Source organism: Solanum dulcamara, chromosome 5 (genome assembly GCF_947179165.1).
Source record: "Solanum dulcamara chromosome 5, daSolDulc1.2, whole genome shotgun sequence".
NCBI classification, from domain to species: domain Eukaryota; kingdom Viridiplantae; phylum Streptophyta; class Magnoliopsida; order Solanales; family Solanaceae; genus Solanum; species Solanum dulcamara.
In genome coordinates this window covers 70882543-70954631 of record NC_077241.1, presented here as the reverse complement: position 1 = coordinate 70954631, position 72089 = coordinate 70882543, and the positions used below count along the sequence as shown (strand labels likewise).

The following is a 72089-nucleotide window of genomic DNA, read 5'->3' as shown; positions in this document are numbered from 1 at the left end:
TTGGATGGTATATTATTGGATTGGATCGGATTGTATATGATTGAATTGGACCGGATGGTATATGATCGGATTGTATATGATTGGATTGAATGATTTGATTGGATTGGATGGTATATGATTGGTCTCTGTCTAAATTTTATTCTTACTTTAGACTTATGACACCTTGATTGAGTCTCTTATCTTTCTAATTTAAGATATCTGAATTGATATTATTCTACTTGATGTATGTTTCATCCTGCCATATTACATACTCGTACATTCCATATACTGACGTCCATTTGGACCTACATCGTTTCATGATGCAGAGACAGGTTTAAAAGATCATCAATAGGCGCACCATTGAGGATCTATTCATACTCAGCTTATTGGTGAGTCCTTGTAACACCCCTCAAAATTTTTCCAAAGATTCGGACCCTTCTTGTGTTCGGGAGGGGTCGAACCCGAGTATCTTGAAGTATATTCGTGAGTTAAGATGAGTCTCTGAGGGACTGAGCAATATTAGGGGTGATGTGGGGTCACCAAGGACCCCTAGGACCGAGCTAAGTCCAAAGGATCCGTCGTGGCTAAGTTTAGGATGAGTTCGTATAAGGGTCGACTTGTAACGACCCTATCTTTTGAAGGACGTCAATCTGGGTGGCCCACGACCTATCAAATTAAAGGTCGTTGAGTCTTCTTGCCAACGCCGCCAAGAACGTAAATTTTAGAGTTCGGAGTCAAAAAATATGACGATCCTAAGACGAGCTAGCACGGCAGGAATTTCATTTCTGGCCTGGGTTGCAACTGCTGGGGAAAATGGCCTTGGCGCTATAAGGGCGCGACGCGCCACTATAGCGCCAGGAACATGCCTCAGTAGTTTGGTCCCTGGTGCGACGCACCACTAAAAGTTGTGCAGGGTTTTTCGGGCCAAATTCCCAGAACTCAGAACAATGTCCTTGGCGTTGTAAGGGCGCGATGCGCCACTATCGCGCCAGAAACATGCCTCAGTAGTTAGGTCTCTGGCGCGGCGCGCCACTGCGAGGTGTGCAGGTTTTAGGCGTAATTGGCCTGGCGCTGCAATGGCGCGACGCGCCACTATCGCGCCCGGTGCATTTTTGCCTATTTTTCAGAACTTTTGAGAATGGGCAATTTGGAAATTGCCCCAAATTATATATATATCACCCTAGACTATTTTGGGATCATTTCTTCAGCCCCCACTCTCTCTCTAAAAGCCCTAGAAACCTATCTCTCTCTCTCTTCTTCTTCTTCTTCTTCTTCTTCTTCTTCTTCTCCATTTCCAACAAGGAATTGTTCCAAGAGCTTCAAGACCTCAAGCTTCCATTGAAGACCCAACAACAAAGTTTCTTCAAGCATCTATTCTAAGGTATGTAAGGCTATCCAAACATGGGTTAAGTCCACCCATGTGCCCTACTCTTGGTTGAGGTTAGATGTTCAAAAAAAAATAAATGGAGTTCCTTGGTATGGTTTATGGTTGAATGAGTTTTGTTCCCTATTTATTTGATTCTATATGTGTCAATGTTGTTGAGCTAAGAGGTTCCAAAAATGAGCCCTTATGTGAGTATGAGTTGATGAAGAAATGAGTTGTGAAATATGTTTTATTTATCTTCTTAACTGTGTAGATTATGATAAAGGATGTCATTTTCTTGAAAATGTTGCTCAATATGAAATGTCAATTTAAAGTCTTGAAATTGTGATAAGCCTCAAAAGATTTCTCAAATGGATGAAAGAAATGATTGATTATATCTAGATGATGCTACATATGTGCATTTAAATTTCTTTGAATGATATACTTGAGATTGATCGGATAGTACGATTGAGAAAGATGTGATTGTGATAGAGTTGATGAGATACAAGGTTGTAACGAGACTTGTCGATATGAGTTGATTGAGTTGATTGGATGGAGTTTTATGAGCATTGAGTCTTGGAAGGAGTATCGAGCACCGAATTGGGCAAGAGTATAGTCCATACTCGAACCCAATACCTATGTTGCCAAACGTAGGGGGGATTGAACCGTTAAAGTCGGATGCTTCCCCGAGAGATTTGTCATGACATTATAGGAGTTGGTTGGATTGGATCCATGAGTGTTTGATTCGTTCATACCCTGGCAAGGTATGAACGGGCGCGGCAACAACGTCGTTTTGTTGTACCTTCACTGGCTCATAAGTGATGGTTGTCGGTTAAGAGAAACTCCCAAATAGGTCTTGATAGTACTCTGAGTCAGAATGAGTGAAATTGTATGAGATTGATCCCGTCTAAATCATATTCTTGTTTAGACTTAGGACATTTGATTGAGTTGGTATTCCTCTTGAATTGAGCTTCCGAGCTGATTTATTCTTCCTTGATGTTCGTTGTATTCGACCATTTTACATACTCGTACATTCCATGTACTGACGCCATTTGGCCTGCATCGTTTTATGATGCAGAGACAGGTACTAGAGATCATCAACCGGCGCTACATTGAAGATCCACATACACTTCCAGTGAGTTGGTGAGTCCTCCTAGTTCCCGGAGGATATTGAGCCTTTTTGTATAGTTTTGTTGTCCTTTCTTCTATTTTGATTGTTGATAGCCATGGACTTGTCATTGGCACCTTTTAGACTTGAATAGAGGCTTCATAGACTGGAGTGTGGGGAGGTCGAACTGTTATTTTGAGGAGTTTTATTTTATTGTCTTGTTGGATTGTAAATGTTTGGCCTTCGACCCTATATATATGAATAGTATTTCTTTAATTGAGTTATCCGCTAAGACAAATGTGATTGATTGAATGTGTGACTGGACCAGGTGGTTCGCTCGGAGGTCAGAAATGGCCTTCGAGTGCCGGCCACGCCTAGGGTACCCTCCCAGGGCGTGACAATCCTCCCCTACATTCGGAGGACACCACTTATGTTATTCTTGCGTTGAGTTTAGTCTTTTATTTTGATTTGAGGTAGCCATGAACATGTCATTGGCACCAATTAGATAGTAGTGATAGAGGCTTCATAAACTAGATAGTGATGGGTCGATTGAGTATTTTATTTCCTTGAATTGTTCTGTCATACTATTTTGATGACATAGATTGGAGTTTGATTTGTTGGCCCATGGCCTTTCTTTTTTGAGTTAGATTGTTGATTGGGATTGTCCACCTAATTATCGTTTTATTTTAAGTCTTCCGCTGATTGAATGAATGAACGGATGTGTGATCAGGCCAAGTGGTTCGCTTGGAAGCCATTAATGGTTTCTAAGTGTCAGCCACGTTTAGGGTACCCTCCTGGGGCGTGACATGTTCTATTATATGTAGTTATTTAATTTTTGGTTCAATAGTGAATTAGTAACAATCATATTGTTTTCTTTATCCTTCTAGCAAATTCACACTTTTATTCTTTTTCCTGATGTAATAGAGTGTTGTATTTTTTATGAAGTATGACAATACTGTGTACTATTAATATTTAACAAATGATTGTGTTATATTTCATAATTCAATTATATGTATACAACTTAACAAATATTTCTTTTGTCAAAATTTACAGATGACAAAGTTAATAATTTTGAATGAGCCAGAGAAGACAACATATACATGTAATTATGATTTATATATTGTACACTATGGAATTGATAATGATCTACTAACCATCCTGAGGAAGGCATATGTTGATAGAATTTCTCTACAACTAATGCAAAACACTACTCTCCTTCGACAACAATTTCTTGATATGTATGCATCTATAAAAACGTGGAGGCTACTGTTCCTTAAAAAGAAAGCGAAAACTTTAAGGCGTTAAATAATTTGCAACCATAGTGCCAACATGTAAATTATGTGTTGTGACATATTAAAAAAAGAATTTTTATCAAGTTGAAAACTTGATATATTATTGAAAGTTGTCAGTGTTACTTTTGAAATGCACTTGATAACAATATTTCAGTATGATGTGCCTTGATATGATAATAATATCAGTTGCATATGTTCACGATTCATCAATTCGAGCTTGTACTTCACACCTTTAGTTTAAAAATTATTCCTTTAACATTTTGTATAAAAGTGCATATACATATCATAAATTCTAAATACTAACAACTAATTTTCGTTGGACATTTAATAAATTATAAATATTTATCTTGCACTGTAATTTTATTGTATAATATATTTCTCCTTTACAAAATTATGTGACAAAATATGTATATTTATTGTCCTTCTAATTTGTGCAGTTACATTTTCTATATATATATTCACTATCTTTCTCTCCCTCTCCCCCCCTCTCTCTCTCTCACTATATATATATATATATATATATATATATATATATATATATATATATATATATATATATATAGCTGTAACAACGCGACACAACTTACCATGGGACATACGAGCAATGCACGTACCCAAAACTAGTAAACTAATAAATATAATTGATATTAAATAGCCCCATTATACATTTTTGGCAAAAAGAATCGTTTTACACTTTTTGGGCTAATCAGCAGCCTGATTATTGGGTTTTATTTTATGGAAAACTTATGCGAATTGACAAACATTACTAGTATATTATTTAATATAGCTATAATTTCACATAGTTATGAATCGCGGCTACAGTTTAATGAAACTTGCTATTATACAAATTTGAAAGCGAATTTAGGGGCTAATATACAAATCTCTAAAGTAAATTTGTATTTTCTTTTGTACTTGTATATTTCGAGGCTCATATACAAATTTGTGGGGTTCATATTCAAATCTCTAAAGCAAATTTGTATTTGTATATACAATCTCTTTAAAAGCCTAATTTGTACAATGCAGCTAGATGTATAAACATAAATTGGCATATCAACTGAAACTATAGCTATGGAATATAATTAGGCAAACTATAGATACGAAGCCTAATTATGTATCAAATCTTTGCTATTTTGAAAGTTCCCCTTTATTTCCTTGCATATATCTTCTTCTCTTTATTCTCTCTTTTTACAGTTGTACTCCTTTTCCTGTTTTTCCCTAAAATAACTCTCTCACTAGAAGTTCATTATACCCATCATTCCTTTTTCTTTTCTTTTTTATGCAATTCAAATTCAACGAAAAACTAAAATTTGATTCAGCTTTATTTATGGACTAGGAAAGTGAACCACGGCTTTGGGAAGTTATTAAGACTCTTTTGATGTACACTATCGTGTAGGAGATGCCTTGGGCGCATAGCTAGGTAGTAGTCGCTACCTCAGTGCTCTATCGTACAGTACGATAGTGTCCAGTAAAATGGGCATAATTTTGTGTACAAATATCGGATTGACAAACGATCGATGACCTTGGAAAGAAGACTCATAGAACTTTAATTTGATAGATTGTGGATAACCTAATTCTTCATATTCTGAGAGATACGGTTGTTTGAAGTTGACTGTTGCATGATCTCATAGAAAAACATAATCGGTAAGGAAGCTTTGAACTGACTTAGTGCTAGAGGTTCCTTATGACGACCCTGATTCAAATCTAGTACACAGTAGTTGATCCTAACACATCTATACAATTAGAAGTTATCGAGTTTGGATCTATACGCATACAAAGAATGGTTCGAATTTTAGCTTAGAAACTCCTCCAATCTTCTTCGTCTTCGATGTTGGTGAAAGAGTTGGTTTGATCTTTGTGGGGTCAAACTCAATGAAAGAAAATTCAATGTGCCAATTTACTTGGCTAGGAATTAAACTTGGAGAGAAAGCTAAAATTTGTGGAGGACAAATTTTGTATTTCTTTTTTGGATAATGCACATGTAACCCCACTCTCAACTACAACCGAAATTGCTAAGACATACCTAAACTAAACTAAGGTCCTATTGCTCCCTCCGAACGGTACACTTCGTGACTTCACCTAGTTAAGGCGCGTGGGAGATTTTTTGGAGGCAGTGAAGACCATTAAAAATGAGCTACGTGTAATTAGAACGTTGAAAACGCTTTCATCTCCATTTTCTTTTTGTTTTTACATGTCCATTAATTCCTCCGTTAATTCATCTCATTCTCTTTCTTTCCATCTCCAGTTTCTTCTTATTTTTACATCTCTATTAATTCTCTTTCAATCTCCATTATTCTCTTCTTGAAATTTCTCTAAATCAAATATTATATTTGTCAAATTCGTCATTGATTGAAAAGGTAAGGTTGTTTTTGTGCTTTTAAGGTCTAGATCTTTACACCTTTTCATTTTTGACTTTATTTTTTTCACTTAGGGTTTGAGATGATGAAATCTGAGTTAAATAAGTTGTGTATGCATGAGAATGATCTAATGATCAATGCTGAAGTGCGACGCAAGCATGGCATTTTGATTGAGGAGTTAAAAATTATGTTTAAAATGCATTCATTGAGTTGAGATTGTATCAAATCTAAAGAGAAGAGTTTGATGATTGAGATGCGTTGATTTTGATGAGAGTCCAATGAGACTAAATGAGTTGATTTGAACTAAGTCCAAAAAAGACTAAATGAGTGTTTTGAGTATTTTACTCACCTGATAGATATGAGCGTATTGAGTCTTGGGAGGAGTATCGAGCACCGAATTGGGTAAGTGTAAGTAATAACTCAAACTCAATAACTACGTAGGCAACGTAGGAAAAGATTGAACCATTAAAGTCGGATGTTTTCCTATTTCATTGTACTGACATGATAAGATTTGATATTTTGTTGGATCCCTTATTTGTTGATTCGCTCATACCCTAGCAAAGTATTGAATGGACGTGACAACAACGTCGGTTTGTTGTACATCACTGGCTCATAGGTGATGGTTGTCGGTTAGAGAAACTCCCTAGTTGAGTGGATTGTGCATGATATGATTGGTTTGATTGAGTCGAATTGTAAAACATTGCTAAATTCTAATTTGCATATCTATTGAGTTGAGTCCTTTGACTTTATTGTTGAGTTGATTGTATATGATTGGATTGGATCGAATTGTTATTATTGGATTGAATCAGATTGTACATGATTGGATTTGATCGGATTGTATATGATTGGATTGGATCGAATTGTATATGATTGAATTAGATCGGATTGTATATGATTGGATTGGATCGGATTGTATATGATTGGATTGTACATGATTGAATTGGATTGTATATGATTAGTCTCTGTGTAAACTGTATTCTTACTTTAGACTTATGACACCTTGATTGAGTATCTCACCTTTCGATTTGAGATATCTAAACTGATATTATTCTACCTTGATGCATGTTTTACTCTGCCATATTACATACTCGTACATTCCACGTACTGACGTCTATTTAGACATGCATCGTTTCATGATGTAGAGACAGGTTTAAGAGATCATCCATAGGTTCTCCATTTAGGATCTGTTCACACTCAGCTTATTGGTGAGTCCTCCCTACATTCGAATGATACCACTTATGTTATTCTTGCGTTGAGTTTAGTCTTTTCATTCTGATTTGAGGTAGCCATGAACCTGTCGTTGTCACCAATTAGATAGTAGTGTTAGAGGCTTCATAGGCTAGATAGTAATGGGTCGATTGAGTATTTTATTTCCTTGAATTGTTCTTGTCAGACTATTTGAATGACATAGATTGGAGTTCGATTTTGTTACACCCCACACTCTCGAGCTCGGAATATCTTCTTAAGTTCCTTAGACATTATCATGTGAGCCGGATAAATGACACTATCAAATGACTCTAAGGAAAGGAAAATGTGATACCCCAAGTAGGGAAGGTCGGAAATAGAGTCATAAGAATCCGAAAGAAATTGAATGCCAAGTAATGAGTCGTAGGACTCAATGTACCTACGTAAGCTACTAACTTATAAGTCTTACATACTTGAGCTACTTGAGGACATACCAAGCTTATGTAGCATGGAGTACATAGGTACGTAAAATAACATGAGATTACAAATCCACGAGGTAAAGGGGAGAATGACACGTGGCAGCATAGGGAGATGCCACGTGGCAGTAGGTTATCCACCTGCTTGGGGGGGTGGACCCTACTGCCACATGGCATCCCCTAGTTGGCAGCATGTTACGGTGGCCAATCATGTCTTGACATGTTTCACCTCCAAGGAAGCCCATATATACATGTTAAAATGACTCTTAGCTTCAGTTACACCCCACACTCTCGAGCTCAGAATATCTTCTTAAGTTCCTTAGACATTATCATGTGAGCCGGATAAATGACACTATCAAATGACTCTAAGGAAAGGAAAATGTGATACCCCAAGTAGGGAAGGTCGGAAATAGAGTCATAAGAATCCGAAAGAAATTGAATGCCAAGTAATGAGTCGTAGGACTCAATGTACCTACGTAAGCTACTAACTTATAAGTCTTACATACTTGAGCTACTTGAGGACATACCAAGCTTATGTAGCATGGAGTACATAGGTACGTAAAATAACATGAGATTACAAATCCACGAGGTAAAGGGGAGAATGACACGTGGCAGCATAGGGAGATGCCACGTGGCAGTAGGTTATCCACCTGCTTGGGGGGGTGGACCCTACTGCCACATGGCATCCCCTAGTTGGCAGCATGTTACGGTGGCCAATCATGTCTTGACATGTTTCACCTCCAAGGAAGCCCATATATACATGTTAAAATGACTCTTAGCTTCAGTTAAATTATCCAAAACCTGCAGTAAAACACCAAAAACTTCAACAACACAAAGAAAAGAAAACCCTAAGCTAAGAGAGAAAAAGAGGACGACCAAAGAGAGAAAATAAGGTAAGTCTCAATTTCGCTACATAAATTAATTATCTAGCGTATACCATGATGATATGGAGGTATTAGAAGTATAAATCATGGCTTGGTGCAGCCAAAATGGACAGCAAATAGTCCACGCAGTTTCAGCGCGACTAAAGAAGTTCCGAGGCGCAATTTTGGCTAGTTTTGGCCAATTTCAGGAAAGGTAAGGTATTCCCTTCTAATTTGACGTTATGGGGTTTTTATGTAGTGTATTATAAACCTTGTGAAGTATAAATAAGGTCGTGGAAATGCTCAACGATAGAAACAATCGAAATTGAAGTCGTCGTAGTTAAATTATAGTCGAAATGAGGCGTTGTGTGTGTCGAGGCTGCTGGTGGTTGTGTGGTGTGTGTTTCAGGGCCTAAATGTGTCCTAAAAGAGGTGGGGGAGCTGCTGGTTGTATCCACATGACCCCCCCCCCCCCGCTTCGTACGGTTAAAGGTTTCGCAAAATAGAAACTAGAAACCCTATTTTGGATATCGTAATTTTGAGCGAGTCGTTCGGAGGTTGTAATATATAATGTTTCCATGTTTTGTATATATATGAGCAGCTGGTTATGTTGTTGGTTGGCTGTATCTATTAGGGATATAATTGAAAATTTGGATAGGGCACATTATAGGGGAGGTGCTGCCCGATTTCTGTCAACACCTTAACTAGTTAAAGAACTAGTCGAGAAAGTGAGCGAGGAAATGGGTTTTATGAATACTCGTAAGTGAAGTAAGACGTTGAAAGGTATAAGGATGTTGATACTCGTATTGATTTCATGTTATCTAGGTTCACGGGACGACGAGGCGACCGGGATAAAGAATAACCCATAAGAGGTATGTAGAGTTACTCTTCTTTTCTTTTGGCATGTCTTAGGTATAGGTTATGAATACTTTGTATATGAAAGGCGGAGATAATTCCACTCATGAAACTCCAAATGTAATTCATAATTGTATTCACTTTGTGATGTTAAGACTCCTGTAATAGTTGAGTTATTGTCTTTCTAGGCTGCTAGATCATGAACAATAGTATATGTAAAGTCTGTCTGTTCTTCCTTTTGAAATGTCTTAAGTATAAATGTAATGGCATATGATATGAGGTGGAGGTAGTTCTAGTTATAAGATCCGGGTATAACTTATGACTTCTATTCATTACTTGCTATTAGAATGCTTAAGTAGTTGAACTACTACCCTCGAGTCTCCTATCTGATGAATGATAATTGAATGCATCAGCTCCTATCCCTAAGGTCTCTGCGACGATAAACGTCTCTATCTCCATAAACTATTTAACCTTGTCTCGATACACGTCTACGATTCCTGAAACTCCATCTAATATGATCTCAAATGGTGTTTAGAAAGTATTTAAGACAACTATTACTCTGGTCTTCAGGTGAAGGTTCACTTGACTGTTTCATTGAGTCTCAGAGGGTGACTTAGTTGCATATAGTTTCTCACTACTCTACTCGTGCATGATGTAACCCTTCTTTCTTCGCGTCCCACGATGGGCTAGATATTATGTCGGGCGCAGCTTTACTACTTCTTTCACCATGTACCGGGCCGTATGTGTACAGTTCCACATACGAGGAGACGATTCCATACATGAGGTGTGATATATGTTATATGTTATGACGATACGATTATTCACCGAGTCCCGGGCTGGCTGTAATATGATAGTATGTGTGGCAAAATAAGGAACACCGAGTCCCTCTCTAGAGGGCTGGGTACAGTATGTATATTATGATGGTATGTTATAGACATACACTACTCCATTCACCGAGACCCTCATTAAAGGGCCGGATACTTTATGTAAGCATGCATATGAAAATAGAGTGATACGTTTGTGACCCTGAGCCCCATAATGAACCGGATGTAATATGATGGCATACATGATAAGATTATACCGTATACGATGATATGATGCCGTATACGACGATATGATGAAGTCAAATACATGATGATATGATGACATTTGAATATGATGAAATGATTACGACACCGAGTTCGCTAGAGGGACGGGCACAGTATATGATGATGTATGTGATTACGTGTCCAAAGGTGCAGGTACAGTAATTTGTTAATTGTTATACTTGTCCCCTATATCCCTATTTCAGTCATGGTCTCAGTTATGTGTTGTTGTGCTTTATATACTCAATACATATATTGTACTGACCCCCCGTTTTCCGAGGGGTTGTATTTCATGCCTGCAGGTACAGATGTTCATATTGGGGATCCGCTAGCTTAGGGTTTCTACTCAGCGATGTTGGGAGCACTCCACTATTCCGGAGCCTAACTTTTGATACTGGTCATGTAATATGTATATATTTGTATATTCAGGAGTACGACAGGGGCCCTATCCCGCCATATGTTGTTGTTACTATTCCTAGAGGTCTGTAGACATATGAATGTGGGTTGTTTATAAGTTTGTTTTGACTGTGCCTATACGGCATGTTGTAAATGTTTTTAATGTTATGGCAGCCTCGTCGGCTCGCGTGCTCTTTCATGATATGATACGAATGAAAGAGGTTACATGTACATGAATAAGTTTTAAACTATTGAGATTTTTGTGTATAGTATCACATCACACATAGTTCAACTTAAGTGTACCTGGTAGATACGCATAAAGGGGTCCAGGTCAGACCCCAATTGCGGCCTACGGGGTTGGGTCGTGACAGATTTGTTGGCCCATGACCTTTCTTCCTTGATCTATATTGTTGATTGGAATTGCCCACCTAATTATCTCTTTATTTTAAGTCTTTCGCTGATTGAATAAATGAACAGATGTGTGATCAGGCCAAGCGGTTCGCTTGGGAGCCAGTTTTGGTTTCTGAGTGCCGGCCACGTCTAGGGTACCCACTCGGGGCATGACAGTTGACCCCTGGCTACTCCCTTCAAGAAATAACCATCCAACCTAATACAATTTCTAAATGATTTGAATGCTATCTTGAGTGCTTCAAAGCAAATTAAATTGCCTCAACTACTGGCCTACCAAGTTCATGGCGTGACAGTTGACCCCTGGCTACTCCCTTCAAGAAACAACCATCCAACCTAATACAATTTCTACATTATATGAATGCTATCTTGAGTGCTTCAAATCAGATTAAAATGCCTCAACTACTGGCCTACCAAGTTCATTAGCTTCACCAAGCTTTACCACACAAGTACTCCCAGGATTAGAGCTTAACAGTTCATCCTTATAATCAAGAATTCTCCCAAACTCCTTAATATGATCACCCATAATTTCATTCAAAATTTTAGCTCTTGCTCTTCTAGCTGTGGTCTTACCAACATGCACCTTATATTTCTTGATATTTGGTTGTTCAATTACTCTATCTTTAAAAGCATTGGCCAGAAATTTAGAGTTGCACAAGTAATTTCTAGAGGTACTCGAATGTAAGTCCTAACAATAAAGTTATTAGTTTTTTTGTCAAGACTTGTATATAATAACCATTTGCAATTTTCCTTGCAACATCTCACCCTTACTCTAGTTGGCTCATTAACATACTTCTCAATCTGAACCCTTCTTTGAAGTGCATACTTAGTGACTGTCAATCTAAACTCTTTTACACTTTCAAAAATCATACCCAACTACTAGACAATCTTCTTACTGTTGGGATCAAATCTGACATTATTTATGGTTCATTTTTTCCCTTCTTGTTATAGGTAGTTTGAGCCTCATTTTTTCACCTTCTTCAAGAAAACTATCATCTGTGTCAGTTTCAAAGCTACAAGCATCAGAACTTGCATAATATGGTTCATCACCTCCTAGTCTTCCTTCTAAAGATTTTTTACTAACAAAAGTCTCAAGAAACCCAAGATTTGGTCAGCATAACCACATGGTACTTCTTCAGTGTATATAGGAATTCTCTCCCTTATTTTCCTCCTTAAAAAGGATTTATTCTCAGCCCAAAGATCTACTAACTCCTCATGAACATGTAATGACCTTGAGGGTCATTTTTAGAAATTTTAACAAAATTATCATTTTACTCCTATCATTAGTGCCCCCGAGTGTTATTTATTCAGTTTGTGTGGTTGAATATGTTAAAGTCTTAATAGTTGGTGAAGCAGGCAAATTCTTGAGTTTTATAGAGTTAAGATGTTAAAAGTGATTTTTGGTACCAAATGGAGCTACAGGTCTCGGAATGGGATTCCATCAGTTCCATCAGCTCTGAAATGTGGAAATACGTTTAGGAGAGTAGTCGGAAACAGATTTTGGTTTGATATGTGAATTTGAGGTCTTAAGTTGAAAGGTGAGGTTTTATATGAGTTAGTTTGACTTCGGTAAACGTTTCGAGATTCGAGCATTGGATAAGAATTTTGTCAGTTTCGTTGAGTTTGGAACGTCGAGTTTAGTCTAGTTGAACCTTGACTTAGAGCCCCGGGACCTTAATCGTCGTTTTGAGTTTTTAGGCCAAAAGTTGAGCTTTAGGCCAGTAAAGGGTCCAGGAGGGTACTTTGGTCAAAACAAATTCTTTTCGGAAATCTGATGATTCCACCGAGTCAGGAATATCGAATTCAATGTAGTAGCATATTCAATTTATTTTTATAAGACCCCGAATGATTTTTGAGGGACCAACCGAGAGTATTTTGAAATGTGTTTCAGCTGCAGATTCTATTTCTGGTGCAACTTAAGTTGCTCTTCGCAATCGCGACCTAAGGTCACATGATCGCGAAGTGTGAGTTTGTTGATCCTAGCGATCGCGAGGGTGGGCACGCGGTCGCGATGGGCCATTGTCTAGTGCTTCACGATCACGAGAGTTAGTGGCTCGTGATCGCGATGCGCAATTCTTTCCTGAACAGTGTTCAACTTCGAGAGAAACCCCATTTTCACCATTTTTGAGTTCTTGAGTTTTTTGGGGCGATTTTGAGAAGAGGCTTTCGAGTAAAATCATTGGGTAAGTGATTTTTAACCTAGAACCTTCTTTTTTCATTAATTATTTGATGATTTTAACTCCTAAACTTTAGGTTCAAACTCCAAAATTTCTTGTTTCTTCCCTAATCTGTATTTAAGGAAATTGGTGATTTCTAACTCGTTTTGTACTCTATTTTTTGGGGTTTTTCAACCATGAGTTTCTTATTACTAGAAGAACGTGTTTTTTCAATCAAATTTCAGATTTAACCCTTTGAAATTAGTCAAATTGTGGACTGTTTTACCTCTGGATTCGAAACCTATCAATATGAGTGTCATTTGACACCTTATGACGCGTATGTTTCATTTTTGATAGTGCGTTATTATTTCAAGTGTTGAATTCAAAAGTTGTTCATTTGATAGAGCGTTCGAGTGCGGTTTCGACAATTGAGGTAGGTTTAGCGATCCTTTTGGGGGATGAGTTGGGGTGATTAGTCAAATTCTATGTTGTAGACATTGGGATGGGGTCGTAGTGTAGCTTGAGACTGATAATTTATATTATGATGCCCGTTTGGAGGCTTTATGTGATATTTTATCTGTGATTGTGATTGAGACTGTGTAATCCATGACTTAACTGAGTTAGAGATGTGAAGAGGTTATTTGATTAGTAATGTCTGTCTGAGGGGTTGAGTTGGAGGTTTTAAGCGTGCCTGAGTATTGAAACATTGTTGAGAAAGGGGTGAACAATCAAATTGAAGTATTTTCTTCCCATTACTGTCTATTGAGGGTGAATATTATGTTTAGGTGAAGTTTTGAGAACTGTGAACCTTGTACTACATGTTGAGTTTAATATTACCTCCATGCCTTATATGTTGTAAATGCATTCATCCTCATTCATATTATCATTAATCATTGGAAAAATGAGAACTGTGGAAATCCTTTCCGAGAAAGAAAATATGACATCTTATGTGACATCATTTGTATCCTTGACCACGAGTAGGTAGCAAGTGGATGAGATAGTAGTATCATGAGTCCTTGGCCACGAGCTTTGTGGAGAGGTAGTTGATACATTGAGATTTTGACGAGGTATATGGTCTACGAGACCCCATGGGTCCTACTTGGTAGCACAACTTGGTAGGTGTATACGACAGGTCGTGCGACAGCCTTGATCCCATCGTACCATCATATCATTGCATACTCATAATGCATTGCATTGCATTGATACCTGTGATATTTGTTCTAACTGTTTAATTGTGATATTGAATTGTATTTATGTGTTTACTTTATTCACACCGTTCTATATAAATTGGCGACAGCGTGGCCGAAGTGGGACTTTTTTATATGTAGGTGAAAGCGTTTCATAGTTTATTTCATAGTTTTTGATTAATTCCTTATACTCAGTCGGTTAAACCTACTGAGTACATGTGGATTGTACTCACTTCTACTTATGTGTACCTTTTGATGCAGATCCTAGTCAGGGTATCCCGCGCGGCAGCTAATTTCCTTCTCTTGCGGATATTTACTATTTAGATAAGTGGTAAGATATGAGAATTCAGATCGCCGTTAGTCCATCTTTTACTTACAACCTTTTCTATATTCAGATACTTATACTATGTATTCAGACTCAGATTTGTATTAAGATGCTCTTAAACTTATGACACCAGATTTTGGATTAATTTCTTCGTTGTCCTTTTGTTGCATTTATTTGTGGCTTGACTTCTCTTTGGGAATCTCGTATGGTTTACTTTTCATATTACACATCGGGATGGAGTTTGGGATGTGTGCCATCATGACCTTGATTTTTGGCTCGAGACAAAACATCACTTCAATAATTATCATCTCCAATTAGTTCACTATTTTCATAATCATCACTTTTATCAGTTGATTCATCAGATCCTTTCATAGAGTAGTCACTATCTTCAGAATCTAATGGATCATTACTTAGAGCTATTGGATCTGATATAGAAGGAATATTTGAGATAGTATTTAGAGATACATCTACTCTATTTAAAGTAGCCTCAACTACTTCATTATGTCCAAGGTTTTCGATGGTCCCCACTTAAAAGCTGCACCAGATTCCTCCTCAGCCATGTGCACATATACATCCAAAGTAGCTCCACTTTGCAAACAATGACACATTGCAAAGAGAATATCATCATTGTGAATATCTCCTAAGATGCAATTGGTAGGTGGCTGGATACTAAATTTGCAATTTGGACTATACCCTAGTTCTTTTATGTAGTCATTAATCTCAAAATAGGATATTGTATCCACATCAACATTTTTATATTCACTCACTAACCCACTCACATATCTTGCTTCTTCACCTTCAAATAATAAGCCCCCACCATGATAAAATTTTTAAAGTACAACAACAACATGCCCAGTATAGTCCCACCATGTGGGGTCTGGGGAGGGTAAAGTAATGAATGGAAATCCACTCATACCTATATGCATAAACATAAACAATAATTAAGTGCAAGTAACTAAGGGATCGTTTGGTAGAATGTATTAGTAAAATTAATGCATGCATTAATTAGATGTATTAGTAGTACCTTGTTTGGTACACTTTTTCATGTTATGTATAACTAATGCTTGCATTAGTTATACACTCTATTGTGTACTGAGGTATGTATTACTAATACCATGGATTTCTAGGTATTAGTAATGCAAGGAGATTTAATGCATGCATTAACATATTAAAGACCTAATTGCCCCTCAAAATCCTTTTTACATCTTTTCCATCATAATTGTTGAGGATATTTTTGTAAATGAATATTTTTATGCAATTTATTCTATTTTAAATACAGTAAACCAAACAATGCATAAGAAATATTCTATATATAATTAATGCAAGCATTACTAATACACTCTATTTAACATTATTTTTATACACTCTACTAAACGACCATTAATATAATACACACATACACACTTATAATTTAGTCCCTAATAGACAGTACAAGTCACTAATAATTAAGTACAAGTCAATAACTAAGTACAAGTCACTAAATAGAATACACACATACACACATATAATTAAGTCATTAATTGACAGATATCCAGTCACTTATAATTAAGCACAAGTCAATAGCTAAGTACAAGTCACTAATAGAATATAAAAATTTAGGAACAAACAGATACCCTAGCAGTTCAAGTAAGTTAAAGTTGAGTTCTTTAATGTTACTACAACCCCTACAATACAGGCCTATAATCCCACATATACGACAAGTGAGGCTTGCTCAGTTGGTTAAGCACCTCCACCCACGACCGGTAGGTCCTGGGTTCGAGTCACATTAGAGGGAAAGTGTGGAAACACTATAAATCCTCCAAAATGGGAGGTAAAAAAATAATAATAATCCCACAGACCTCTCACACACACAACACCCAACCTATTTTGTCTTCTTAGAATGTGACCCTACACAAACACAACAAATTCGTTTAATATAACTATAGCCCCACACATAAGACCACATACAGACACAATCACACAACACCCAACTCATCTTCATCTTCTTGTCTTTTTTATTTTAAAAGGTGCACCCACACATGCACAACTAAATAACAAACAATAAAGAAATCCTGACTCAAACCAGCTAAAAAATCGAGTTGCATTATGAAGATTTCGGCTATACTTTAACACCTTACCATAAACCCTAATAAATGAGCATGTCACAAAAGGATCGAAAGTTGTATTTAACACCATATCATAAACCCTACTAAATCTAAGCATAACAATAACAAAAGAAAAAAAAAGTAAATTCAAGAAAAACAAACCTTTCGTCTTCTATTTTGAAGATTAGATAGCCTTTGAATTCGACCACGATGAAGATCAGATAACCCTTGAACTTCGAACACAAACTACCAATATCTATTTCGACCGTAAACATTTTAATTTTTGGAAATAGATTGAGAGCCCGTTTGGATTGGCTTTAAGTTGGTCAAAACCAACTTAAAGCCCCTTTTCAGCTTTTGGACGTGTTTGCTTAATGCTAACTTTAAGCTAGAAAGTTCTTAAAGTCAGTCAAAAATGAAAAGTTAGGATTCCTAACTTTTTTTTTCTAAGTGCTTAAAGTCATTTTCTTTGACCATGGAAATTACTTTTATATCCCTCATATTTTAACTAAATTCCCAAACTACCCTTTTTATTCTTTTAACCCTAAAATTCACATAATTTTTCTCATTTAAGCACTTTTATCCAAACACTCAACTGCTTATTTATAAAAATAACTTTCAGCAATTTAAAGTTCTAAAAGCACTTCATACATAAATGTCACTTTTTTTAAGCCCATCCAAACGGGCTCTGAATCTACAGCTTTGGGAAAGGGAAAGGGAAAGAGAAAGTTCTGGAAAGGGAAAAGTAAAGTTAAAATATTTTTGGGAAAGGTAATAAAATTGAAATGTTAAAGTAAATGGAAAATTAAATTCCACATGGAATATTTTGATAGCATAAGTGAAAAATAAAAGGTTTTAATTTAAATTAAATTTCGGTGGGGTCGTTCGTGTTTACACTTCATTAAAGTAAGTTGGTAGAGTGTGCCACGTAGGCAAATAAAGTGCACGAAATTATGTAAAAAATTACTTCAGGAGGGGGTAGTAGGACCTTGGTTTAGTTTAGGTGTGTTCTAGGAATTTCGGTCATAGTTGGGGGTGGTACTTGTGCATTATCCCTTTCTTGTTTTCCTTTTCTCATTTTGTGCTTGGAGCCAAAGTTTGGCCACCTACAAAAGAATGACCATTCTTCAATGTTGAAATCATCCATAAACTCAGAGAAAAATACATTAGAAGAGCAGGGAGTTGAAAGAACAATTCTCTTAGATGTATTCACGATCTTTCTTCTCTCTTTGTTAATATAAACGCAGTTGTTCTCTCGTGGATGTATGATCATTCTGATCCAAACCACATAAAATATAACTATTCTTTCTTGTTCTTTATTTTCACGTTTTTGCTAACAATTGGTATCAGAGCCAAGGTTTTGTCTGAATATGCTCTGTGGTTGCAGCACAGTCTGAACTTTCACATCAGAAAATAATTACTTTGGTTTTCTGTATTTCCAAATACTTTATAGTAGAAGAGGAAGAACAAGTAACGATGAGTTCCATGAAATTTGAAATTGATAGATTTAGTGGGTGTAGCAACTTCAATATCTGAAAGATCCAGATGATGGCGTTACTGGAGAGGGAAGGTTCAATCCATGCTATTGACGGAAAGTACCCCGATGACACATCAAATTCCGACAAGGAGAAGATTGAAGGAGATACATTGAGTGTAATTCAACTGTCTCTTGCACCTAATGTGCTTTGTGAAGTGAGTACGAGTACCGAAAAGATGGCCAAACAATTGTGATACATGATGATTTGTAGGTGTGAAAAGTGAAGGGAAAATGACAGTTGGGAACAATAATAGCAGCGTTTTAGCAACGATGAGTACATAACCAAATTCACTTTCTTTCACTTTCATAGCACAAGTTTTTTTTCTGTAAAGATATCCACATTTTTTGGTCTTCCACTATTTAGGGAATTTTCTTTTATCCATTGAAATAGGAGAGCTGGAAAATCTTCTGGAGAAAGTTTCTTTCTCGTTTTGAGGAAATTTTCTTTTCAAAGAAAAGAAAAAAGGCTTGTCGGATTGTTATTTTAAAGAATTTTTGTGACTGTTCCTATATTTCAATTATCTTTTAGGAAAAATAAAAATAGAAATAGACATCCAAAATATTTCCAGAAAAGTCTTCCACTTCATTTTCTCTTTACAATAGTAGACACTATACTTCCTCAGCTATCTTAGGTGAGTAATCCTATTGGTTCCATAGTTTTTCATCAACCATCAAAGGAAAAAGGAAGTTTATTAATTTAACAGTTTTTAACTCAAAATGTACCTAAACATATATAGCCAGAGTACATATTTATTTCTTAATTAAGAAAATTAATCATGACTCTTAATAATATTAAAAATAAGCAAATATCATGGGATGTTCGTTCTCCATCAGAAATTGCTGACCTATAGTTACTCTCTCAGAAACATTTTAGACATCTGCTCTAAGTGATAGTCGACAAGTATAATACAAATGGATCTTAAGAAATCGTTGACTTGTTTCCAAAAGAAAATCAGAAAATTGCATCCAATGGAAGGAAGGACCTCTATTGGGAATAAGGCTTAACGGATAAACACATCAGGAATATGAGCAATTTTATGCCAGTCTTCTCCTATTCCCATTTCACACCGCTTTTCCAGTTCTGGACATTCCCTAATTGTTAAACTTGTGAGGGCTGTTAGGTGCTGCAATCCCTCGGGCAAACATTTTAACATCTTACAGTTATAAACAGATAACTCCGTGAGTGAAGTAAAGCCTTCCAGCCCTTCCTGGGGGAGTTTCTCTAGTGCCCAACAATATTCAATTTTCAGACGCTTCAAAGCATGGAGACTAGCCAGGCTGGTAGGCAGCTCTTTGAGATTCTCCAAGAAAGAGATAGTCAAGTATTTGAGATTTGCAAGGCTTTTGAACATCTCTTCTGGGAGCGAAGAAGCTTTGTTACGCCTAATGTGGAGGAAAGTAAGAGCCCTAAGATTAGATATGGACCTGAAACCTGTTGCATCTGCCATGTCCCCATAAACTTCCAATGTCTTGACAGTAGAAAGTGTCGGAATAACAAACATAGGGCACCAGTAAATCGTCATCTCTTCAAGCACAGGGAATTGCTCTTCTACTTCCTTTTTCAGCAATCCTTTCAGATTACGAAATCCGCCTATAATAAGTTTTCTCAGAGATGGAAACCTTATTCTTCTGGGGAATCTAGAATGAACATCAATATCCTCTTCCTCAACATAATCCACCTTCACAGACCCTTTCCATAACTGTAGACTTTCTAGACAAGGCAGCTCACCAAATGGTGGTAAGCACGAGCAGTTTCCGCAACCATTAATTATAATAGAGACGACCCTTTCCAAAAATAAGTAATTGATCCAGTCTGGGAGACGGAATCCACTAAAGCCTATGATTTCTAAATATTTCAGATTGGGGTGTGGTTTGAGGCATTCAAGCACTTCTGATTCATATCTATGTGGTCCATATATATCCCAACTCATGCTTAAAGAGTGCAGATTTGCTTTTGCAGATAAGTTGGCTTCTTTTGCCTCTGTATCGTTCTTCACTCTCTCAAGGTGTGTGATTGAAATTGAGCCTTGGAGATTCAGGTTTCGTAGTTCACCAAGTTGATAACCTTTCCTCTCACCCACAACAAAGCGACCTAGAGTCTTAAGGCATGTCAAAGATCCTATCCTTGGTGGCATACAAGTCCATTCATAACAATGATCAAGTAAAAGATTTCGGAGACTACCAAGTTTACTTGTTTGTTTTGGCAAACAAGAAAGTGACTGGCACTTATGTAGATCAAGAGTCTGCAGATTTTGAAGCCTGCATAACTGCTTTGGAAGACTACGCATCCTATTGCCAGACAGGTTCAAGTATCTTAAATGTACTAGATCTCCAATGGAAGATGGTAACTGCTTAAGTTCTAAATTGCTTAGATTAAGCACCCTCAGCGAGACAAACTTTTCCAAGAGCGAAGGAGAGTAAGAAGACACCACTTCAGCGAAACCAGTGGACATCATATGTGGGTAACCTTTTACATTTATTTCGCGGATGCTGCTGCTTGATGCGCTTGCCGAAAACAGAGATGTAGCCAAATCATGAATGATATCATGCATCTTGAAATAAGTTTTACCAGATTTAACTTCAATCTCTTGGAAGAAAGACCTCAAGTATAATTCATTCCATACTTCATTACCTACATCCTCTAGCTCCAAGTTTCCTTTCGATAAAAGAAAACCATGTGCCATCCAGAGAGAGATTAGATTTTCCTTTTCCATTTCAGTATCCTTTGGGAACACCGCACAATACACAAAGCATGGTCTCAAATCAGGTGGAAGATGATGATAACTAAGTCTCAGGGTAGGCAGAATAGAACTTCCATCTTGAGGCAAATTCCAAATCACATTATCTCTCACATGTTCCCATTCTCTTTCTTCTCTTTTGAAGCGCAAAATACCTCCAAGAGTCTTGGCTGCTAGAGGCACACCACCACATGTTTTCACAATCACCTTTCCGATAGCCACAAGGTTAGGATTTATTTTTTCTTGGTGTCCAAATGCACGTTGCATGAACAACAACCAACAATCTTCTTGAGACAGATTTGACAATTCATATGGTTGCACAGTTCCCATAATTGATCCAACCTTTTCAAGACGAGTAGTGGTTAGAACAGAAGCACCACTCGCTCCAACCTTCAAGACTGCTCTTAAACTAGACCACTTCTCTTGATCTTCATTCCAAACATCATCTAAGACAAGAAAGTATCTTTTTCCATCCAGCAGCTCCTGAAGCTTCTTTTGAAGGGGATCCAAGTCCATGTCACCAAGATACTTTCCTTCGATAGATTCTACAATTGCCTTTATCAACCTCTTCTCATCAAAATTATCCGAGACACAAATCCATATTTTGGGATGGAAATGCTCAGTTACTCTCTGATCATTGAAGACCATTTGGGCAAGAGTCGTCTTTCCTAGTCCCCCCATACCAAGTATTGGGAGGACTGAAAGTTCTTGGGCATCACTAACATTTTTTATCAGGATTTTCACTATCTCATCTTCCTCTTTGCCCCTTCCATAAACTTGTGGTTCAGTTAATACAGAACCTGGTGCAAGCAATGTCCACATGAGAATAGTGATACATTCTAGCTCATTAAGAGTCAGCAGAAAATAGAGAATATTTTCGCACAATTTAAGAGTTATGCGTAGTCATATTTTTTTCTTCGTTAGATAAAATTTACGCTCAGCTGTCTGGAAAGGCTACCGTCATTGGGAACATAATATTAATTTGATAAACATGCCTGTTATATTTATTGTTTTTTATTGGATTAAGGACCCAAGTGCAGCACATAGAGAAATAGAATAGAAGAAAACCTCTTTTCTCTGAGCTGCTTCATTAAGAAGAGCAAAACCAATCGAGTGTTCAATGTTTATAGGTAAGGAAAAGAACTCAAAGCGGATGGAATGGGTCGTGGATGAGTTAAATGTGTGGGTTTCTAAAGAAATCGAATATTCAAAATTGGGGTGGATAGTTTGATTCTGAGCTTGCCAGGATTAACAAAGTTGTGTTGAAAGGTATATTTAAACTATTTCCGATAGAACATGAGTATATTTGACTCTTTTCCGAATTTGATAATTGCCAATAAAATGAATATAAACAAAGTTGTTGTGATACTAATTTAAGATGAGCACCTGTTTCTTGTCTAGCAGCTTGTCTCTCTATAATCTTTTCGTGCAAATGGAAATTCTTTCTTTCCTCAGCAATTGCATTTAGTTTTTTCATCACTTGGTCCATCCTTTTCCCGACCTTGCGACGGAAAGGGATAGCCTTTGGATGATAACGACCATATTCAGACTGCAAGAATCGTTTGGCTTTAGTTTTATATTCATCCAAGATGTCATCCACTTCATATGTAGCAGCATTGAGTTTTTGCAACCAATTTTCTAGTGGCTTGTCCTTGAGTTGCTTCTCCTCAGCATCTTCAAGGACCGCTTGTATTGTAGAAAACATGCTTGAAAGCCTTTGGAACTCATTTTCAAAACCGAAAAGCAATACAAGTTCCCCTTTAAGGAAGTAAGATAGATTTTCTAACAGAACTTGAATGAAAGCTTCAGTCATGTGTGGAATTCGCTATTACGAATATTAGAGGAACTGTAATTTTGAGTAAAGAAGTGAGATTTTCCTTGAGTTGCTTCAAGGACGGTTTGGATTGTAGAGAAGATGCTTAAAAGCCTTTGGAACTCATTTTGAAAACCGAAAAGCAATGCAAGTTCCCCTTTGAGGAAAGAAGTGAGATTGTCTATCAGATCTTTACTGAAAGCTTCAGCCATATGTTGAATTCACTATTAAGAATATTAGATATGTGGAGGGAGTCTAGATTACTAGAATAGTAAACAATGAATCTGTAATTTTGAAATAAAGCTTGACTTGATGCAGGGGGACGTGGACTTGTAATAAATACGAATTTAATTATTTCATAGAAATTTCACATATGAATCTCAATTATAGGTCTCTAATTTGACTTTTCTTTCCACACAACAGAAATCACTTTTTTTCACTCACTACACCATATGTATATACCATATGTATATATTTGAAGTAATGTTTGTTACTCTCAACTTAATCTTTTATATAGTACTTACTTTTGAATCGTCTTTTATTTAATTTTTTTAAATCAAACTTTGGTTTTTAATTCGATATTTGTTAGTTTTTTTTTAAAAGAAAAAATTGTTTCGAAACTGATAACATGCTAGCCATTGGAATTGAAGCACAAGTTTAATCATGAATGTATGCTTTTTGAAACAAAATATGTATAATAAATGTTGGGTTGATGTGTTAGGCGTATGCAAGGAGTTAAAAGATGTTGAGGTGTGTTTAGATAGATAATTGATGATAGTCTGTAGAAAATCGACATACTTGATGAATATTCATGGAAACTACTAGCTAGCTAGTTTCGTATGGTGTGTTTTCTCGTGGAGTTGATTTGTCTTTCACCTCTGTCCGTGGAAAGGCTTTCCACAAAAACAAATTGTCTTTTGTGGGGTCCTTTTAATATATATTTTTTGGTAAACGGGTCCTTTTAATATTACTCTCAAGTTGTCAACTATTTTTTTTTTTTTGGTTGTATTATCTTTCTTCTGTTTCTTCCATGACAGCAACTGCTCCCTTCTTCCTCATTTACAGTTTCCTCTTTCCTAATTAATTAAAGCTGAAATAAGACATTGGCTGCTTAGGACCAAGGCAGCTAAAATGCCGTCCATATTTATTTAAGTGAATTGTTAGGGTATGAGTCATATTCCTTAAAGAAAAAATATTTTAGGATATAAATTAAATGTTATTTTGCACTATTACTCTTTTGATTATGTTCAAACTAGTTCCCTAGCAAATGTAAAGTAGTTTAGAACATCATCAAATGATAGGTAAATATAGAAAAAAGTAGTAACAATTCTCTTAAACTTTAAATAATTCACTTATTTAAAATTATATAAAAAAATCTCAATAATTCACTTAATATGAACTAGAGGAAATAATAAACAATATTAGTTGCCTCATTTAACTAATACCACTTTATGTATTTGTGTACAATATTTAGTACTCCCTCAATTCACTTTTACTGGTCACATTTCGCTTCACAGAAGATTTCTGCAGAGTTCCAAACAGGGGAAGAGATTGTTTGGGGAGGAAGCACCACAACTAAAGTTTGATATGATAATAAATAATGAAAATAAATTGGACATGAGAATTTTACGTGGAAACCCCTCAAACAGATAGAGGGGAAAAACAACTAGAAGGATCTTATTATGATAATATGGGAGTACACTGTTCTCAAATACAAGGAAAAAACAACAATTAACACTTCTCTCTTATAAAAGGAACAACTCACTAAAGAGGACATTCAAGACTATAATATTTATCTTGGTGTATAACTCTCTTTGTGTTCTTACTCTTTTGAATTGTATTTTTTGGGGATAATCTAAATAAGGACAAGAGACCCTTTATTTATAGAAAACTAGAAACGCGTAAAATTCATGTATTGCATCTTCCTTTTTTGACTATGCATTCAAAACACGTTTTGTCTTTCTCGGAGAGATGACCTTGACCGTAAAATGGGAACACCAAAGTCTCTCCTTCCATGTATTCTCTGATTAAGATTACACTTTAATTCCATCTCTATATTTAATAAAGAATTCTACGTGTGCAGTTTGAATATGAATGTGTGAGGAAAGTGGAGAAGAAACTTAGACGCAAAGTAAACTGAAAAGATTAATGGAGCTGAAAAGGAGAGAGTGACTATTAGCAGGGGAAAAAAATTACGCGTCTTTTCTTTCGTTTATTCATGATGATGACACTTTGATTTCTCTTTACAAAACATAAGACACTTATACTTCCTCAGATATCTTAAATACTATTGGTTCTATAGTTTTTCATCAACCACCAAAGGAAGTTTATTACTTCGACAGTTTTTAACTCAAAATGCACCTAAAAAAAATTCTTATTTGCCAGAGTACAATAAAAAAAAATTACTTTATAAGTTAATGAGCTCAATCATTACCGCGCGGAGCTATTCCCTAGTTATTTCATAATTGAGACTCTTAATACTCATAAATATAAGGGTTAAGTTGTCACGATCCAAGTTAGGCCCTAGGCGTGACACGACAATCAAAATCCTGAAGGACTCCAACCAAGGCTCTTAATTAGCATACATAGCGTGACATAAACAATATGAAATCAAGAGTAGACATAAATGAGGAAGATAGTCTCAACATGAAAATCTCAATATAAGGAGAATTCAAACATAATAGTCAACATGAATGACTCATACTATTATAGTATGACAATGCCACTACTAATTAGTACGCGGCATAGGACAATCTCCCTCCTTCACCAAACATAATGACTAAAAATAGGAAGATAACATGACGAGTTCGCCCTCGAATAATGAGGACTCACCAAAAGTTAACTCTGAGTAGATCACCAACTAGCCACGTGCGGGAGGGTGAGAGTCAGATACTACATTATGAGACAATGTAGGCAAAAGTATGCATTAGTACATGAAATGTACTAAGAATGGGGAATATGCAATGCATGTCGTAAATCATGGTAATGCAATCACCAAGCTAAAAATAGTTAAAAACCTTTTAAAATATCATGTGAAACATAATACATGGTCAATGCAAACTCGTAAGAAATCATAAGTCGAATGTAACATAGTGAGAAAATCATAAGTGTTTGTGAGAGATACCATTAACCGACATAAATCATGTGAGCCATAACATGGAGTCTGGTGTTTACCTCACACACCAAAAAGAGAGGGTCCATACTTGCCAAGGTAAGAACCATGATGCCTAAATGGATCCACTAAGCTACTAAAGAATCAAGCCTCAACTAATGAGTGATCTTTTCTAAGGAATCAAGCCTCTACTAACGGGTGATCCTTCTTCCTACAGTGACACGTAGTTATGGGACAATGAAGTTTCTACTAACGGTTTAAACGGGTGAGCTTCTATCCCAAGGTCCACTCGGTGCTAGGTGAACTCTCAATGGAATATCATATGCAATATAACATAAGCTTTGAAGATGGTAAAAATCTAGTAATACCAAGTTCATCATAAATACTTGAAAATCATAAGAATAACTGCTTCAACATATCATGACATCACAACATATTCATAAATATACTTATCTAAAGCATCAAAATCATGATAAGCTTGTTCATAGAAAATCATGGAAAACCTTCACGATAACATACTTTACTTTGAAGTAATCTTTAATTTATCTTCATTGAAAACCCATAATTCATACTTCACCAATAAACATCATTAAAATCATAGTTCATAAGCTCATGATGCATGCATAATCTTGAATCATAATTAAATTGGTAATCATAAAGTAGTCATAATGCATGGGTCATCGTAAAATACCTTGAAAACATGCAATTGAATTGAACTCATTATTGAATAGACCATTAAAATTGAATAATAACATAATTGAGTTGACTCATATGCAACTTGATCAAAACTAGAATTTAGAAGAAATTCATAGAATAAGATAATTGAGAAAAGCTTGGGACTCCAAGGATGGAAGGATCCATGGATGAATTCCCACAAACTTTAATGAATTCTAGCCTTAAAATTGAAAAGGAGACTTGAGTTCTTGAAACCCTAATTTGATTTGAGAAGAAGGCCTTGAGAAAACCTTGGATAGAAGGCTTCTCTTGATTCTTGAATTTTTTTAACTTGAAAACTTTAGACATGTTTCTAACCAAGGCTCACAACATAAGTATGGCATGGTTCTACACAAACTCAAGGAAGATGTGCGAGGCTTTAGAATGCTTGGTAGTACACTTAGTAGTTTGGGAATTACTAGAACTATTGGTGGGTTGCTTGATCCAAATTATTTGCAAAGAAGAGATTACTCTAGTAAAAGAGGTTAAGCATGGCTAAATGCCACACATGCCACTAACACTTTAAAACTTCTTGATTCATACTTTGTCTAAGTGTAGAGTCTTGCTTGTGTCGAGCCACACCCATGGGAAACTAAACCTAGCGTCTATCATTAGGGATAATTTTAGGTCCAATATTAACTCCAATACTCTAAAATAAAATAGAAGATCAAACATGAAATTAGGCATACAAGACTATCTAATAGAAATTAAAGATTTCAATCTTAGAGTATCTTGCCAAATGAAACAATTGGAAAAAAAAAGAGGAGCATATTAAATCACCCAAAGGAAAGTCCAAGTGTGTATGGGTGCTTCTGTTCACCACTCAAACAAGAAGAAGGCGGTGTAACAGATCTTTGAGAGAAGGGCTTATTCATTATTAAGGAGACCGAATTGCAACATTAATATCGTTCAATTTATTTTCAACATTTTTCCAGTTGCATTGTTCTTTGTTTCGTTCTACTTCTCCCTTCTTCTCTTATATTGAAGTGCCTAAGGTTCATTTTCTTAAATTGTATTTCCAAATCCGTCCCTGTTCAGTATTTCGGGGCGTCAAGTATTTATGGGCCTATCAGCTGTGAAGTACACTCAAGTGGGAATAGGCTAAAAGGAAGGTTATATGATGTTTATATCTTAAAATTCTCCCTTCCATTGGTCAACTGGTGCAAATAGATTGACAGCAGTAAATATTCATGTTATTTCATCTGCACAGGCTTGTACAAGAATGCGGGAGATATTACCTAATACTCCGTAAATTATAAACCGCTTCAAATCTCTGTTTTAGAGAAGAGATAGAGGAATCCTCGCTCACAAATTTGTATTGAAAAAGATGTCGGGCAAATGCAGACTAATACAAATATATATATATATATATATAGTCCAAATAATGAAATAAAATGGAAAAATAATGACATTAAATTTTTTACCTGAAGCCCTTTTAAATAAGAAAAAAAACTACGGGCCAACAGGAACAACTGATATCACTATACTAAGAAATTTTACACTGAGTAGTACCAAGTACAATACAAAAAAATGACTACCACACACTCAAAAAAAATAACACTCTTTTGATCTCCACCTTACTAAAAATATCGTTCATACTCTATTTTTTTCACAAACTATTGTCTTATAGTCTATGGAATACCTCTCTAATTGTTTTTTCTCTCTTATCTTGGTTGTATAAAATGAGGAGATGAAGAGCTCTTTTTATAACTCTTCCCACCAACCTCGCCACGTTCTTTGACCAACATTTGCAATTTGGTAAAATGTCATATTTTTTCCTGTACTTTTAGAAAATGATCATATTTGTCCTTTGTTATACACTACTAAAAAACTGTCAAAAAACAACGCAAAAAAGCGACGGACTGTGTCGCTTTTTTGGTCAAACTCGACAGAAAACGGACGCATTCACTTCCGTCAATTTTTTGCTCGACGCTTTGAATAAAGCGACGGACTGCATCGCAAAAAGTGCCGGACTGCGTCGCCCCTAAATTTATTATTTTTTAAAAAATATATAAACGAAGGACTGCGTCGTTTTATTTTTTAATTTTTTTTCTAAAAAAGCAAGGGACAAAGGGTCTCTGTCTGTCGCTTTTGTTCTTGGTGTTCTTGAAAATTTCTAAAAAAGCGACGGACATGGGGTCCCTGTCCGTCGCCTTTCTAAAAAAATTTCAGAAAAGTGACGGATTAAAGGACCCTGTCCGTTACTTTTTCTGTAATATTTTTGACAGCAGAAACCTAAAGTTTCTGTTGCCCACCTGCAATTAAAATGTAATTCAACAATAATCAATACAATCTAATCCAACACAACTAACCAACCAACAAAATACACAACATACATCATAACGAACATAAGTAAACACTCAAAACGAATAAAGTCATAATATTTTAAAGTCTTTCAAATTTAACAACTTAAAGATCATATATTATCCTACAATAATTCAACATTTCTAAAGTGCAAGTTGAATTTTATTAGACAATTAAAGTACAAACTAATTCCAACAAGTAAACCAAAGCAAATCTAAGTGTCAACACTAGATGGACACAAATTTATCTTGCAAGAAAATCAATTTTGTCATCAATAGGATGAACTAATGTTGTCATTTATGCTAAATCAACACTTTATCACTAAAGCACACTCTAAAAATTCAAACATATCCTAAGAAATCAAACAAAAATCTAAGCAAAATGCAAGTGTTGTACATTGAATAAAAAAATCTAATATATATAATAGTTAAAATTTAAGAGGAAAAAGTACCTCAATTTTTTTCAATTAGGGCTGAGATGCAGGGGTTGGTGGCAGTGGATTTGGCGGCATCGAATATTGGAATATTTAATTAGATTGTACGCCTGCACTAAAAATTTTGTACAAAAATATTCAACCTTAATTAATTATTTCAAGTATCCTAAGTTCAAGTATCTAAAGTTGAGAATTTATACAAACCAAAATAATTTCTAACTACTAAATTAAAAAATTCTAAAGTTCAAGTTCTAAAATCTAAGTTCAAGTAAAAAAATTCTAAAGTTCAAAACTTAAAGTTTACATGCATATCCTTCAAAAATTCAAAAATTCTCAAGTTCAACATTTCTAAAGTTCAAGTTGGTTTTTTTCTAAGTTAAAGTACAAACTTTCAAATTTCAAGTATAATGAAAGTTCAAGTATCTAAAGTTGAGGATTTATACAAAACAAAAAAAATTCCTAAGTACTTCAAAAATCCTAAAATTCAAGTTCTAAAATCTAAGTTCAAGTTAAAAAATTCTAATATTCAACTTAAAAAATCTTAAATTCTAAGTTCAAAATTTAAGTTGAAAATTCACAACTTAAAGTTTATATATCCAACAATAATTCAACATTTCTAAAATTTAAGCTTAATTAATTCTTAAAAACCACAATTCAAGCGACGCCGTCCTTCGCTATTTTTGTTTTTAAAAAAATTTATAAATAATAAAATAAAACTTTATAAAAAAATATTATACATTAAAATTAAAAATAAGCAAAGGACTCCGTCACTTATTTTAAATTAAAAATAATTATTTTTATTGGAAGCGACGGACGGCGTCGCCGTTTATATTAAATAATTAATTATTAATTAAAAATATTTTTGGCACAAAAATCCACCAAAAAAGCGACGGACATAGAGTCAGTGTCTGTCGCTTTTTAAAATAAAAAATAAAAAATATAAGCGAGGAACGGTGTCCCTTTGTCCGTCGCTTTTTACCATCGACGCAGTCCGTCGCTTTTCTTTCTGTCGTTTTTCACCATTTTTTAGTAGTGATACTTTTTGGTTATATTTACCCCTATCATATTTGCCTTTTGTTATACTTTTTGGTTATATTTACCCTTATCATCCAAATTTGAGTTCATATTTACCCTTTGAGCTGTTAAGTTTCACATCACCACTTTCATTATCCTACGTGGTATATATATATATATATATATAAATATATATATATATATATATATATACCACTTAATATTTTCTCTTAATTATTATTATACCCCAACCTCAATATTATTATTATTATGGAAAAAAGACAAATATATCCCCAAATTATCATAAATAATATGCATATACCCTTCGTTATACTTTACATATATATATATACCTTTGCCGTTAATATTTTAGGTTGTGTATACCCTTAAGCTAAACGGAGGGACACGTATCATCGTCCTAGACATTTATCCTATTTTCAACTATCCATTCCCAAAACCCAATTAAGAACCATTTTTACTTTCTAAGATACTGGAGACATGCCAGAAGATCTGTAGATGCCGGAAGGAAGGAGAAGAATATACAGTACTCTAACATAAACTAAGAACACTACAAGATTTACAAAATTTCTAGCTTCATTTTGCATTACTTTCTTATGTCTGAGATGTAGCACTACCGCTAATTAGCAGTTGATCCAATTTTTCTCCTGACAAAATGCTCTCTTTTTCATCATTATCATTGATGTTACTGGGAATACTATTGCCTATCAGCTCGTTGGCACATCCTGTAATCTGCTTAGCTTCCATCTGTTCTTCTGATGTTTTTGCCAATGACAAGAGAATGTTCTTTGCTTTTTGATCAGGAGAGACGCTGGAAGATGCCAACTCATTGAACCAAGCAACGACACTAATGGAGATAATTGTTGTTTGTGCACAAATTTGCATCACCATATGCTTTTTTTAAATCAATTTTTATGTAAAGTGGTTATAATATTGTGGGGTGAGGTATAATAATTAAATTAGGAGAAGATTATGTCCATGTAGCTGCCACATAAGAGCCACATAGGATAATGAAAGTGGTGATATGGAACTTAATAGCTCAAGGGAAAAATATGAACTCAAAGTTGGATGATAGAGATAAATATAACCAAAAAGTATAACAAAGGGCAAATATGATCCTTTTCTAGTAGTACAAGGGCAAATATGATTCTTTTCTAATAGTACAGGGGCAAAAAGTCTATTGCACTTTGACTGTCACAATAGACGACATACTCCTTCTGATGTAATCCAAGTTCTCGAAGGAATTGCTTGAACTATATCATCTACTTGCTAGATTCAGTAGCCGCAATATACTCAGCTTCAATTCTAGACAGTGCAACACACTTCTGCAACTTCGACTGTCATGATATAGTGCTCCCTGAAAAAATAAATATCCAGTAGTGGATTTTCTGTTATCAAGGTCACCTACCATATCAGCATTTGTACAGTCCTTCAAGATTGGATTTGATCCTCCAAAACATAAACATTTATCTAAGCTTCCTCTCAGATACTTGAGTATCCACTTTACAGCTTTCTAATGTTGTTTTCCTGGATTATCGAGAAATCTGCTGATAACACCAACTGCGTGAGCAATATTAGTTTTAGTGCATACCATTGCATACATTAGACTTCCGACAACGGAGGAATATGAAACTTTGGCCATGTTTTCTTTTTTCCTTCCGAGCTGTAGGACACATTTTCTTGCTCAACTTCATATGACCAACAAGAGATGTGCTAATAGACTTAGTATTCTTCATGTTGAAGAGCTCCAGTATACGTTCAATGTACTTCTCTTGTGACAGATAAATCTTTCTTTCATATCTGATACGAGTAATCCTCATGTCCAAAATTTGTTTGGCATGACCCAAGTCTTTCATGGCAAAAGACTTACATAACTATTTCTTTAACTCGTCAATCTTGAAAGTATTCCTGCCCACAATCAACATATCATCCATATATAGCAAGAGGATGATAAAATCATCATTAGAAATTTTTTGTACAAATACACAGTTATCTGAGGAAGTCTTTTTGTAGCCTTGCTCCTCCATAACAGATTCAAACTTCTTGTACCACTGTCTAGGAGCTTTCTTTAGCCCGTGGAGACTCTTTTTGAGTTTGCACACAAAATTTTCTTTACCATTTACTTTGAAGCCCTCAGGTTGTTCCATATAAATCTTCTCTTCTAGGTCATCGTGAAGAAAAGTCATCTTCACATCCATCTGCTCTATCTCTAAATTAAGACTAGCAGTCAGACCAAGAACTGTACGAATAGAGGACATTTTCACGACAGGAGAAAATATTTTGTCAAACTCAATACCCTTCCTTTGACCAAATCCTTTAGCAACCAATCTAGATTTGTACCTGGGTTTTAAGCTGTGTTCTTCAACTTTAACTTTAAACACCCACTTGTTCTTCAAAGCTCTCATGCCCTTAGGCAATTTTACCAACTCGTAAGTGTGGTTCTCATGCAAATATTTTATCTCATCTAGCATGGGTTCAATCCATTGATCCTTATGCTTATTTTTTGTGGCCTCTTCATAATACTCTGGTTTACCCCCATCAGTGAATAGCACACACTTATTAGGTGAATAGTGAGAGGAAGGAATATGTTGTCTTGTGGACCTCCTAAGAGAATTATTTGCTTCTTCCACAACTTCATGAGTAGGAGCATCATCAATAACAACATCATTGTTATTATCAATATCAACATATTAGTCTGGGACATGATTCTAGGCATCACCATGATCATCATTCCCATCAATATCATACACACTTATATGAGGAACTTGATCAAGATGGACTGCATCATCAGAACTTGAAGGTTCTAGCTTTTCCTCTTTATCAATATCTTTGATGGTTTGATTCTCCATGAATACGATATCACGGCTTCTCACATGCTTCTTCTCAATTGGATCATATAGCCTGTAACCAAATTCATCAAGGTCATATCCAACAGAGATGCATTGCCTTGTTTTGACATCTAACTTTGACCTCTCATCTTTCGGCACATGTACAAAAGTTTTGCAACTAAATACTCTCAAATGGTCATAGGAAATACCCCTTCCATACCAAACTCTATTTGGAACATTACTTTGTAAAGCAACTACAAGAGATAAGTTAATAACATGTGCAACGGTCAATAAGGCTTCACTCCAAAAGGAGTTCGACAACTTTGCTTTAGAAAATAAACACCTAACTCTTTCTATCAAGGTCCTGTTCATCCTCTCATCCAACCCATTAAGCTGAGGAGTCTTAGGAAGAGTCTTCTGGTGTCTAATATTTTGATGCTTGCAGTATTCGTCAAATGATCCACAATATTCACCACCATTATCAGTACGAATACATTTAAGTTTTTTTCCAGTTTCTCTTTCAACTGAAGCCTGAAACTACTTAAAGACACTCAACACTTGATCTTTAGTCTTCAAGACATAGACCTAAAGCTTTTTTGAGAAGTCATCAATAAAAGTGACAGAGGAGAGTGCACCACCCAGAGTCCTTGTCTTCACTGGACCGAATAAATAAGAGTGCACCAACTCAAGCAACTCTGTCTTTCTTAAAAGAGGGTTAGACTTAAAGGAAACTCCATTTTGTTTTCCAACCAAGCAGTGCTTACACTTTTCTAATTTAGCACTTTGAAAATCCGACAACAATTTCTTCTTGGCCAAAATGTTAAGTCATTTCTCACTGATGTTGTAGCGATCCTCCAGGGAGGATGCTATTACTTAAAAAAATGTATATAAACTCGTGACACAAAAAAATAGCTAAAGGTGTAAGTTTTTTTTCTTTCTTTTTGCTAGTTCAAAATTCTTTGATTCCAATTAAATCAAATAAAAGTTCAAACTTAGGACGGGGCGATGTTTCGAAATAATTTTAGAAACTAACTTATGAGACATTCATGTATTATTTTTTATCACTAGAATTCATACTATGAACTATTAACAACTTATAAGTACCAAAGGTTAACTAATTCATGCTTCTTCCAAATATTCCAACTCCAAAGGTAAATTTAGTACATCAAAAGACTTGGAAATTTACATGCCCCAAAATAACAAAACAAGCAACCAACTTTAAGTTACAACCCATGGTGTCCTGAATGGATAGACCCTCATAAATAAATACATAAATACGTATACACAAGCACCCCATAGATCATATACATGTTCCAAAATACTACAAAATATAAATGTCTATATGCAAATGTGATCTTCCTTTAAGCTCCCAAAACTTTATCTCCAATGGCCAACCTCAAGCATCTTCTCGGATATTTCCTACGATAGAAACAACTATCGCTAATTATAAAGCTTAGTGGTGCAAAACTACAAGTTTGAAGCCTTTAGGTTCTCCACCTTATTTTCTCAAGTCATAAGCAGCACCAATGTACACATAATAATTAAGTCAAGCCAACAACTATATCACAAGTATCAAGTTCTATATGTAAAAGTGTAAGTGTCAATAATTCATAAAATCACGTTTACAAGATTTAGCACCAAGTTTCGCCCAATATGTATGGTATGCTGTCACACCAAACATGATCATGTATCAAGAAGGACCGGAGCCCTGCATCAAGAAAGGTAGAGACCCAATAATCAAGAGAACTAAGAACCATATTAAAATTGGCTTCCTAATTCGTACTTAAAATGGACAACTTCCATACTTAAGACGAACTAAAAATCCATAATCAAGATGGCAAAGGGTCCGAAATAAGAGGCATGCCAATAATGACAAAGTCATAGCCACAAGAAGGACAAGGTCCACAAAAATGTCAAGTGATCGAGCAATCCGTACAAGTGGGCGAGTTAAGCAAGTGTCTTGCAAATTTCCAAAGATATCAACATGACAAGACAGATTTCAAGACAATAACAACCATACCAAGATAGGCTTTCAATATATTAGTAGGTAACAAGAGTTTATACACAAAGCTCAGCCTTTTAGCATATAACAATCCAACACGACTTCAGAAGTTCAAACCGTAGACCAACCCATGTCTTAAGTTTCCTCAATTTTGCACACGATATAAACAACCTCAATCATGTAGAGTTTTTTGGGGTCAACCAAGGAAGATCTTGATGAGTGATTTAGTGAATGGATATTGTGAGAGAAGAGGGTTTTTGGTGTCTTGTCTTTCTTGAAGAAATAATGTTGGAGGGTTGGTGGTGGAGAGGATAAGAATGAGACTAGTCAACTAAAATAACATGCTAATATAACCAAAAGCTATCACTTTTGTAAATATCTAGTCCATTTAAATATATTAAATAAGATAATTATAGTAGGGGTAGTTTATATAACTACACCATAACACTTCAAACAAGTTTCAATGTAGTCAAGTTCACATTCAGGAAGTGCAAAGTAAAATATATCCTTACTACCGAGATACGATAAATCAAAAATTCAAGTATGTGCTAAAAACTTTTGGGGTGTTACAGATGTGGCTAAGCCTCTTGTGCCATAATGTTGAACAGTTATCGCTCTCAACTGTATTCACTATATTGGCACAAGTAGAAGTTGTAGTCCAGTATAGACCACGACGTTTGTTACCACGAGCCACAACCAAGGAACCCTTAATGAGTTTCCATTTTCCACCGCCATTGGTACTAACATATCCTTCATCATCTAGAACACCAACAGAACTTAGGTGCAGACGAACATCAGATGCATGTTTTATATTGTTCAAAACTAGTTTAGTCCAATACTAGTTTTCAAACATATTATACCAACACAAACCACCCTAGATACAGTCTCATTACCCATACTCAAGGTTTCAAAGTCATCAGGAGTACTATAGGAAGAGAAAAATCCTTCATTGATGTCACATGAGATGCGGCACCAGAGTCCACAACCCAACTTGACTCATTACAAGTAATATTTATCAGATCTGTATTAAGGACCGTAACAAGATCTTTGGTGGAGATAGTGGCTAGGCAATTTTCATTGTCATCTTCTTTATTTTCCTCTTTGTCTTTGTTCTCCCTTTTCAATTTCTGGAAGAACTTCTTTGTGTGCCCTTGCATGCCACAATGATAGCACTTAATATCCTTAAGTCTGCCTCTAGATTTTCTTTTACTATATTCTCTACTTTGAGAACCACAATTTTTATTTCTCCCCCTGGAGCTAGTTACCAAGACATCTAATGAAGAAGAAACTTGAGATTTTCTTCTCATCTATTTGTTCAAGACACTACTCTTGGCGAAATCCATAGAGATCACACAATCCAGAGCAGAATTTGACAATGAAGTTTAAATGTTTTCCAAGAGTTTGGTAGGCAATCAAGTAGAAGCAAGCCTTGAATTTCTTAGTCAAATTTCATGCCCATAGCAGACAACTGGTTCATGATTCCCTGAAAATTATTCAGGTGACTGTCATCGGAGAACCATCATGATATTTTAGACTTAACATTTATTTTATTAAGAACATTTTATTGTTCCCAGTTTTTCAAGCATACAAGCTTTCAAGATGCTCTCATGGGATACGAGCACGTGTCTCCCAATAAATATAGTTCAGCACATTATCGTCAACCTATTGCCTAATAAATCCACACACCTTTTTGTGCAACAGATTCCACTCTTCATCTATTTTATTATTAGGTTTTACAGTGGTAAAGACTGATTGATAAAAATTCTTAACATAAAGCAGATCTTCCATTTTCCCCTTCCAAATGACATAATTAACACCATTCAAAGTAACCATTCTACTAGTATTGGATTTTATTATTTTCTTCCAAAAAATATAACTATAGCAAATCAAAGTAAATCTTTTCTGATGTGGAAGTTCAGACTATGTTGTAACCACAGAGCATACTCAGATAAAACCTTACTCTAATACCAGTTTGTTGGAAAAACGTGGACTAACACAAATATATATATATATATATATATATATAGTCCAAATAATGAAATAAAATAGAAAAATAATGACACCATTTTTTTACATAAAAACCCTTTTAAATAAGGAAAAAAACCACAGGCCAAGAGTAGCAACTGATATCAGTATAGTAAGAAATTTTACACTGGATAGTACCAAGTACAATGCTCAAAAATGACTATTACACACCCAAAAGGAATAACACTTTTTTGATAACCACCTTACTAAAAGTATCGTTCACACTCTATTTTTTTCACAGACTATTTTCTTATAGTTTATGAAATACCTTGTTTTTCTTTCTAATTTTTTTCTCTTATCATAATTGTATAAAATGAGGAGCTGATAGGAGCTCTTCCTACCAAACTCGCCACTTTCTTTGAGTTTGCAATAATGGGCAATTCTTGACTAAACAAAAGAACAACCTTTACATTTGAAATTAATGAGGACTGGACCCCACAAAAGCAAGCCCAGATTATTTTTAGTTAAACTTTATAGGGAAAACTTACATAAATATACAATATTAAAAAAATATTTACCATCTCTAGCAATAAAAAAAAATTCACTAAACATTTATAATACATTTATAATACAGTTTTAATACATATTACAGAGAACTATTTATAAAACATATATAATACAAGTTTTATAGATGGATAATATATTTATCACATATTTTAATAGACTTATAATACATTATGTCAGTTTCTTACTACACAAACATAATATATATTTTAAAATACTTATAATACATTTATATTGTATGCATAATTCACTTTTAATACAAGTGTAGATTTATCATAGTATTGCTATGTATTGCTATAAATGGTAATAAATAAAAAATATCGCTAAAATCAGTAATTAATTTTTAAAAAGCACTCAATCAAGTAATTTTTCCACTTTATAGTCTAGTCCCTGTCTTTGTTGAGGTTTGATTGCTATCTAAGAGTCCGTTTGGATGGGCTTTAAGTTGGTCAAACCAACTTATAAGTCCTTTTTTAGCTTTTGGATGTAGTTTGTCTAATGCTGACTTTAAGTCATAAAGTTCTTAAAGTCAGTCAAAAATGAAAAGTTAGGATTCCTAACTTTTTTTTCTAAGTGCTTAAAGTCATTTTCTTTTACCATGGAAATTACTTTTATATTCCTTATATTTTAACTAAATTCCCAAACTACCCTTTTTATTCTTTTAACCCTAAAATTCACATCATAAGCACTTTTATCTAAACACTCAACTGCTTATTTATAAAAATAACTTTCACCACTTCAAAGTTCTAAAAGCACTTCATACATAAAAATTACTTTTTTTAAGCTCATCCAAACGGGCTCGTGTCATTTTGGCCGCCTAAGGATAAATTTGCGAAAGTCCTTATTTGGACAAATTTTTGCTCAATGAGGAGATAGCGTTTTATATTTTCCGATATGGATTCCTAAGTTACTGAGATGTGTTTCTTCACTTGGTTAGCAACAAGAGGGGTGATCTTGATGGGTGATGATATAATGAAGAGGAGAATTACTTATGTTTGCTGGTGTTTTATGTGTAAGGGATCCGGTGAAGACGGGAATCGTCTTCTAGATTGTGTGACAATTTCTCGGTTATGGTGGGAAATGTGGTGTTTGTTTGGTACATTTTGGGTGATGCCCGTCACTGTATAAGTAATGTTGTTCAACTGAAATGGCGGAAGATGAAGGAGGAGACACAAGGTGCAGAAGGTATGATATAAGACTGATAGGTCACTTGCCACAGAGGTGGAGATAGGAGATGGTTTTTAACAGTTACAATAGGGAATCAAGCATAAGAAATTTGGGATTAGGGATGTGGATTCTATAACGGAGAGTAAAGCTGGGGTTGAGCAGCCTTTAGCTAGCCTGAAGTTCTCTAGTGTCTTAACTCTTCTTCATATATATATATATATATATATATATATATATATATATATATATATATATATATATATATATATATATGTGCAGTTTCCAATGTGATGCCAAATATGTAAATCTGTTTTTTGTCAGCTCCTTGCCGAAAAAATGCCAGAGTTGCTTGTTTTTGACAAGGATCTTGTTCACTTGGAAGCTGCTTCTAAGGTACCCTTGCTATTTATTATGGTCTTCATTTGGAGTACTACTAGTATAAAGGTGAACTGAAATGTTTGTTTACGTCATATTATATGGTTAGATCCAACTGAGGTCTTTGGCTGAAGAAATGCAAGCAGTGAGTAAAGATCTTGAGAAAGTTGAACAAGAACTTACTGCGACCGACAATGATGGTACAATATCTTCAGGCTTTCAGAAGGTGAGAAAAGAGAACGGTAACATGTGAATTATTCCTACTTACCCAATGCGTTAGCTCATTGCATGTACTTCCAAGTTTATGTTTCTTTTTAACTTTAAAGTTTAAATTTTGAAGGTCATATGCCGATGTATTTTGTAGAAAACGGATTCTGGTATTGCACATGATTCAGACTGTTCGACTAAAAGTAATCCTAAGTTTTGTTTATACGTTGTAAAGATCATAAATTGCAATGTCTAAATGTATTATCAAATTTTCGTGATTTTCTTATTTCAAAAATGAAATGAATGGCATTGTGTGGATTCCTCTTTCCCCAGGTTTCCTTCATTATACAAGGATCCGTATTTACTATTAAAAAGCTTTATTCTGGATAGTTTGAGAAGGCGAAGTAAGGAAGCAGTGTACCGCTGATTAAGAAGAGCGATGTGTCCCAAATGGATGACATTTTTGTCATTCTAAATATCAAGTGAAAAAGGCCTTGCGCTGGGAAGACCCCCCATTTGGTTTGTGTTGGACATGGTTTTAGAGTGGAATCTGACTGGTGATGCAGTCAAACTTGATTGCGATATCCTCGATTTGTTGTACACATAAATTTGTTAAACATCTGAAATATGCGGTTAGTGACTTGTACATCCTTCTCAGGTGTTAAAGAATTTCCTTGATACTGCTGAGGCTGAAGTCAAGTCTCTCACTACTCTTTATATTGAAGTGGTGAGTGTTTTTTTCATTCATTATTTCATATTTTAATTCCTCCTGGAAGTTTAAGCCATGCCAAGTTTGCTTATGGTTTCTATCTTGTGAATCTGCAGGGAAGGAATGCAGACTCCCTATCCCTGTATTTCGGTGAGGATCCAACTTGATGTCCCTTTGAGCAAGGTTAGAGATACATATGTTATAATTTTTCTTGCTGTATTATTATTACCTATCAGTCATCTGATAAGATTTCTGGTAAAGAAAAAACTACAGTCGTTTGGCTGTTTAACGACACTCTTGATAATATATCTATTCCAGTAACGGTTATCAGTGATGAAATCTTTTAAGTTGTCTGTCTTTAAAGTGAAGATTATGGGATGCACCATTTACGGACTTTGTAGCTGTTGTTGAGAGCATATTGCCATTGGCTAGATTTATCGAATTGCATTTGTCCGGGGGATCTTGTTTGTTCAGTTCATGTACCATTTAACCCTGAGTTGTATGTTTAACCGATGTGAAAATTGCTTCAACAGATTTTTCCTCCCCAACTCTTTAACTGGCATTTCTTTGTATCGCATTTTTCTGCTCGTGATAAATTTTGGCGGTCTTCATTTCTGTACTTTCTTGATGCAGTGACACAACTTTTGGTGGTCTTCATGAAGATGTTCAAAAAATCACGTGATGAATGAACAAACAGCTGATGAGCACAAACACAATATAAGTTTAGCACTTCGCTAGTCAAAGATAGTATAGTATAAAGATCGTCTGCACAGAGATTGGTACAAATAATAATTCAATCAAATCTTGCTAACTATTATTCAGGTAATCAAAAAAAGAGAGTTGGTTGTGGTTATGAACCACGTCTGTAGACTAAATGATAATTTAAAAACAATGGATAACTACCAAGTTTAATATCAATAATAGAAGCTAGGGTACAAGACGAAACAAGTACATAATGATAGTTGAGATTTGATCACGTTCAGTGATCACCTCTAAAGTTCTATTGATTCTCTCGAATTCGATAGTTGATTAGAGTATCCTTAAGATTCAGATTTCTCTTCCGAGTAAATCTCAAGTTAAAGAATAAACTAACCTAGTGATCCAAGTAAGCAAGAACATGCTATAAATTATTTCTTAAGGAAGTAATATCTTTCGACTATTTTTCCTGGGATTCAATCAATAATTGTCAACAAGCTCTTTCGATTACTTAAAGAGATATATATTGATTCAATCCACAAAACTATGCAATAATATTTGCTAAGATATTCCTCTTTCGAATAAATAAAATAACGGAAAAGGATCTAAAATGCTCTTGAACCATTGGAAAAAGTATAATATATATATATATAATAGCGGAAAAGTATAAAAATCTATATATAATACTGCCAATAGAAGTTTACGAAGTTTACACATATTATACATTAGCCAGCTTGCAGTATTTTAGCTTCCTCATTCGAATATTGTATTTGTACAATAGTTAGTTATTTTTACTTTATGCACTTTTAGTCAATTTCATAATTAACAGTGTATTCTTTTTAATATGAAGATATATGTACTTCCTATCGTAAAAATGAATGATTTTTTTAAAAAAAATAATTAGTAAATACCAATAGATTTGAAAGGGATAAAATATGTCATCTGCAATACAAAATTTATATAAAGTATTTTGAGATAAACATGCAACGCACGTTTCGAGAACTAATGGTATAATACATGTAGGACGACACGTAAGACACAAAATTATTCTACATAATGACATGTAAGACGAATGTGTCTATTTGTTCAAGTTTTGAATAGTTAAAGTGTCTACTTGCAGGGGCAACTCAACGTAATTGGAGGCCTAAAGCAAAATTTCAGTTAGAGGCCTAAAATCTAAACAAATTTCATTTGTATTTATTTATTTTTCTAACTTTTTAGATGTTTATTATTACTTAATTAATATCTTTTTATAAATAATTTCTTAGAATATCTTTTTTTGTAATTATTAGTTTTAGGTAAGATTTTATCAATTCAACGTTTAGAAACATCTTTTTTTTTTTAATCGAGAAAAATAAGTGTACTACTCTAGCTTATCAAAGATTCCCAAGATTTGAAGAAAGAGAGTGAGTGCAAAAGGAAAAAAAAGGGCATCCTGGGCCCGACCACAAGGGTCTATTGTACGCAGTCTTACCTTGCATTTCTGCTAGAGGCTGTTTCCTAGGCTTAAACCCGTGATCTTCTGGTCACATGCTAGTAACTTTACCAGTTACTCCAAGGCTCTCCTTCAGTGAGTGCAAAAGGAGTTAAAATAAAAAGATAAATAATGTGAGAGTTAGCAAAGAAAATGTAAGAAGGCAAAAACAATATTTTTCTTGATTTTTTCTATTTTAATGAAGTTAAGGAGAATAAAATAATATTAATTTTTTAATTTTTTTTTTAACTTTTTTATCGTAAATATCTAATTTTTTAAAATAAAAAGTAACACATAATTTATTATTGGTAAAAATTTGAGGCCCCTAGAATTGGAGGCCTAAGGCATGTGTCTTAAATTTTATAAGCAAAAGCCATCTCTGCCTACTTGTGCACTAGTATATACATATATATATATATATATATATATATATATATATATATATATATATATATATATATATATATATGAGGAACTTCAATTTTTGTTTCAACAGAGAGATGCAGCAAATCTTTCTCAAGATTCTCATGCATGTAGGATGATACGTAAGACACAAAATTATTTTATATAATGACATGTAAGACGAATGTGTCTATTTGTTCAAATTTTAGATAGTTAAAGTGTCTACTTGTAGAGGCGACTCAACGTAATTGGAGGCCTAAAGCAAAATTTCAATTAGAGGCCTAAAATCTAAACAAATTTCATTTGTATTTATTTATTTTTCTAACTTTTTAGATATTTATTATTACTTAATTAATATCTTTTTATAAATAATTTCTTAGAATATCTTTTTTTTAATTATTAGTTTTAGGTAAGATTTTATCAATTCAACATTGAAAAACATCTTTTTTCCTGTGATAATTATTATATGAATTGTTCACTAATTCTATATGTAATAAGTTGACAAACTTTAAATAAAAATAAGAGTTACAATCATAGAATTGATTCGAGAAGTTGATGACTTGATATACCCTGCTCTAATATATTTGTTATAAATTGTAATGCTTGAAAACCTAAGAAGAAATTAAAAAAGAATTTGTAGTTCACTTTGTTTAATACTTTTTGACTATTGATTCATATTTTTGACAGTGTACTGCTCTAGCTTATCAACGATTCCCAAGATTTGAAGAAAGAGAGTAAGTGCAAAAGGAGTTAAAATAAAAAGATAAATAATGTGAGTGTTAGCAAAGAAAATGTAAGAAGGCAAAAACAATATTTTCTTGATTTTTTTCTATTTTAATGAAGTTAAGGAGAATAAAATAATATAAATTTTTAATTTTTTTTTACTTTTTCGTCATAAATATCTATTTTTTAAAAAAATAAAAAAGTAACACATAATTTATTATTGATAAAAATTTGAGGCCCTAAAATTAGAGGCCTAAGACGTATGCCTTAAATTTTATAAGCAAGACCTCTGTCTACTTGTGCTCAATTTTTGTTTCAACAGAGAGATGCAGCAAATCTTTCTCAACATTCTCATGGATATATTATTTGATTAAATGTTCTCTAAAGAATAGAGTGCATACAAAAACTAACTTTATATATACTCACAAAAGTATCTTTGAATGATTCTGTCTCATGTATACTGATGCCATGCAATTTACTAATTCAAGTTTCTAATTACTTAATTTTTTTCAAATTAAGAAAAAGTCTTGAGCTCTTGTCAAACTGACTTCCTTTTTACCATTTCCTCCCGTTACCAGAAGCAAGAATCCCATTTAATCAGACGTAAATTCAAAATTTGAGGTTTAATGAATTTCTATACTAACCTCAATTAATGTATGAATATTTGTAGATGTTTATTGAATTCTTAATATATATAAAAGGTTTGGACAAAAGCTATTGAATTCATGTGAACCATACATTGCATATTAGATTCACCAATTTGATATTCTTTTGTCAAGCATATATTCGGTGGAGGTTATATACATTTGAATGATGACATTATACTATATATAGCCTAAAACTACAAGATTTTGGTCGTGATTTGATTTTATTTTTTAATATTCTTGAATCATGAATATACAAGATCCAAGTAAATTATTTAACTATGACTATAGAATTCCATAATTCCCTATAGCAATGAATTGCAGTCAAGTTCAGCAACATACAAAAAAACGAAAAAGAATGTCTCAAAACATATTACGTACACAGTATATATAGATGACATTTGAAAGAGAAAAACTCAGGCACTTCCTAATTAATTCCCTACACAAATAGGTGCTAGAGAATTAAGTTGCACAAAATGGTTTCCAGGACTATGATTATAGCATTCCTAGTTTTGTTAACGTACCTCTCGGATACTAATGCATTGAACATTTCAACTGATGAGGCTGCTCTTTTAGCTTTCAAAGCTCAAATAACCTCAGACCCCAATGGAATGTTGTCAAAAAACTGGACAAAAGAGACTCACATTTGCAATTGGATAGGCATATCTTGCAGTAAAAGGCATCAAAGAGTGACAATATTATTCCTCAAAAGCTTTGGATTTAGAGGTTCAATAGCAAAAGAAATTGGGAACCTCTCCTTCCTTAGCTATTTGGAGATTGGAAACAACAGTTTCCATGGACAAATCCCTGATGAAATTGGGGGTCTGAGGCGTTTAAAATATTTGTCTTTGCAAATGAATAATCTTAGTGGTCAAATCCCACCAAGCCTTGGATTTCTCACAAGGCTTCAAATTCTTGATCTTTCTGAAAATGATCTATTTGGAAATGTTCCATTTTCCATTTTCAATGTATCTTCCTTAAAGATCATTGATTTGGGACTAAATCAGCTTAGTGGGAATCTCCCAAGGGGATTTTGTACTAGGCTTCCAAATCTGCAAGGTTTATCACTCTCAAAAAATCAATTAGCAGGCCAAATCCCAAGTGGGCTGAATCAATGCACACAACTTATTTACCTTTCCTTGTCACATAATCAGCTCACAGGTAATTAGTAATATTAATTCAATTCTTGGACTATATATACTTGATTCAGAATCATTTAATCCTTTTACAATGTTATGAGGCTATTTGATTGTGTTCATATATCTATTAACAGGAAGTTTGCCAAGAGACATGTGGAATTTGACAAAGCTTCAAGATTTATTTCTGGGATGGAATAACATAACAGGTACTTATCTTGGTTCCAAGTCTAATAGTCATTTCAAGGGGTAGTAGCAAAAAATGTTCGTGTAGCTCTTTGTTACCTTGTTCCTTTTTTTAACCAATTCAATCACCATATATAGTTTCATACCTGAGGATCAGTGCATCTAGAGATCTATGTAAGACTGAACTATGGCAGAGCTACTTAATCAATAGCTAACCATGGTAATTTCTAATGTCTGGTCTCGAGAAACTCACACATCCATCTTAATATAGATAATTGACTGACGAACAAATAGTTTAAGTCTCCTTTCTTCAGTTACCATATAAGAAGAGAGGAAAAGAGAATAGCAGAAGTAAATGAATAGTTCTCATGTTGCCAATATTTGAAATTTAAATGGCCTAATTAACAGAAAACCTTTCCTAGGCTTGTTATTGTTCGTCTTAAGGAGGACGTTGAAACAGATTACAAGGATTGCTGAACTATACGTGATTGTAATTCTGTTACACAATATTGTACTTTTTAGTGTAGTAACCACACAATTTAACATATATTTTACAGGACATATCCCCAGTGAAATTGATAACCTATCAGCAATTAGAAGATTAAGTCTACCAGAGAACAATTTGGTGGGAATTCTTCCACCATCTATTGGAAATTTGTCAAATCTAGAGATGATAGACCTAGGTCAGAACAGTCTAAATGGTGGCATTCCACAGGAGTTTAAACGTCTTGTAAATTTGAAAGGAGTGTATCTTGGTCAAAACAGATTATCGGGTGAAGTTCCAAGGCATATGTACAACATTTCTGGACTAGAAAGGATTTCATTTGCAGCAAATGATCTCTCAGGAACACTTCCCTCAAGCATAGGCCATAGCCTTCCAAATCTTTCCGGCCTCTATCTTGGGGCAAACCAGTTTACCGGGCTGATTCCTACCTCCATTGTGAATTCCACCAAGCTTATCCTGCTTGATTTTGGTCGCAATCTGTTTAATGGACCTGTACCTATGAATCTTGGAAAGCTACAACAGCTTCAATTCATCAGCTTGCAAATAAACCAATTGACGGGCGAGTTAAGTTTTCTTACCTCATTATCTAATTGCAAGTATTTGAAGACAGTTCAAATAGGAGGTAACCAATTTAATGATAGTCTTCCAAAATCCTTAGGTTCAGGCAACTGGTCCTTTTCCCTTGAGTATTTCATTGCCTCTAATAGTGGTATCACAGGAAAAATACCCACTAACATCACTAACTTGAGGAACCTGGAGTGGTTAAGCTTGGGAGACAATAAGCTTATAGGTTCTATTCCTCTAGATTTGGGGAACTTGAGGAATTTGCAAAGGTTTCGCCTGGAAAAAAACAATTTAGATGGAATTATACCAACTAGCTTGTGTAACATGGAAAACTTGTACATGATTGACTTGGGGTTAAATCAACTTTCTGGGGAATTACCAAGTTGCTTTGGAAATATTTCTTCTTTAAGAGAAATCTACTTATATTCCAATGCACTAATTTCAAATATTCCATCAACTCTTTGGAGGAACAAAGATCTTTCAATTCTCAATTTGTCCTCCAATTTTCTGAATGGATCTCTTGCAGTAGAAATGGGGAATTCAAGGAGTTTGCGGATATTACATTTATCTGGTAATCAGTTCTCTGGTGAGATTCCTAGCACGATTGGCCAACTACAAAGCTTGGTTAGTCTTTCGTTGTCAAAGAATATGTTAGATGGTCCTTTACCTGAATTATTTGAAGATTTGGTTTCATTGGAGTATTTGGATCTATCTAGCAACAATCTATCAGGCATGATCCCCAAGTCCTTGAGGAATCTTGAACATCTCATGTATTTCAATGTCTCATTCAATGGGCTCATGGGTGAAATTCCAGATGGAGGGCCATTCGTAAATTTTACAGCTGAATCATTCATGGGTAACCCTGCATTATGTGGATCATCACGCTTCCATGTGACGCAATGCAGAGTCACTAGCCTTGAAAGAACAAGAAAGAGCAGAGTCTTAATTTCTGTTCTTGCATCAGTATCCTCAGTAGTTATAGTCATCACCATTTTCATCATTTGGTTTCTGAAATGCCGAAAAAGGAGTAGGGAACTCCCTCTAGTTGATATATTTGGTCAAGTACATACGAGGATTTCATACTATGATATTGCTCAAGGAACAAACAACTTTGATGAAGCAAACTTGATTGGAAGGGGGAGCCTTGGTTTGGTGTACAAAGGGACACTTGTAGATGGAACTGTTGTGGCAATAAAGGTATTCAATACAGAACTGCAACATGCATTTAGAAGTTTCGAAGTAGAATGTCAAGTTTTACGTAGCATTCGACATAGAAACCTTGTTAAGGTAATAAGTAGCTGTGCCAATTTTGATTATAAGATGTTGGTTCTAGAGTACATGCCCAACGAAAACCTCGAATGTTGGCTTCACTCTACTGACAAATTTTTGGATATAACTCAAAGACTAAAGGTGATGATTGATGTGGCTTCTGCTGTGGAGTATTTACATGGAGGTCATTTGTTTGTAGTCGTACATTGTGATTTGAAACCAAGTAACATACTTTTGGATGGAGATATGGTGGCAAAAGTGAGTGACTTTGGGATATCCAAACTTCTAACAGCTGAGACCCTAATAGCACATACCAAGACCTTGGGTACTATCGGCTACATGGCACCAGGTAAATGTTAATTTGTAGATTTTAAATGACGTTTATTATATTCATTAATGGGATTGCGTGAAATATTTTTGCAGAGTATGGGTCAGAAGGCAAAGTATCAACCAAGGGAGATGTTTATAGCTTTGGTATTTTGTTAATGGAGACTTTTACAAGAAAGAGCCCCGTGGATGATCTATTCGTTGGAGACTTCAGCTTGAAAAGATGGATATGCCAGTCATTACCAAACCGATTGGTGGATGTAGTGGACATTAATCTATTTTCACTGGACGAGCAAAATTTTACTTCTAAAGAGACATGCTTCAAATCAATCATGGAATTAGCTCTTGAATGCACAAATGATTTGCCGGAAGAGAGAATTTGCATGGAAGATATTACTCTGCGACTCAAGAAGATCCTAACTAAATTTCTGCAGAATTTGGGGACAAACTAAATGGTAGTGCTGAAATCTGTAGTGGAATTGTCACACATCTTTTCTTCGCGGGCACAAATAGTTGGTCTAGTATATCATTTTTCTTCTTGTTTTTTTTTCCTTCTTCTGAAGCATCAATCAATAAACTGCTATCATCGAAGATATATCATAGTCTCATTTGCCTCTTTTTCTCAACTTGGTAAAATTTATGCTTAGTCTGATACAGCATTCATACTAAAAAGTTGAACTTAGAACTTTAATAAGTAAGATCCCAATATGACATGATGATTTTGATATCAAAATAAACTAAACATAGAATTTGAATACAGAATCTTAATCCAGAGTCAACTACGTGAAATTACTTTAAAGTTACTTAAAGTTATTTTGTATCAACAAAGTCACTTTGTTTGGATGATTGTTATGTAATGTTTCATATTGTATCGTATTGCATTATATCGTATCATATTATTTTAATTAATACAACGTTTGGATATATTGTATCATTGTCCATCGTTACTTAATGTTATACGTCAACAATTTGAATAGCAAACCTACAAGAAAAGTAGAGCTGCTACAAAAAGATAGAATAAATGATAAAATATGATTATCAAACAATAAGTAAAGTCAAAATAAAAAGGAAATATTAAGGTAATAACGCGATCACACCAAATCGATAGTTATACAAAATGAAACTTTTCGTTGTTGTCTAAGGATAGATATAAATAATATAATAAGATTTAAGTAACAATTAAAATAAATATTGTATTTAATTTAACAATAAAATACAATACAACATATAACAACCATCCAACCAAGGTGTTAGTGAGCAAAATTGCCCAATTTTGGATATTTCAAGTTAAATTCTTCTCTTCTCTGTTTTTTTGAAATTACAATTTTTCCAGGATTTTCATTCGCAAGTGTAAAATGGGAAATCATCTGTGATCTCAAACGCACTTGGACTCGGGCACTAAGTTTATGCGTGGGATGCGAGAAATAGTCTATTATACACGGCCTTAGCTGCATTACAGTATCCATAAAATTTAAGTGTTGCAATCTCAAATAAACATTCCTGCATGCTCGCCATGGAGGGTAATTCCCGCCTTTCACTTTAATTTATACATTCTGCAATATATGCTAAGCTGCTAACTGTTTGGTCTAAGTTCATAGAAATAGTAGCAAATACCCATTTTTTTATTTTATTTTTTTGGTTCTCCATTCATTGTCCAGTGTCCTGTTCCTACATTGCAGCTGGACTAATCCGAATTCGCGCTGCGTAAGGCTCCGTTCGGGGGAAGACTCCTTACCAATTTTATTTTTTATAATCAAAATTCGAACTCGAGATCTCTGGTTAAAGAAAGAACAACCTAATCTATTGTCCCACATCATTTGGTGGTGCAAATACCCATTTTAAAGATTCAGATTTGTTTAAAAGGTACAACTTTTATAACGAGAGAGATATTTGGAATTGCATTGAGGAATGATGAGATGGTGTCTGTCTTCAGGGCTTTAGACCAAAATAGTTGAGACTTTATCAAGTTGCTCTATCACTGTCAATCGCTAATGCCCTCCATCTAATACGGTATTGAATTGAAGTACATATGGCCTACATGATAAAGAAAAAGAAATAACAAACTCACAAATTGAGATTAGAAATTCTTGCAAATTTGATGCTACTTTAGTGACATATATAGTAATTTAATTTTAAAAAAAATACATACTGTAATAAAAATATTTATCTTGTGAAGTTAAATATTATGCATGAAAAAAAAATTAAATTGATGCATGTATGGAATCGCTTCATGATCAATTCAAATGCGGTTAGAAATCATACAACCTTGTTTCGTTCAAACATATGAACATTAAGAAAGTAAAAAGAAAATGGGAGTGTGAGTAGGGGATGATAAGTACATAAAATTGAAGATGGTGGAGAAGAAGACTCAAGAAATTGTGAATATTTTAATTTTAATCAAACAAAACAGTAGAAAAGACTTGTTTATAATGAGATATTAGGAGTAGTAGAAAAATGTCAATTCATTATGAAATGTTAAAAGAAGTAGAAGAGACTCACTTTATTATGAAATGTCTGGAGCAATAGAAAAGACCAAAGTAATTATGAGATGTTTTTATTTTTTTAAATAAAAATTAAATTTCTGCACTTAATGCATTATAACCTACATTCAAAGAGAATGCTAAAAGCCTAAAACGTCGCCGGATTAAAACTAAATGACCTATGGTAATTCAACCTTGAAGATGGGAACTTTTCATTATTTTATTTTATATATATATATATATATATATCCTTTGGTTTCCTAAATTCAGTATTTAGTTTAATACTAGTAGAATACATGTATGGATAAAGGTTAAATAGAAATGTAATGATAAAATAGCTAAGACTATCAATTTGCTCAATAGAGACTTGCTTTATTTAAGTTTCTGCAAGAATTGTCCCTATGGTGGTTCCTTCTGTGTTTGCCCCACAATTTGGTATTTTCTTCTTTTTGGGCGCTTTCAACTTTTGTTTATTAGTTTACTTTGTTCTATCGTTAAAATTAAATTAATTCTATCCCTCCCCAATTACCAATTTCAATTGAAATTATCGGATTCCATCTTTTTAATCCGAACCCAACCCAATAAACTAAACAAAACCCATAACAAATTAAATCCTAAAAATCAGTTTATCCAATCTTCTTCATCCATGAAACTTCATACATTTGCAACAATAATAACCTATATGTTTTTGTGGATTCATGAGCTTTTAACATAATTGATCCCATTGGTACCAAAGGACAATTGCTGCCGATGCTTCTCTCAATTCCAGCATCTCCGCCATTTTTCAATTCTCATTTTTGCCTCTACTGATTCCTCCATCCTCACTTACCCTTCTTGCTCCCTTCCCTTCTTCTCCAAGAACAACACTCTGTTATTGGTCTTTACTCATTTCACTAAGTTTAGCATTTGGTATCAAGATTGAAACTTTAACCCCAACTCGCTGTCTCATGATTACCCCATCTCATGACACTTCTTTCTCTCTCTTCCTCATAGTGTCTCTCTCTCTCTCTCTTCTTTCTGCGTGATTATATATAAAACTGTCTAGGTTTCTCCATGTGTATTTGCTTTCTCAACAGAAGCGAAAACGAAAGCTATGTCGATTGCGTTTGAGAGGAACAATACAACTGATCATCAGATCGAACGGCCAGGATTCGTGCACGGAATGCCTTTTGTTTCGATCCATAAGTCGCCGGATCTAGGCATCGGAGAACGTCGGGTGAAGGTGAAGCAGGAAGATGAGGATGATCGGACCTCTTCTTCTTCCATTGGTAGGAATAGTGATGGCTCGCCGACGGCGGGAGGATCTTCATTGGATGGAGGCCATTGGATCAGTGGCGGAGCAAAAAAAAATAATAAAATGTTGCTAGCAGAGTAATTTTTATAATTCCTTCACTATCATAATAAACCCTCAACTTGTATTAAAAGATATTCATATTTATATATATTTATTAAATTAAATTTTAATATTTATATATAATGTAATTTTCGATGGTCCGGATGGGATGGTGACGGAGAGGAGGTTCAGAGTACTTTTAAACCTGGTGCCTGGATAACTTGGAGTCTTTGGAGGAGGTTTTGCCAATACAGTATGTGGTTTTACTTTTAATAGTGAATTTATCAGTATTTCGTGCGGTTATAAAATTTGAGATTTTTTTTATAATAATTTAATAGAGACAAAAGATATTAATTTCTTGTACATAAAAAAACTTAATTCTATTTATAAATGTTGTTATTAGAATTAAAAATTAGATAAAAAAATATTTTTCGTTATCACATTTTACTTTTTCAAAAAGTTTTCTTAAAAAAAGATCTCTTTTTTTATATAATTTAAAAAAACATATAATTCTCTTCTTTATATATATATACAACAACAATCCAGTGAAACTCCACAACGTGGGATCTGGGGAGGGTAAAGTGTACGCAGACCTTACTCCTACCAAGGTAAGACGATTATTTTTGAGAGATTTTTGGCTCAATAGAAGCATAAAAAGAGGTCAGATAAGGCTAAGAAGTTCAAAGCGATATGGAAAAGCAAATAACGAAAGCGACACAGATAAAATAGAGTAATCAAAGTACATAAAGTAATAGATAATAATAGAAATCGGAGCACAAGAAATTATAGCGCGCTAATGCGCCTACTAATACGGAAGAATAATGAGACTATGTACTAGCCTTCTACCTTAATATGGGTCCTCCACACCCTCCTATCTAGGGGCATGTCCTCGGTAAGCTGTAACTGCGTCATGTCCTGTCTAATCACCTCTCCCCAATATTTCTTCGGCCTACCCCTACCTCTTTTGAAACCATCCATGGTCAACCTCTCATACCTCCGCACTGGGGCATCTGTGTCTCTCCTCTTCAAATGCCCAAACCATCTCAATCGCATTTCCTGCATCTTGTCTTCCACCAAGGTCACTCCTACCTTGTCCTGAATAGCCTCATTTCTAATCATGTCGCTCCTGGTATGCCCATACATTCATCTCAACATTCTCATCTCGACAACTTTTATCTTTTGAACGTGAGAGACCTTAACTGACCAATATTTCGCCCCATATAACATAACCGGTATATATATGCATGAGTTTTTCCCTTTTTATTTTTTTCCGATACTTCTTATTTAATGAAAATTGGAAGGATTTAAGTACTTTTAGTTATGACTTAACTTTGCAAAATAAGGGTTTAAATTTTTTTTGTTTTATCTGACATAAGTTATGTAGTATTTAATTTACGAGGCATAAGTCTAGAGAATTATTGTTTTGTCTAGCATGAATTTAGAGAATATTTATCTTGTATATAACAAAAGTTACGTAGGAATCAGTTATGCCTTAAAAACTTATGTCTTATAAGACCTAACGAGTTGTAAACTTTTTAAGGTAACAATGTTCTGGAACTGGACTTTTGTCTTGCAATTTTGGTCTTGTAAATTTTACTTTGTAAGACATAACTTATGCATTGTGATTATTATTTTAATTTATGTTTTATGTTAGAGATATTAAAATACCGAAGTGCAAAAGTTAACCACCAATTTGAAGTATAAAAATGGTGGAATGACTTGGGAGTAGGTCCTTGTACTTTGCTCAAATTGTCAACTAGACTCTTCTTCTCATAATTTTATCAACTGAACATTTAAACTTGAAGAAACTCAACCTTTTAAATCCCTCTAATTATTGATCGAACTTATGTGACATTAATATGATTGAGTTGGACAAAGTGTATGAGTACATGCTAAGATTGGCGATGGAACCGACATTTTACTATACCGATCCTTCCCTGTCTGATTCCGATCTGGTCTGGTATGTGTCGGTAGGGGTACGGGTTATGGGTGGTACGGGACAGGAAACGAGATGGAGGGGTTAAGGGTTACCGGTCCGTCCTGATTCGGTTTGTGCCGGTACTGGTCTAGTCCGGTCCGATTAAACCCGTCAGATTTTTTAAAAAAAAATTAATAATAGATCCGTTAAACTAGCCGTTGAATGGGCCCACCCAACGGCTAGAACAACCCTCAGCCCTCCAAATCACCCCCTACCCCCCCCCCCCTCCATATTTTTTTTATACCCTAAAGTTTATAAAAATAACATTAGGTCCTATTTTTTAACTATAAAAACCCTCCACCCCTTCTCAATCTTTACACACTCATTTCTACTCTCTCAACTCTTTCAAAGTTCTAAAATACTTTCTTTAGTGTTATTAAATTTTATTAGTTGGAGAATTTTGGTGGATTAAAATTTTGGAGCATCTTCAAGCTTCAAGATTCGTTTCAACTTACAATTTTAGGCTTTTACGTCTTCTTTTACGCAGACGTTCGATACATTTTTTCCAACTTACAATTTTCATCTATTTAATCTTTATTAGTTTACTTATTTATTTGTTTGTGTTTAATTTACGTCATATATTTAATTTGCATATTTGTAAAATTTTAATAGTTTACATATTTAGTCTTCACTAGTTTACTTATTTATTTGTTTGTGTTTAATTTTTGTATTATATTTAATTTGTATATTTGTAAAAATTTAATATGGATTCCGCTGACAAAAATATTTCAAGAAAAGGTAAGAAATCAATTTTGGGTAGTGTTGCTAATGTTTTAACCCCAAAAAAACTAAATTTGGTGGTAGTTCTTCTAAATCTAAAACTAGACAACCACCATTACGTATTAATACGGATGATTATATGCATGTAAATGAAATTTGTTTTGATATTGATAGTAATACTCAATTAGACCATGAATATTTAGATAGGAGATATGGTAATTTTGATGAATTACTAGATAATGGTGATAATTTAGATAATGATGATATTGATACTTTCGATGATGATAAAACTGAGCCACCTACGATTACTAGTTCTTTCGTGCTCCCGTTCCCACTTTTTTTATACATTCTAGTAGAGCTAAGCCTAAGCCTGAACGTAAAAAAAATATGTTGTTTGGAAATTTATGACTCAAAGTGAAGATAAAACTAAAATAATTTGTAATAAATGTAAACATGTAGTGAACCATAAAACTGCATGAAAGACTAGTTATTAGACCAACTATCTCACGCTCTCTCACTCAAACACAGCCAAAAGAGCACATCTAGTTGAAAGACTCTTATTCTTATTTAGAATGGGGAGATCTTTCAGTTCGTAAAAGCTTAAGCTTAAGAGCTACCTTCCTACCCGTCTCTTTCAATCGTGCCAGTTGGAGGAAAGCCCGTCTTTTTTTGCCTACTCCTGGTGCCTAAAGGCAAAAAGCTTCTTCAATAGCCAAGTCGAGCAGTCAAGCAGCAGGTTGAAGTCTTTGACTTCACAAGTCCTACTCTCAAGCAAAAGGCTAAGAGCGCCTGTTCCACTTCTAGCTCGTCAGGGATGGGATTCCTAAGACCTCTGATGTTGGTGGTATAGGGCATTTACGAAATCATTTGATGGGTTGTTGTAAAAGAGAATTTTTGAAAGCTAACGCGATAGCGGATGCAATAAAAAATGGTACGCCCCTTCCTGATGCAACTGTGGGAGTAGGGGGCTCAACATGGTACAATTGACATTAAATCCTTTTGATGTTTACGGCCGTAGTATACATCGATCATATAATAGAGAAAGATATCTAGAAGAATTGACTAAAATGATTGTTGTTACTGGATTACCTTTTAGTTTTGGTGAAAATCCTGGTTTTATTCATTATATTAGATTAGTGTATAATCCATCGTTTAATGGTTTTTCAAGAAACACTATTTAAAAGGCCATTTTTGATTATCAAAGCCAATGTTTTCATTATTTATCTAATTATAATACTTGTAGAATAACTATAACTTCTGATATGGGCCGTAGTGTAAATGGTAATGATTATTTTACAATTATCGGTCATTGAATTGATGAAAATTTAAATTTACAAAAACGTATTTTGGGTTACAAAAGTTGTGAAGTTTTAAAAACCGATGCTTATATTGCTCAAACTATTTTAGGAGTTACAGAATTTTTTAAAATAACTAATAAAATAATGAGTGTCCCTTTAGACAATGCCTCTAATAATACATTTGCTAGTGATATTTTAAAAAGTGTACTTAGCCCTATTTATGATGATGATTTTCATATTAGATGTGCTGCACATATATATAATTTAATTGTTAGAGATGGTATATCAATGTATAATAATAGTTGCATTAAATGTGAAGCTGCATGTCATTTTATTTTTAAATGTCAAGTAAAATTTAGACGTAAAGAATTTGAAAATAGATGCCATGAATTTAATCTTCCATATAAAAAAATTCCAAAAACTGTTGCTACTTGGTGGAATTCTTTATATGAAATGATTAAGATAACTTATAAATATAGAAAACCTTTGCAAATGATTTGGAATGCTCATAACGCAGATATGGATTATAAACTTTCAGAAACAAACTGGGATGACGTAAAAGAATTTGTGGAGTTTTTAAAAGTTTTTTTCTTAGCTACAAAATAATTTTTTGGACTTTATTACCTTACTATTTGTTCCATTTTATAAAATATTTTTGCAATTTCGAATAAATTTTATGATTATCGAAATAAACAAAAATTTAAAGGTTCTATTGCTAAGAAGATTGAAAAATTTTTAAAATATTTTTTTCCTATTCCTCAAATTTATTTAACTGCTTGTTTATTTAATCCAACATACAAAGAAGTTGGTGCATTACTAATGGTTGAAAAAATTTATTTAAATTTAGGTATTAATGATGATAAAGAACCTAGTTTATCCACGGTTAAATATAGTATTAAAAATAAAGCTAGAAAATTATATGACTTGTATAATTCTATTATTTTAAATGAAGTAGTACGTCAAGAAGAGCCCCAAATATCTAAGTGTAAATATTCTAAAGATAATATTGATGATATGTTAGAACGTTATCTAGGACTTACTTCTAACGAAAAAATAATTTTGATGAATTTGTTAATCAAGGAACGAAAAGCATTAAGAATGCAGAAGGCAAATTCGACCTTTTGAATTGGTGGAGGAACCGCAGAAAGGCATTTCCAAAGCTTCAACGGGTTGTTCGAGATTTGTTTGCTATTTAGGCATCTTTAGTAGCTTCAGAGGGAGCTTTTAGTGCAATCAAATTTCAAATAGGAGAGCATATGCATTCGTTAGCATCTGACAGCTTATAAATATCAGTATTATTTAGGGATTGAGTTAATGCGGAGCGTAGGAATTTTGGGCGTCCGACACTACCTGCCCAATTTGGATATGATGTTGACAATATTTTGGCAGATTCAAGTGAAGACGGAATGGATGTATTGGAGGAACAATCTATACAACTACTTCGAGAACAAGTAACTAGAGAAATGTTAGAAGAATTAAGACGAGACTATTTTGGAGAGTACAAATATTAGATAATTCGAGGCCTAATTAAAATAGAACTCTTCCTATGTGGTTGCGTCGATTAGGTGCTCTTCTAATATTTGTAAATTGTAATATAAATTGTACTAATTACTTTTTTTATAAATAAAATAATAGGTTATTCGCCTTAATTGTTTTTTAATTATTGTCTTCAATTTAATTCAAGTATTTTTCATGTATTTTAATTTTCAAATATTTCAAACTTTAAAACTTTAAAAGTTTAAACTTCTATTTTCAAAGTTGAAATTTAAATTTTAAAAATCCACACTTTAAAAGTACGAAATTTGAATTTTAAACTTTTAAAATTTAAAATTTTCAAAGTTTAAATTTCAAATTTTAAACTTTAAACTTTTTTAATTTTCAAATTTTAAAAGTTGAAATTTAAACTTTAAAAGTTTTAAACTTCGAAATTTAAACTTTAAAAATGTAATTTGGATGAAATATTAAATTAATAATGTATTTTAGAATTTTTTAATTATTAATTAAGTTAATTTAACTAATTAAAAAAATGTTATATTCCAGAATACCGGTCCGGTCCGTCCCGGTATGTACCAGACTGGGCGATCATTATAGGAATTACCGGTTAGTACCGGTACCGTTCCGGTCGTCTCAGTTTCGATACCGCTGTCACGCTTACTTCACGCGTTTAGAAGTAAGTAAGTACTATATTTTACATTAAAAAATTATGAAAAAAAAACTCAAATATATCATTGAACTTTGAGAAAAAATTTATGTATATCATCCTTTAAAAATTTGGTTCATTTATATTATTGTCATTTAAAAAAAGACTCATCCACCATTCTTTTATTAGACTCTCTTAATAGCGTATTTCTCAAACTAATCAGTAGTAGTTTGAATATAAAACTCACTCTTTCAATAATTTATATATAAAACAAAAATAATTAAATATATTTTTGACACTTCTTTCAAAAATTAAAAATTATTCCAAAATAAGCACTAGTGCAATGACCGAAAGATAATTAGGGCTATAGACTAAATGAACCGTTCCGTTGAAAGAAATCAAAACCCAAAACTAACTCCCCTGAGCGCTCTCTCTCTCTCCCAGTTAAAAAGTACCCATAGTCTACCACCAGTTTATGCTGTGCAAACTCCTCCGACCGGCGACTACGACGGCATCAGCAATTTAGAGTCGGCGACTCCTCTTCCGTCCCTCCCTGTAAGTCTCTCTCTTTTGTATCTTTCCGTTCTAATTTTGTTTACTCCATTCTTCCACGTTTATTTTTATGCGTAATCTATACAACTCTTAAATTTGTGAGTATAAATTTCATTCAGACACTCGAACTATGGAGTTGTTTCAATTGCAATTTTAAGGCGGAATATATACAACTGTTAAATTTGTGAATATAAATTTCATTTCAACACTCCAGCTCCATTTGTATCTATTGCAAGTTTAAGAGATTATCGATGTGTTCCGGCTTTTGTTAATTTACTCTCTTGTGCTCACAGAGATGAGCCGATCAAGTGAAGCAGCCGCCATGAAGCGGAAAAGACCGGATTCATCTACACTTGTAGATGCTGAGCTTATAGTGCTTAATGTCGTCAAAAGTAAAAAAAATCTGGGCATCTGGGTAGCAGACGTGAAAAAAGAGGCAAACCTCGCACCAGCTCTTGTCGATAAATCCCTAATTTCATTGGTTAAAAAGAATTTGATAAAACAAGTTCCTACTATCCAAAATAAGGCAAAGAAGCATTACATGGCTGTTGAGTATGAACCTTCGGAGGAACTGACAGGTGGAGCATGGTATTCAGAGGGAAAACTTGACAAGGAATTCATCACTGTTCTTAGAGAGACGTGCCTCAAGGTCATTGGAATGATGAAAGTTGCTACTGTGGAGGGAATCCATGACTTTCTGATGAAACGAAAAGTTGTTGAATGTTGCACAAGTCAACAAGTTGGGGAAATATTGAACTCTATGGTTCTAGACAATGCTATTATAGAGGTAAAGAGTACTGGATTGGGAGAATATCATTCTATTCCTGTTGGATCGGTTTGTTATAGAACTGCAGTCGGAGATGCTTCAGGTCCGAAAACAATAGGGCCAATGGCTTCGATTCCATGTGGTGCTTGCCCTAGGATTAGTCTATGTACACCAGATGGAATTATATCTCCGAAAACCTGTGTCTACTTCACTAAATGGTTGAACTTTGAATTCTGATGGACTAAAACAATAGCCCACCATAGGACCGGCAGGTGCAAACAGCAACCAATTATACTGGTGATAGGCAATGCATATGAATGTACGAATGCAATAAAAACCAGTGTTGCCATCAGTGAGTTTCTTGTTTTGTCTTTTGGTTTTTGATGAAACCAACTTCCTGATCAACTATTTTGAAATACATACCCCTTTTGGAAGTTTCAAGATTTTATTAAAATGTTTGAACTCTGTTGGAAAAATTATCTGATCATGTTGTAGCTAATGTGTAATGGCCTCTCTGAACTCTGAAGTGTGATGGCAACTTTCACAACTTTTGACATATATCAAATTGTTATCAGGTAGCTAAATGTCATTTGAACTAGTCATTCTGTTATCTCAATTTATTTCAGTAGAGTCATTTGGTTCATTGACAAAGTTATCCTGGGATTATAGTCCTAGGACTAATTTATCCCACCTCCCAAAAATAATGCCAAGTTGGATGGGATAAGGTGGGATATCCATGATTAAGATTGAGATTAAGTATATACTCTGTTTGGTTGAAGATATAAATTATTCCAGGCCAAATTTAATACCTTTAACCAAACAAAGTATGATTTTAATCATGAGATACCCACCTTATCCCGCATGCCAAACGACTCCTAAAAAGGCTTTTGTCCCATAGATAGCCAAAGTTTAAACAGACTATCCAAAGCAAATTCAAACAAGACATGAATGTACTTTTAAAAACTTTTTGCACACTATTTTCTGGCTATGAAGCATACTTCTAAAGTCCTATACAATCAATGTAGTTCCACATTATTTTACAGAAAGTGACAGATAGTATGTATCTGTGACAGATGTAGTAGCCTTAGTGCTATGGGTTCAACCAAACTTAGTAGTTTGATACAGAATTTATTTAATGAGTAAAGTGCTAAAAACTTTAAAGATTGAAATATATCAGACTTAAAATTCTGGATTCGCCTCTTATATATATAGGCCTTAATATTTTGCTCGTGAACGAAGAGCTCTCTGTGATCTTTTTAGACTTCAAAGACGCACTGATCCACTTGTTTTCTCTGGAAATTCAGGGACTTGGTGAAGCAACAATTTGATCAGATTCTGATGCTTCCTTTTTCTTGCTCCTTTCTTTCTCAAGTAAATACACCCTCTCTACTTCAGGCATTGCTATAATAAATGCAGTCAGTTTGGAGTTCAAGTCTTCTAATTTTCCCATAACTTTGTCATTTGTAAACATGCCATTAAGCACACTTTGGATTGTTCTCCAGCTTTCCATCAATGGTAAAGCAATAATCACGGCTGATCCAACTGTACCCCATACAATAGATATTACAGCCCAGAATGTGAAGTATCCCTTGCTAAATTTCCCTGCATTATCAAGTTTGCAACTAAGTTAATCATCGAGCACTCGTACTGTGATATATACTAAAGTTTGAATCTTTTCGACTTACCCACAGGAAGTGTAAGAATAGGCCAGAGAATTATTATCACGAATGTGAAACCGATGCCCCATTTGATTATCCATGCTCTAGCGCTGTTGAGTTTTTCCTCTCTGAATTCCTCAGGTGGCAATTCACTCTTTTCCTTTTCAACCACAGTGATCTGTTTTGTGGTCTCCCAATCATAATTCTGTGGTCTTAAAATGCTGCAAACAGCATGAATAGCTCCACCAGCAAGTATGGAAGCAAGGTTTCCTGCAAGCATTGGTGCATTTCTACCAGTTGTGTCAAGGTTTATTCTACCATACTCGATCTTAGTGACCGATAACCAAGTGATAATACCTAACAAACAGCCAATAACAGTCCCTAGGATTGCACCAAAACCATTTGCTTTTCTCCATAAAAGCATGAAGGCTATTGGGAGAACAGCTGATCCTATGAAAACTCCCATAGCTAAATACATCCAGCCTAGAGAAACACCAGCCTTGTTCAAAATTACTGCTAAAATGCCCATGAAACAGCCAAAGCCTAAGACAACTCCTCTTGAAACTTTTAGGATTTGTCTTCCACTTGCATCCGGGTTGATGTAAGTACGATAGATGTCATATGTACATAATGAAGAAACTGCGATTAGCTCAGATGAACCAGCTGATGTGACAGCCCTAATCAATACATAAGAAGTCGTGTAAGTGACAGTTAACAGAACATTTTCCACACGTTATTCTTGATTAGGCACTTACATAAAGAGCATTGTGAGGAGAAGAACTGATCCCCCTTTTCCCATCAAAGCAATAGCTGTTGCTGGAGGAACAAGTCCGTGGCTAGCCTCACTTGCTGTTATTGGTAGATCAAGAGCAAGTGCTCCTAGACCTAGTGATGTTGCCAAGGAGAATGGCACAGCAAACCAAACTAGACCACCCAATAAATAGCCCTTATGTGTTGATGATGGTCTTGCAGCAATGGCACTTACCCAATATCCCTAACATTTCAATATTACTGTTATCAGGATTGTTGCAGAAACTTACCATAAGCTTCTATCCAATGGAAAAAAAAACTTACATTGTCAACGAAAACTGTACCAAAATTGCCAACAATGTTGATGATACCAAAGACGAGACCACCTGAACTCAACATAGTAACATTAGACCCCTTAAAATTCCCAGCAACAGGGCCACAAGATTGTCCTAGATGAGAGATTGGCTCTTGACAGCTTCTTGACTTGCTTGCTACTTCTAATAAACGTCTGTAAACGATGCTTGGGCTGCCAAGTTCACTGCTTGTAACATATACTAGGTACACAAAGATGACTAAAACCACGTGTACTGAAATCAATAACCACAAATTTCTCTTAGATGAGTGTGTGAAAAAGAGTAAAACTGACATAAAGAGTTTGAATCAGATACCTATGACGGAATGTATATAGCTAGCCAAGAAAGTAGCTTTTAGCCCTCCTGCTAAGGTGTAAACTACAACACCGAGAGGGATAAGAAAACTTGCAGCGTATATGTTAACTCCAGTGAGTGCATTGACAACAGCAGAACCACCAAGAAGCAACATGGCTGTTACTATAATGTTTGTCAAGAAGCAAAACCCCAGAAAAACCAGATGAGCAGCAGTACCCCATCTGAAAATGAGTAAATAATGGTCAACAGACTATATGGATACCGCAGAATCATCTTCGTCTTTAGTATAGTTCACCACAAACCTTGCTTTTACGATTTCACAGACAGTATGAGCATTAGGGGCTTTTCGTTTGATCTCTATTGCTATCACACCAAAAAGGAGAACCTGTTCTAACAAAAAAAGTTTTAGAAACAACTCGAAGAATTTATCTACATGAGTTCAAGAATATCTAAGGATGATTTTGGACGTACCTGAATAGTAGCTCCACTTGCATACCAAAAGGGTCCACTAATTCCATACTGCCAGGCTACATTAGAACTTTGCAAGATTGTTGCTGCCCAAGTCCACTGCATAAGAAATGAAGATGTTACTTTTAAGTTGACTGTAACATACAGAAACATAGAAGTTTCAATTCTTGGCTGGATTGATATTAAGCAACTACAAAACATGGTACCTGAGACACAATTACACTTGCAATAAGTCCTGTTTTGATATTTCTACCAGCTGTGTTGAACCATTCTGATGTATGGCGCGAACCAACGTATCTTTTTTCCAGCCAAACCTTATAGAATTACACATAAAAAGTTTGTAAAAGAAGGAAAATTGGAAAAGGGTTACTCCAAAGAAAAGAATGCCTTGTCCCTTCTCCTTGCCTACAAAGTACTCTAGCCATCTCAATTTATGTGACAACATTTCCTATTTTTTTTTTTTTCCTTTCCAAAAAGAATAACATCTTTCAAACAATTCAACTTAAACTTCTCATTTTACCTTTCTTGACAAGTTTTCTATAGCTATTCAAATGTATAACATGTTTAACATACAAGTTTCGAAAGTCTTTCATTCATTTCAGCGGAACTATGCTACATAAATAGAAAAGAGGATTATAAAAGAAGAATTTAACTTATATCAGTGAGAAAAGTATTTTAAAAAATGGCACAAGAAAGGTAAAAGTAGAATACCAGGAAAGAAGTGAAGATCGCAAAAAAAGCTCCAAAACCAAGAATGACAGAGTAGCCAACCCCCTGGTTAAGAACAGGTTTTCCTTCAAAAAAACTGTACTGCCTCACACAATCACCTCCAGAAACACTATAATATTTTGATGAAAATTGAAAAGGTGGACACTTTGTAAGGGAGGAAGCCATATGTTAGTGAACTTATAAAACAGATCTCCTAATTACGCTATATTTGAACACAAGAAACAATTTATAAGCAACAAAGTTGGAATCTTTGTACTACTATAAGAGCTATGATTGTCAACAAATTTAGAGCGCTAATTGGATTTACATAGGTCATTTTCTTGTGACGTTTGAAGTACAAAAAGTCTATGGAAATTTTTTAAGTCAAACTAAAAAGGGAGTTTCAACTCATTGGAATTATTAGATGAATCTCCAAGTTGGCAGTGATAGATTCAAAGGGTCACTTTCATGGCTTTGAGAATCTTTTGTCTTGGGGTAGCTCTATATTTCTAATTGGTTGGATAGTTCCATCAAATAAAACAACAACAAAAACTGTGTCATCTCACCAAGTGAGGTCCGAGGAGAATAAAATATACCCACATTTTATCCCTATCTTAAAAGTAGAGAGGTTATTTTTGATAGACCCTTACGATAGTTTCAACAAATAAAAACAGATCTCCTAATTACAGTAAATTTGAACAAAAGAAACCATTTATAAGGAACAAAGTTAGAATCTTTGTACTACTATAAGAGCAATGATTGTCAACAAATTTAGAGCGCAAGTTGGATTTGCAGAGGCCATTTTCTTTGTGACGTTTGAAGTACAAAAAGTCTATGGAAATTTTTAAAGTCAAACTAAAAAGGGAGTTTTCAATTCATTGGAATTATTAGATAGAATCTCCAAGTTGGCAGTGATAGATTCAAAGGGTCACTTTCATGGCTTTGAGAATCTTTTGTCTTGGGGTAGCTCTATATTTCTAATTGGTTGGATAGTTCCATCAAATAAAACAACAACAAAAATCGTGTCATCTCGTGGGGTCTGAGAAGAATAAAATATACGCACATTTTATCTCTATCTTAAAAGTAAAAGGTTATTTTTCATAGCCCCTTACGATAGTTTCAACAAATAAAAACAGATCTCCTAATTACACTAAATTTGAACAAAAAAAACCATTTATAAGTAACAAAGTTATAATCTTTGTACTACTATAAGAGAAATGATTGTCAACAAATTTAGAGCGCAAATTAGATTTGCAGAGGCCATTTTCTTTGTGACGTTTGAAGTACGAAAAGTCTATGAAATTTTTTTAAGTCAAACCAAAAATGAAGCTTTCAATTCATTGGAATTATTAGATGAATCTCCAAGTTGGCAGTGATAGATTCAAAGGGTCCCTTTCATGGCTTTGAGAATCTTTTGTCTTGGAGTAGATTGGTTGGATAGTTCCATCCAATAGAAAAAAAACAAAAACATACTCCATATAATGTCACCAAGTGGGTCTAAATAGAAAAAAGTGTACTCACATTTTACCCTTACCTTGGAGATGGAGAAGTTATTTATGATAGACTCTTATTATAGTTTCAACAAATAAAAATAAAAGAGAATAACATATATAAAGTACGACATTATTCATTATCAAATTGTGGACTAAAATACTCATAAGTTGAACGCAGAAACACTGAGAAGCAAAATCAAAACGAATGAACTATAGCAGGTAAATCATTATAAGTTGGTATGACTCATGTTATACTCAATATAATTATTATTTTGAATTACTCACAAATTATATCGGGTCATCGATGATTTCATTGCTACAAGCAAAGAAAAAGAAACCATACATTTCAAAATTATGGCATGGGAGTATGACAGAACAGTAAAAATTGAACTGGATATGTGGCGAATCAGGAAGCTACATGTGGTAAGAAGAATAGATCAAAAGTGGCCGAGCAAAAGTGACACCATATGCTATCCTTAGAACGTGACCGGTAAGAGAAAACCTTGTTGACCAATCTGCATTAGAACACAATTTAGAACCTTTTCTTTTCTTTGTGCAACAAAAACTTTTGTAGAACACAAGCTTTTTTGTAAAAAAAACTTTTGTTGAATAAAAAAATACTTTTGTAGAAATAATAAACAACAAAGTTTCTAGCAAGTTTTTAAAACCAAAATTTAAAAACTAGTAATGAAAACAAAATCTGTAAGAAAAACAAACAAAATATTAGAAAGAAGAAAATTGAGCCCACTGAATGTACAGTGTGTACTTAAGGAAATTATTCCCCTCAAGCACTCGAGGATAACGGAATATATTCTCCCAGGATAGAACGATTTTACTCACCAGTGTATCGGTACCAAAAACAATGGTGTCACCGAGCCACCCAACGGGAGAAAAGTACACTAGAATACTAGATTTAGTTGTGTAGAAGAAGAAGAAGTTCAGAATTTTTTTCGTAGTGAAAAATCTGAGGAATCATAGGTATTTATAGCCAAGAAGTGTTGTTTCTGAAAGTTTGTAACCTTCCAGAACATTCACTACGACATGACTATTCCTGAAAGTTTGCAACCTTTCAGAACAATCCTTAAAAAGGAGATAAGTATCAAAAATACACTCGAACTATCTCATTTTTTTGAGTTTCGTATCTAAACTATTGAGAGTGTGAATTTCGTACATAAACTATCACTTATTAGTTTGAGAAACATACTTGTCTCTTTTATTTCACTCTCATCAAGGTGTGTGTACTACTCTCTCTTTCATTAAAAAAAATTATCAAATCACACTCTACATGGATAAAATATTTCACTTTAACAAAAATTAAATAAATGATTAAACTTAGTTAAAATTAAAGATTAAAGTATTATTATTTCCTGCCCCAAAAAATTATAAAATAAAATATAAAATATTTTTCTTACCTCATTCCACCACATTCTCTCACCATACCCCCACCCCTACCCCACCCCAATTTTTTAGTTTTAGTTTTATTTATCAAATTTTTTTGTAAAACTTTTTTTAAAAAAAATCTTACTTCATCTTCCCCTCCCCCCTCCCCCTTTCCCCTTCAAATAATAATTTTGGTATTTTATTTTTATTTTCTTAAGAAAAATTCTACCCCACCTCACTTAACCCTACGCTTTCAAATTGTTTTCTCATTTTGTGTTATATATATATGATTTTAAAAAAATATTTTTACTTGCTGCAAAAATTTTCTTAAAATAAAATTTTTATTTCTGTTATATTCGATACACTAATAGAAAAAAATATTTTTCAAAAAATATATGTACATATCTAACACAAAACAAGAAATATATAAAATATATATATATATAAATTACAAGCGGAGGGTTACATTGGGTGGGTATAATTTATTTTTTTAAAAAATAAAAATAATAACATTTTTAGGAAGGAGTGGGGGAGGGGTGAAGTATGAATTTTTTAAAAATATTTTATAAAAGAAATTTAAAAAATTTAAAAAATAGAAGGAAGGGATTGTGGTGGTGGTGGTGGGAGGTGGTGGAGTGCATGAACAAAATATTTTAAAAATTATTTTTTTAAAAATTATTTTTTAAAAAAGTAATTTCTATTTTTGGGAATAGAAATACTTTAGTCTTTAACTTTTAACTAATATTAATAGTTTATTTAATTTTTCTCAAGGTTGAATATTTTATCTATGTGGAATGCCATGTGGCAAGGTTTTTTTAAAAAAAAGAGTAGAGAGAGTGTATTATACACACCGTTGTGATGTGTTTCTCAAACTAATAAGTGATAGTTTAGGTCTGAAACTTATACTTCCAATAGTTTAGATATGAAATTCAAAAAAAGATACTTTAGTTGTATTTTTTACACTTATCTCTAAAAAATGGTGAAAAATTTAAATAAAACGAAAAAGACATTTCTGATTTTTGGGATGGCTATTTAATGATTAATTAATAATTAAATAAATAATTAATTAATTAACTAATTAAAGAAAACTTTGTCCAAAAAATTAATCTGTCGGTCAACATTTTCCAAAGCCAAAGCCAAAGTCGAGCGAGTGACGACAATGACGGCGCAAGGGGGTCTCTCTTTCCAACCCATTAACAACTAGTAGAAGTATTTTTTTATTTAAACACTTGAACTTTCTTTCTACCACCAATGAGTGAGAATTGTTTTTTACTAAAGCATAAGAGAACAACTTAATATTCCATTTATTCTTACTATATACCCAACAATCCTGCATATGAATGAGGAATGACTATAAAATAAAGGAATGCACGAACGAGTGTGTACTTTACAAGCAAGGATCAATTGCATCTGGATAAGGAAGTTCCCTTTGAACTTTATGTAGTGAACATATGGCGGATATACTCGATCTATCGGTAAATTATATATCTTTGAACCGTTGAGCTTTAGTGTATACCTAGACAGTCATATGTCACACAACCAACCCTTTACCGTCTATGGTTCTTACGGTTATATTCGTTTCAGTCATGAACACCTCCTGATTTCATGTGTGTATAGATTATAGGCTTTTACTATCATCCTCTTTGAAGCGGGTTACACTTCACACTCACATAGGTGATTTCTAACCGTGTTATCACGTAGATACACTATTTGTTCAAATCTTCAAAATTTAGAAATCATTAAAAAAAACTTTAAACTTTATAACTTGTAAAAAACCTTAATGTTTTATCCTTATTCCTAAACATTGTATTCATCAAGAGAATGAATTGAATTATTTGACAATGTTGAACCGTCATTCATAACTTTGTTTGAACTCCTTGAACCTAACTCTTGGGATCTCCAGTTTGCTAGATAGAGTTACCGCCATGATGACTTGTCCTAAGCCTTAAACTCATTCCCTTAGATTATCTTTCAACTGCCTCTCTAACTAGGCCTTTTGTAAGTGGATTGGACACATTATCTCTAAACTTTACATAATCAATAGTGATAATTCCGCTAGAGAATAGTTATTTCACGGTATTATGTCTTCATCATATATGATGAGATTTTTTTTTGTACATAACGCTTCATGTCCTACCAATTGCTGCTTGACTATCACAATATATGCATATAGGTCCTATAGGTTTGGGCTAGAATGAAATGTCTTCTAAAAAATTTCAGAGTCATTCACCTTCTTCACCAGTCTTATCTAAAGTAATAAATTCAGATTCCATTATAGAGCGAGCGGTACATGCCTGTGCGGATGATTTCCAAGAGACTGCTCCTCCACCAAGGGTAAATACACCTACTTGTAGATCTTACTTCATTTGACCTAGTGATTCAATTTGCATCACTATATCCCTCAATTACGGCAGGATATATGTTATAATGCAAAGCATAGTTTTGTGTATGTCGCATATACCCCAAAACTCGTTTCATTGCCATTCAGTAACTTTGATTGGAATTACTTACATATCGATTCAATTTGCCAATAGCACATGCTATATCTGATCGTGTACAATCTTATATATATATATATATATATATATATATATATATATATATATATATATATATATAAGAAAATTCTAAAAAACGATGATGTGGCGCTGTTAGAAATTAGGAATTTTATTTATATCAAACCACAAAATTTGGAAAAGCCAGTGAAGAGAAAAACACCGCTTTGGTGATGCTGTCGCTTATAACTGTGACTATTCCCTTCTTCCCTCTCTAATCCTTCCTCCATTAGTATTTCTAATTGGCATCCTCAAACACTCATCTGTCTCTGCACTTCACTAAATCACTAACCACTGACAATTATCCCAAATCTAGTACGATATGTGGATTCAAGTAAGGAAATTGTGAGTGTTGTTGGAATTTGGATTTGCGGACATAGAAATAGCAAACAATAACCTTAGATTGTAGATGAAGTTCCTCTACCATATATTCTCCTTTAAGTGTCTCCTGCTCTTGGGTCTGCTAATGACTCTGACTGCCAGCCATAGCTTTACAAACCCGAATAGACTTAGCGAGAATCATCTTTATACTTGGAAAAGGTATGCAAATTTTATCAGATTTTGCAATTCTCTTTTTATTTTGCAAGATAATTTTTTCACGCCTTCAATTGTTGAAAAATTCCTCTTCACACTGGTTTTGGAGTTTGATAACGAGGTTGATGAAGTTGTTTCATGAGATTTTTGAGGATTGGGTATTTCAACTTCTGCAATTACATTCTTGCAATTTACACTTAAGTAGATGTAATCTAGGGTTACTGATCTTGAAATATATCTGGAATTAGTCATTCTTAAGCAACCAATATAATAAATGCAACTTTAGTTAATGTTAAGATGTTGTTGTACTCCCTTATCCAGACATTTTAATCAGTGTCGAAAATTCATCATTGAGTTTAGTTACCATCTTATATTGAGCTTAGATCCACCTACACGGCAACACCACAACTTGGAAAAAATTTCACTGATTACCCATAGTCAGGAATAGAATAATTAAGGGAAACTAACGATTTTTTACCCTTTTTCTTTTAAATTGACGAAAAAGAATGTTTTATTAAATTTTGAATTTAGAAACGTCGCTTGGGTTTTGAACATGTTCGTTTGGGTTTCCTCTGCTTCTTTTTCTATAACCGACAAAAGTCATCCTGAGAAGTGAGAACTCAAGACGAAATCCACAATGCTTGAACCATAAGGCTGGTGGGAGAATACCTCTCCAAGTATCTCACATTCCCAAGATTTAGACTATAAAATTGGTGTTCAAGAAGGTTTGAAGACGATGAAGTGGTACAAGGTTTTCCCCTCCTTTTCCTTGATTTTATTATGTGTTCTAGGTAATTTGGGCATATCTTTTCTTTTCACTTGTAAGAATTTGTTGTGAATAAAGCTATGTGCATCACCAAATAGATAACATATAAAATACAATTAAATAATTTGCAGTATTTTTTTTTATCCTTTAAACATCTATGATATTTTCCTTTCCAAGCACACCACCATATGCAGAGGTGAATAGAACAATACGAGACAAAGTCCCTGCCACATAAATTGTGATTGGAACTCCATTTTGATTATGTGTTCAATTGCTATTGGATATTGGATCCTGCGTACAACCACATTGTCTTGGTTCACTACAGAGACATAACCAAGGTCTGTATTCTGGAACAAGTATACATAAATATGATTCCATGATAAGAGTTCTTGGTACCACCTGAAATTACTTCTCATCAACCAAAGGAGATCATTCACCATTAAGCTTTTGTTCTTCAGTTTCAACCATCACGTCTGTAATTTTATGCATTGGAGAACTAAATATTTATTTGATGCATATTATCAACCTGTTTATCATCTAAAACTTCCGTAAGTTTCAATATACTATGTGAAAAGTATAATTAGTCCTAACATCATTTGTTTTACATATGAGTAGAGGGTAGACATAATCCAGCCTTCATGTCAGAAACTTCTCCAATTTCTTCTGCTTTCTCTCCCAATCCAAGCTCCTATTCTACTCAACATACGGGCTTTACTGTCATTGCCAATGAATCTTGTGAGCAATACCAGAACCAATCTAGCCCTGGAGAAATTTGCTCTGATGCAGTCATCAATATTAACAGGACATCAGACACCACAGGGAGAACAGAGGAGTTCATCAGTTCTCCGGGGCTTGAGATGAGTCAAGCATTGCGAAGGCTCGAGGAGCAGTTAAGTTTAAATGATGACAGCATCAAGAAATTGTTCCCCTCTATGTTGATGCAATTAATGGCGACAATTCACTTATCCAGATGCAGGGGAATTCAAACAGTCAGCTGTTGCAACATCATTCAGGTTTGTCATTTTTATGCCATAATATTATTGTAGAATGCATTCACTTGAGCTAATCGAAAACTACCTCTCTACCTCCACGAGGTAGTGGTAAGGTCTGCCCATACATTCTACCCTCCCAGACCCCACTTTGTGGGATTTCACTGGGTATGTTGTTGTTATTGTTGTTGTTGTTACTTGCATTTTGGTAAGAAAAATGATTTTAGATTGCTAGATTTGTTGATTTAGTAGTTTCATTCTTTATCAATCCATCAGTGAGTTTGTTAACTTCTCCACATCTATAATTTCTC

General features: G+C 34.3%; 5 protein-coding genes across 12 annotated transcripts in view; 3 read left to right on the top strand and 2 right to left on the bottom strand.

The window, feature by feature from the left end:
* Nucleotides 1-19232: 19232 nt before the first annotated feature.
* On the bottom strand, nt 19233-23488 carry LOC129889577 (putative disease resistance protein RGA1). Its single transcript, XM_055964945.1, has 2 exons — nt 22778-23488; nt 19233-22191 (listed from the first exon to the last, which is right to left on the bottom strand). The coding sequence occupies exons 1-2, from the start codon at nt 23202-23204 to the stop codon at nt 19655-19657; spliced, it is 2964 nt and encodes a 987-aa protein (XP_055820920.1). The 5' UTR covers nt 23205-23488; the 3' UTR covers nt 19233-19654.
* A 21543-nt stretch (nt 23489-45031) lies between these two features.
* On the top strand, nt 45032-48994 carry LOC129890731 (LRR receptor-like serine/threonine-protein kinase GSO1). The gene is made up of 4 exons (XM_055966223.1): nt 45032-45716; nt 45829-45900; nt 46435-48564; nt 48639-48994. The coding sequence occupies exons 1-4, from the start codon at nt 45032-45034 to the stop codon at nt 48992-48994; spliced, it is 3243 nt and encodes a 1080-aa protein (XP_055822198.1).
* A 9875-nt stretch (nt 48995-58869) lies between these two features.
* On the top strand, nt 58870-60407 carry LOC129888451 (uncharacterized). The gene is made up of 2 exons (XM_055963423.1): nt 58870-59046; nt 59337-60407. Exon 2 carries the CDS (start codon nt 59339-59341, stop codon nt 60044-60046), a length of 708 nt encoding a protein of 235 aa, XP_055819398.1. The 5' UTR covers nt 58870-59046; nt 59337-59338; the 3' UTR covers nt 60047-60407.
* Nucleotides 60408-60679: 272 nt separating this feature from the next.
* On the bottom strand, nt 60680-64350 carry LOC129889576 (urea-proton symporter DUR3). Its single transcript, XM_055964944.1, has 9 exons — nt 64065-64350; nt 63560-63667; nt 63357-63452; nt 63188-63270; nt 62886-63106; nt 62542-62804; nt 62223-62461; nt 61495-62144; nt 60680-61411 (listed from the first exon to the last, which is right to left on the bottom strand). The coding sequence occupies exons 1-9, from the start codon at nt 64245-64247 to the stop codon at nt 61110-61112; spliced, it is 2145 nt and encodes a 714-aa protein (XP_055820919.1). The 5' UTR covers nt 64248-64350; the 3' UTR covers nt 60680-61109.
* Nucleotides 64351-69649: 5299 nt separating this feature from the next.
* LOC129889574 (uncharacterized) overlaps nt 69650-72089 on the top strand; it is a 2858-nt gene continuing 418 nt past the window's right edge. The window contains exons 1-3 of one of the 8 annotated variants that reach the window (XM_055964937.1): nt 69650-70029; nt 70967-71127; nt 71405-71802. In XM_055964937.1, coding sequence (XP_055820912.1) covers nt 71428-71802 — 375 coding nt within the window. In that variant the 5' untranslated portion in view covers nt 69650-70029; nt 70967-71127; nt 71405-71427. The other 7 variants (XM_055964942.1, XM_055964939.1, XM_055964940.1 and 4 more) reach the window with 7 other exon arrangements.

Bases quoted from the DNA above. Each gene is read 5' to 3' on its own strand.
- LOC129889577 (XM_055964945.1), bottom strand. From the start codon at position 23,204: ATGACTGAAGCTTTCATTCAAGTTCTGTTAGAAAATCTATCTTACTTC. The intron at 22,192-22,777 runs GTGCTCATCTTA...TGCTTGCACCAG, and splicing joins AGCTGCTAGACAAGAAACAG to GTTCTGTATTAACTGAACCA.
- LOC129888451 (XM_055963423.1), top strand. From the start codon at position 59,339: ATGAGCCGATCAAGTGAAGCAGCCGCCATGAAGCGGAAAAGACCGGAT.
- LOC129890731 (XM_055966223.1), top strand. From the start codon at position 45,032: ATGGTTTCCAGGACTATGATTATAGCATTCCTAGTTTTGTTAACGTAC. The intron at 45,717-45,828 runs GTAATTAGTAAT...ATCTATTAACAG, and splicing joins GTCACATAATCAGCTCACAG to GAAGTTTGCCAAGAGACATG. The intron at 48,565-48,638 runs GTAAATGTTAAT...ATATTTTTGCAG, and splicing joins TATCGGCTACATGGCACCAG to AGTATGGGTCAGAAGGCAAA.
- LOC129889576 (XM_055964944.1), bottom strand. From the start codon at position 64,247: ATGGCTTCCTCCCTTACAAAGTGTCCACCTTTTCAATTTTCATCAAAA. The intron at 63,107-63,187 runs GTTTGTGGTGAA...ACTCATTTTCAG, and splicing joins TGTGAAATCGTAAAAGCAAG to ATGGGGTACTGCTGCTCATC. The intron at 62,805-62,885 runs GTATCTGATTCA...TATTGATTTCAG, and splicing joins CTATATACATTCCGTCATAG to TACACGTGGTTTTAGTCATC.